A 72089-nucleotide genomic window follows, 5' to 3' on the forward strand; every position below is an offset into this window, starting at 1 on the left:
TCCTTCAACTTGAAGATTTCAAGTTTACTCTTAACTTGTGTCGGTTTAAATCTCTCTTCCAGTCCATTTCTTCTTGACAAAACAAAAATAAAAATTATAATAAGACAGTAAAAAAAAAGGTAACAAGTGCATAGTTCCATAGAAATTAACCAAGAATTTCAAGTTTATACTACATCTTTGAACGTTGGCTATATGCTTACTATAAAGGATGAAAAAAAAACATCTGTGTGGTTTTAATTGAGGGGTATTATGCTATTATACTTGGTTAACTATATGACGCCATGCCAGCCGTCGTTTGCAGAGTTGGTGCCACAAGCCAAGACAAGGTCCACTTTGTCCCTTTATTAAAATTGTATCTATATGGGCTTAAAAGTCTTGAAGGTAATTTGATTAATTGCAGAACTGGTTAAGTTGCATTGGTTTTATTTCTTAGTTGTTGTTGTTGTTTAATGTTGCTTCAATAATTTCTAGATTTTCATTTTTTTTTATAAAGTGTTGGACAAAATGATTTAACAACTTCTTATTTGATAAAAAAAAAACACTTTGGATTTCTAATCCGGTTGATATAATTGTAAAGGGTATATTGATCTGAATTACTTTAATACATATAAAGAAAGCAGGTTTAAGTCATTCGGTAGTATTCTCTTGACTTAATAGGACATTGATAAAATTCTATTACTATTCTCGCGAAATGAAAGTCGAATGTTAAAACCTCTGAAAGTCTTGAAAATATTTCTTGTTATAAGATTTATTATAGCAGAAAAGTTAGCATCATTCACAACAATATTTAAAATTGATAGGTGGTTTAAACGTTTTTGAAAGTCTTTTATTCAAGTTCAAGTTTGTCATAAATGTAAAGGGTAAAAGGATTGACAAGAACCTGATATTTGCACAAAATGTTCAAAAAAAATTGACCGAATAAGGCTACAATTCTTCACAATTTTTGCAGTTTTGCACAGTGCTGTATTTCGGTCTAAAACCTGGCCAAAAATATTTGGGCAGATTTTTCAAATCAAATAGGTACCAAATGACTTAAATTTTTGCATTTCCTTGGTACAGTAAACCCCACTTAAGTGCTTACCTCCCGATAAGCAGTAAAAAAAATTATTAAAAATTAAAAAAATGCACGTACATTCCTGTGCTATAAGTTTTCTTAAAGCTAGTAATTTATTCTTTATTTTACTTTTTTGACTCAAGATGTTTCGTTAAGAAGTTTTTGAGAAATTAAGTTGTAAAGATGAAATTTAGAAAAACTTTTTTTAAGTGATTCTGTATAAAATTTTGCAATATTATGGATCTTTTATTTAATGACCCAGTTGTCTTAAGTCAAATACTTAAGAATTCGTTCTAATGAATATAAAAGTTCGTAAGAAATTTAAAAAAAAAACTGTTTAATTTTTATTTGCATTAAAATTTTTTATTTGCAATTTTTTTTCAATTTTAACTGAATGCATTAAAGGTATTTCAAGAATATTGTGTCAAAATTTAAATTCGATTGGAGCCAAAAAATTAATAAATTTGATTTTTGACCAGGTTTTAGGTCAAAATACCGCACTGTGGTTGGAAGAAATACCAAGAAGGTATGAAGATACGATATAGATTCATAATATTGTATGATGGCTGCGTATGAACTCAAAACTGTGATATCTGAAGAAAATGGTTATTTCAAGCCCCGGAAAAAATCAGCTACGAATGCGGAGTTTCGAAAACTTGAAAGTATCAAGAAGCTAATTGTGCTAATTACTTGGGTTTCAAACATAAGTTTCCACATTCCACGCCTTTTCAACAATATCAACAATGACACTCAGTTGTTTCGGAAAATTTAGCAGAGGACTATAAAATTCTTTGCACAAGTTATTTCAGCTTAAAAACACAATTTTCATAAAGGTAGGTACTTTAAATTAATTAAAACGAGAAATTCGAATTTCGAGTAGTTTCACAAAATATTTTACTTGCTATTAATTTTCTCATGAAAAATCAAAATTTAGATTTTTCAAAAGCCAAGGCCAGTAATTAGTGTCAATTTAATCAATAAATGAAGCTATATTTATTGCCTCTGAACCCTTTCGGTGCATCCATAATTTTTGTTTTTAGTTCGAACCAAATTTTCATGGTCCTCTGAAACCTATTTACTACTTCATAAGACCACCATCAAATCAGTTCATTTTTATTTCCTATCACTCAATCCTATTAACCTAAACATAAAAATTGCTCACTGATATATTCATAGCAAACAAGTTCACTATCAGCTTTACAATAAACACATTAGAATCTTAAAATAAAAAAAAATAAAAAGAAACTGATACGACATTAATACCGTAACGTGACAATATTTTCAATACCCCATGAAATCGCTGCGTCTCAAAACATTCTTATCAAAGAGCAATTAATCCGTAATAAGTTTTGAAAACAAATCTTCAACTAATTCTTTAGTTTCTAAATGCGGAACGCTGAACAAATTATATTTGTGGAGACGGTCCAACCGTAGACACATGTACTTAACCCCTATGCTCCATCGGCTTATAACTGAGCACCGGCACAATCAGATGTGTCGAAAAGCCTACACAATTCTTTTAATAAATTCGGATCGTTTTAGACAAAGAAATTGATGACAAATAATAAAAAAAGCCGACTGATAATAACTAAGAGATTCGAGAGAAATAAGAGGACAGAAAGCACTAAAATAATGAACATCTTAAAGATTACTTCGGAGGAGGAGTGATATGTTATGAACTGGGTCAGTATTTAAACAGTTTATAACCTTTCAACCTGATCGAAGCTGTTGTCTTTGCTCCTTCGCTATATCAGTCGCCTCGCTACCCTAAATGCAGTAATAAATTTAAATCGACAGATAAGACTCGTAAATATGTCAAATGTGTGCCACAAGGCTGTGTGCTAGGACCGATATTTTTACCAGTCACCACAATCGGGGGGAAAATCGATGGTTTTTTGTAAACAAATAGCCCCAGCTTATTTACCTTTTTGTTGCTTCATTCTTTAGGGTTTCGTTTAATAGTTCGAATTATGAGAATGAATAGCTGCAGGTGATTGAAATGACATTTCTTTCCTTCTTTTGGGTATCAATTTGTTGTGTTTTTTTTAATTGATTGAATAAATTAATTATTTACGGAATATTCTCATTCAAAAATCTGAAGATGCTTTTGAAGGCTTTTATCTATTCAAAAAAGTCCAATAAAACTGTCTTTATGAGCTCCAGGTGTGGGTTGGATGATTATATTGTTTGGGAAATTAATTGGAAAATCGATTTCCGTTTTATAAATTTTGTTTTCGGTGGGAAAACTGGGATCATTTATTTTTTTTTATTTGATGATGAAAGGAATAAAAAAAATTAAAGTATGTCTGAAGGGGTGGGGGTGTTGTTTTTTCATTCAAGCTTTAAAATAATATTGAAAATGAAGACGTTATTGATCTTTTAATTTTGATCAAGCATTTACAGTGCCTAATAATGGTAACACTATACTTTGCAATACCAAATATGATTTTTTTTAATAGCTTCTAGTTGTTATAGTTGAAAAGTATTTAATTACCTTTACATTTATCAATGATAAAACAATGAGCAATGAGTAATTCAGTGAAATGGGCATTCAGGTTCAGAACGAGAAAACGAACAAAGGCTAAAAACTATAAAAGATTGGTACTTGCCATAGGACAAAAATGGAAGAAGTTGTTTTTCTGTAAGAAAAAAACGGCTCAACGATTTTGATTAAAAATACGTGTATACTTATTCACTTTAAGTTTTATTTTTGAAATTAAATTAATATTTTTTTATCCAGTACACCTTAAAACGAGGCTTCGTAAAAAAATTATCAACCCGTTAAAAAAACTGATTTTTCTCAAAAAAAATTTAAAAATCCAAAAACTTGTTTTTTGGAAATTTTAAAAAATTTAAACAGCAGTTTTTGAAAAAAATCTTTTGTTGACTCCTTGTTTTCCTGAAAATACTGATAAAACAATACTTTAACAATACTTGGTCCGGAAAATTTATAATCTGCAGTCGATTTGATTTTCGATTGAACGAAGGGAAAACCAAAGTATTCAAATTGACAGCCAGGCAGACAGATCCAGCGGGACCCATTTTTTTTTTTAGAATCCCTTACTCCTATACCTAGTACCTTAATCGCTAGTAAAAATTACACATACGCCACAGTGACCGCCTTATTTAAATAAAAAAAAAACGAATACGAAAATTTAATTAATGAGTTATTAACTGTTATTCACAAAAATTTTACCTACATTAGGGTGTGTCATTTTTGTTTCATTTTTCATTTTTTTTAAATTTCAGTTCAGTTCAGTTTCACGAATAATTAAATTCTTTAAATTCATGATGATAAAATTAGTTTTGAGTGTTAGCTCAAAGAGGCTTAAATATGATCTGTCAATCGACTATTTACGTGGAACATTCTGAATATTTCGTTTGAATTTATTGAAAGAAGTAATTGCTTTAACTTTCTTCCCTTGACAAATTTTTAAAAAAAAGGTAACAATTGTATGTATAAGAAGTGCAGCATCTTTTTTTTATTTGGAATCTACATATTTCCTAAATTTTGTAAATCTGTGAATAATGTCGTATGTATAAATGAAATAACAAGATCAACATAATCTCTATAATCATGTAAAACTTACATAAGTCTTGTTTTAATTAAACAATTGTATTATTTTGAAAAAAACCTCAACAAAGAATTGTGCTACGAAAAACATTTTTAAGACAAAAGAAAAACATTGGTTTATTTACATTTCAAATCTGCATCACAAAGAATCAGAAAGTAAATCTATAATTCCCGTTCTTTTGTGACGAAATTTAGGTCAACCAAAAAGAATTAACGAATTTCGCGACACAAAGAAGAGGCGTTACTTGTTATTTTATTGTTTTGCCAAAATTGATATCAACAAACACTTCCAAACTAGAAAGTGAAAAATTTGAATAATCAAATCAAATTAAAAAAAAAGTAAAAGCCTTAAAAACTTGATGCTAAATTCGGTATATGAAAGTAATTAGTACAAAATATTAAAGGAAATAAATCTGGGGCTACCGTATGAAATAAATACCACTTTCTGGTTGAGTGCACATAAAATTCCCAGAGATCTTCTTTTCTATCTTATTCCCAATTTAAGTCGAAATTTCTAACACTAATTTACACCACATTACAAATTGATACAAATATATCCACACCAAGTAAAACGAATCAATCAATTTCTATTCACCTTGCAACTAAAGGAGTTAGATTTACGCTCTTGATGGGTATCTGTGATGCTATCGCCTCGCTAACAAATCCTGACCACATTGATTGTTTGAGAAAAATACAAAATACATTTTCACAACGTTTTCTCTTAGTTTCAGTCTCACGTAAATTCGGTCGAGAGTTCGTCCGAAAGATCAACACAAAAGACCACCACCATATCATCCAACCAAACACGAAACAACCGCGAGAAGATCGACCAAATGGTCTGGGAAAAGATTTAATTTTGCAAAATGTAATAGATTTCAAGATACTTTTGGCCCATTGAAATGGGAATTAGAAAATTGGATTGACGTGCCAGACAGATTCGAGTATAAAATAACGATCAAGCCCAAAAAAACAAAATTTCATAATCGTTATAAATAAAAGATATGTATGTACAACTTTAACGGGATTCGGCAAATTATCTAAAAACCCGTTTAAGGTTTGATGCCAAACTTTACAAAAAAATTCCAAACAGCTTTATCATTCATGAGAGTGTGTACTTTGTAAACACACTTTGTCTTCAGGTCTTGTTGAAGTCTTGAAAGTGCAAGGCACCTTATGAGATGGCAGAGAGTGTCTCTTTCTCATTCATGGTCTACCTGAACTCGCGATTTGTCCACTCAACGCCTTCGTTTTTGTTTATTGCACCGCGGCGGCGCGGCCACGGTGGCAGCATGGAATTTCCAAGCTTCTCTGTTGGTCTTAGGGTTCCATGGAACGAATGGTTTGACATTTGAAGACTGCCGCCACTGACTGTATAACCAAAGTACCTCCACCATGGATACCACACGACGATGGTATCGGAACGGTCGGCAGTGTAACGACCTAGTTGAGAAGAATTCATGAGATTGGCGCTTGAAAAAGTCGTGAGTAAGCGATAGACGCAGGGGGTCGGTACCGTTGTCATACCAAACCATACAAATTCATTACGAAATATTTGTACATTTTTATGTGTAAGATATTATATTTTAAACTGTGAATTAATATGCAAGTTATGTTGTTTAATTTTTAGGCGATTGGCCGTTTATTGGTAGCAAAATTGCATGTAATTTATCTTTAATATTTAAGTCCGGTCCGGTCCGGGCAATCTAACAGATAAAGTTTCAGTTAATTTGAGAAACGTTAGTGTGGTTAATGGGTGGAGTACTTTGTTGACAGATTGTAGGTGGGATTTTATATTAAATTTCCCATGTGGACAGGTCATAATTGCAACTAAATTATAGGTTTTAGGAATTCTGTGGGTTTTTTAATGAGAAATTTTAATTAGAAAATGACACTTCAGGGTTTTGTACTTGATCGATACAAAACTGGATTAATAGATTATATCCATACTGATATAGTTTGGTGTTGAAAATTGTGTTAAATTTAAGTTCACTGTGGCGTATGTGTAACATTTTTTTTTAAACAAGCTTTTATTTTCTTAAAACCTTTATTTTTTTTTTTGCTAAACAAAGTATGAAAATTGACATCTGTGGAAATTTAACAGTTGTCGGTGAGTCGAAATAAATTTTTAACAAACTACATTTTCATCAAAATCGTTGCTGCGATGTGTCAGATATAAATAAATATACTGAACTAAAGCTAAAGTACGTTGTTGTCGTTACCCAAATTGTGCAACTATCTATCTATTAATAGCTGCTATTTAATCACTCTTTAAATAGCATTTAATGCCTTAAATTACTCTTTAAATTATTTCTTGAATTGAAATTTGATTCAAATACGTTTGAAGAATTTACCTAACCATTTTCGATTTTTTAATAAGGTTTTCAAATTGAACTTCTTTGTTTCGTCATCATCGTGGTTAATTTTTTCTATATTTTTGCTTTTTTCGTTTTTGATGAAATCATTAAATATGAAGAACAGAATGCTCATAAAAAAGCAGTGAAATACTAAAGAGTCGAAAACAAAGAGCAGTTTCGCTTATAAAAGCAGTGAAATCTTTACTTGATATATTATACTTTTGTATATTTTATACTTTTGTATAAAAAAAAAAGGAAAAAGCAATTTGAATGGGTTGGACTTTTGTAAGCCTAAAAGCTGAACAGTTCAGTGAGTCGCTATATTGAAGATCAATATCGCAACTGTAACTGTTCTGTGCTTAGTGAAAGAGCAGCCTTAGCTCTAACTAGGACTAATAAACTACAGAATATGTAATATAACATTACCTATGTATAAGATCCTAATAAGAAATAAAAAGAAAGGTAGGCCTAAAAACTCCTGGTACAAGCAAATGCAAAAACACCAGCATTCAGTTGGCCTCAGAAACGGAACAATACAAAACCGGGAGGCTTGCCGCCGATTTCTGAGGTCAACCCGGCGAACCCCACAGGCGGATCACTAGTGTGAAGCAGTAACGTGGGAAGGTTATGATCCCCTCGACATCGAGATCATAACAGCGCCGAGAAAAAAAGGAAGAAGAAGAAGATCCTAATAAGCGTTTAATGCTTAACGACATTCCATTTTTAAAATTTTAGCACCGAGTAAAGAGGTCCTATTAGGATTATGACCAATCCTTATCTATTTGACAATACCTCCTTTTAAAAGGATAATTCATTTCAATTATAAGATCATTAACAAGACCGAGACCGAGACCTAACCCAAACAAATTTTCACCACTTAAGCGACAATAACTTAACTGTCTAACAAAATGCAAATGATCCACATTCAACTTGTCCAAACGACTTTATTCAAATTCAAAACCAGTTGTAAAGTCGCAAAAAAATTCCTAATCGATGAATGTTTTGCGAGCAATATGACTACGAGAGTAAATAAAATTTGTAAAAGACACCACCACGTCAGCCAAACCAACAACCGCGGAGTTACCTATTTGTATATGCGTCAATTCTTTCTGTTTTTTTCTTTTTTGTTGTGGACATTAACCTCAGCCACACCTGCTTCCGTCCAAGCAACCAACCGTCCGACGACATCATTATCGTTGTTTTTCCTTTATAGTTGCAGCACTATTAAGGACCTATATCAAGTCGACAAGGACACAAATATTTACATGCGCTCATAATGGTTTCATAATAATCAACATCCACTTAACACCATAAAAATAGTGGACAGGTGAATGAATTAAAAAAAAAAAACTTCAGGTAGAATATAGAAGGTACCTCTACCTACATGGACGTGGACCACATTCTAATGCGAGTAAATTGACTCATATAAAAAAAAAATTCTTTCCTAGGTCACAAAAACAACCTGAATAAACTTTAGAATATGTTTATTTGGGTTCTGTATAGAGGATCAAACATCACATCGCTACAGGTGCTATGGTGACGGTAACATGAGGTAACAAGATACCGGTGAACAGGTCTCTCGCTTGGGTGTTTGATGAAGTCTCATTTGGATCACCTCGAAAAACACATGTAACTAACTTGACGGCTTCCTTGTGTAAACGATGTATGCCACATTGTTACGACATCAAAAACATCCTATTATTACACAAAATAGGAGTCCAAGGCATTGAAAAAAAATTATTACCTGCGAGATGAGGAAAACAGTGTTGGGGCAGGGTTGGATGAGTTATTATAATAAGAATGTTTAACATTTTTGTTCTTACGTTTTGTGTTGGTATCGTCTTTGTTTATTGAAGAGTAAAATATTTATTAAAATTCAAACCTTTTGACTTCTGATTCTGAACTTATTAATTAATGCTCTTTACTTAGAAGAGATATTTTTGATAAAGTCAGAAGCCAGAAAACAAAATTAGGTAGGTAACCAAAATTGTAACATTAGACTTTGGAATTCCAAATATGAACTTGTTAATGGTTTCTGTTGTTGTAGTTGGAAAGTATTGAATTACCAGTCAATTTATAGAAAATAAGACAGGTATCATAAATAAACAGAAATTCAACTTCGAAATGAATGATAATGGGCTAATTTTTTAGATTTTTTTCGACTTGAATGTTTTTATAAAATATAATCAAGGCAAGCTTCAAGAATGATATTTAAAAGGCTGCAAGATAGCTCACCATTCATCACCTTCATTCATATATAAATTAAAAATGTTCAACAGAAGCGAATATTTAATTTTTCGTTGAAATAAAACATTTTTTTCTTATAGATTTTTATACTCCAAAGTCAAAAAAATCTATGACGTCATATTTTTTGAATTATAAGAATTTCGACACGTTTTTTTTTCAACATCGGATTAGAATTTAGAATATTGAAAATGAGACAGTGAAACTTTTTTTTGCTATTCAGAACAAAAATATACTTTTATGAAGGTTTTAAGGGTACTAAACTCAAATCCGATGTCAGAAAAATTTTATCAGTTTCTGTTTTTGAAATATTACCTATCGAAAATGCAAAAAAAAAGTTATTATGATTTATGCTTTAGTACGTGGAGATTTATTTCAACATAATTTGTTATGGTGTCTATAAGAACGGGTATTTCTTATTTCAAAAACTGTTATAATCTTTGCGATATTTCTTTTATATCCTGAGATATCTTAAGTTAACGGTTATAACGAGGCAAAGATTAACTTAAATTAATCTAAAGTTTAAGTTACTTGTCAACACTTTTTGGTATTCAGAACAAAGATATATTTTTGTGAGTGTTTAAGGGGTGCTGAACTCTATTCCAAAGTCAGAAAAATATTAGTTTCCATTTTTGAAATAATTACTGTTAGAAAATGTAAACGGTAATGTATCAAAAACCGAGGCTAGTAGAAAATTTTTTACTTCAGATTCCAGTTAAGCACTTTTAAAACTATTAGAAAAGTATTTTTTGTTCTTTGTGTAAAAATCTTGTTGATCAGTAATTTAAACTTAATATTTAGTTAAGTTAGTTTTTGGCTTATTACTTTTAACTTAAGATATCTCGGGCAATAAAAGAAATATTCCAAAGATTTAAGAAACTGCCTGATTCTGTTTCCTGTCTCAGTGATTTGCACAAAAGAAAGTTGTTCTTTCAACAGTCGTGATCCAAGTTAGCCAACAGCTCGAAGAAAACTTGTTCAGAAAAAAAGACAAAACTTAAAAAAAAAAGATAAATTTTTCAGAAACGTCTCATTGCAAAACATATTTAATTCCTAAATTTAAGCTTCTTAACACCCTGTAAGTCATGAAATTTAGATAGAATTTGAATTTATATTATGAACATACCAAAACAAAAAGTGGTCCGGATCAACCCCTTTCCTATATGCACAAAGCTATAGTAGCTACAGTGACTTAATATCCTGATGTTTGGTGTAGGCATTTTATTTCTCATTGGAAATTCAAATCCCAAATATATCTAACATCATAGACGCATAAGGTAGATGTCACCCTCTTGCTAAGCCTAATTCCATCTGTACGCAATACGCACTATACGAATACGCACCCATCACATCTAAACCAAATTATGGGATGTTGTTTTGGACATCCGAACGGGGATTCTAATCGTGATGTTAGTTGTTACTTTTCCTGAATCCTTGGTCCTGGAAGCGAGTTCCCAAAAATGTTAAGTCCACTCAATATGACCCGGGCCATCTGAAATTAAAAATATTTGGGGGAGCACACGTTTCAGTTTTTTTTTCTTTGCTACCAAAATACCTACTCAAAAAGAAAAAAACAATGAGCTTTTCATTAATTTTTATGATTTCAGATCTTGACTGTCTTAGATCAACTTAAGAAACCTTACATAGAAACCTCCACCATTTTTATTTTGAGTTTGGCCCGGGTCTTTGTACTTGATATTTTAGGCAAATCGCTTCTATTACCAAGCACTCAGAAAAATTAACAACGAACGTTTCGAAGTAGACAGCATCCGAAAATGCGTGCTGCGTACGAAAGTAATTTTACCTAACTCCTATAACAAGGGTTTCTATCGAGCTAGATTTATTTTGGCTTTGAATTTCTAATGACCGCATTTAAATTGCCATGAGGCACGTTGTCCAAACAACCAGGATTTGCAACCGTTTCAAATCTATAGTCCATGGAAAAGGGGGTTGATCCATCCCACATTTTGCTTTGGATTTTAACTTTCAAAATATAAAATCAAATTCTAGGAACAGTTTATAATCTGCAGGGTGTTTAGGAGTTAAAGTGTAGGTATATGAAGCAAATAATATTAAAAAATTTATCAATAATGCCCTCACGATTTAATGAGACAGATTAAATAAAGATTCCTTTTTGGCTCTATTCATGTTCTACTTTAAAAAATCCTTCAAAGATTGTACATTTTATTACGGATTTGGTTTTTGTCTTTAACACCCTGTACTCCCTAAAAATGGTCCAGGGATCTAATTTTATATGAAAATGTAACCCAAAGTGGTATGGAACTGAAACTTTTGCTAATCCTGTTCCTCGGATAACGTTATCATTGGAACTTAAAAATAGGTCAAATTGCGTATTCAGGATACATTCTGTTTTCAACTGGGGTTAAATCCGATTCAGGGCACATCACGTAAAGTACAATCTTTCGGAAGCTGTTTGGATACTCAAAAGAGGATTCCAATCTGAAATTTTCGTTGGTAAATTTTCTGAGTGCTTGGCACTGAGGACGAGTTACCTAAAATTTTGTATCCAATCAAAAGGACCTGGGCCAAATGGAAAACAAAAATATTGGGGAGCACACGTTTTTTTTTTAAGTTAAAACTTTTTTTTCAAATAACCAAATAACCTTAAAATTATAAACGAAAAAATAATTCAAGTGAAGGACTGTTGAATTTTTCGTGATTATACAAATCTTTATTTTAGATGCAAATAAAAATTTTTTAATTTCAAGTTCGCCCGGGTCCGTTTTGGTGGACTTGAAAATTTAGGAAACTCGTTCTCATTACCAAGCACTCAGGAAAAGTACAAACATGCGTTGGGATTAGAATTCTCTTCCAAATATGTCCAAGCAATATCCGAAAGTTTGTTTTGGATGTGATGTGGTCTAGTCAGTAGACGTAAATTGCGTAACGGAAGTGATTTGGCCTAACAGCAGGGTGACATCCATCCTTTGTGCCTATGCCTTGTATTTGAAATTCCAATGAGAAAATTATAATTGCCATGAGGCACGTTGTCCAAGCATCAGGATTTGAACAAATCCTTTCCTATGCCTATACAAGAGGGGTTGGTGCGTATCACTTTTTGCTCTGGCTACGCATATTCAAAATATAAAACCAAATTCTATTAATATTTTAGAAGCTACAGGGTGTTTGGAAGAAAATCTCTAGAAGAAGAAAAAAAAGTTGCCTAGGATTTATTAAACATTTCTTAAGATTCCTCGTCACGCTTGGGACACTTGTACAAGTTATTTACGGTTTCCCTTTCAAATTCTATTTAAACTTAGTCAAAATTTACATAACGCCAAAATAGAATGTGTTAATTAATTAAATTGTACAAAGAAAATATGTCAATTTAAATATTTTTGAAAGTAAAAGAGGTTTGCATTTATTTTAATTTTTTCCGAAAACCATAGCTTTAATATGCCTGTGTCAAAAAAACAAAACACAAGGTTTTGAAGGGCGCACAATGCGGTATTTTGACCAAAAATGTGGTCATAAATCAAATTTCTCAATTTTGCACCCCAGGATTAAGCTTATGTCCCATAAATTAGTCAACCCAGATGGAACTTGCACTATTTGGGTAAACACGATTTTTTTTTGCGATTTTTATAAAAAGGTGAACTTTCTAAGTGTTTTTTTTTTTTTACTTATAAGTGATTTTGGTGAAAAATCTTGATATGGATATTGACAATCAAGGTGTTTATGGTATTTAAAAAAAATTTAATTGTAAATGCAACTCTTTTTTCTTTGCATACGGAGGGGTTAAAGTACACACTTAAAAAATTGCACTTTTTTCGTTGTTTTTTCAAACATTAGTGTTTTTAAAATAGCGCAACACGCCGCAACATGGTCTTACCTATATATTATTAAACTGCTAGATATGTAAAACAATATTGCATTTCAAGAGTTTGCCCGAGTTTTCCACTCCGAAAATTAATACCCCTTTGAAAAAACTCCTCAAAAACGACCCGTACGAAAAGATTTTTATATTAGGTACACCATTGAATGTATTATATTAATGAAAAAACTTCTCCAGGGATACCTTCAAAAATATGTACAGAAATAGTGTTTCAAATTTTAAAAGAATCATTTCAGTAGTTTTGAAGTTATGAGGCTTTGAAAACGTTAGTTGTGGGGAGAACGATTTAAAGTTTTGAACTCTGGAATAAAACATTCGTAAGCGAAGTATTAAAATACTCATAATTTGGTCAATTTGGCTCCAATAGACCTAAAATTTTGACACAATATTTTTGAGATATAATACATTCAGTTAAAAAGTTTTAAAAAAATATTATTCATAAAATTTTAATGCAAATAAAAAAAAACAACAACAAAGGGTTTCCCTGAAAAAATTATGTTTCAGTTTTTTTTTATTTCTTAGGAATTTTGATATTTATAAGAATGAATTCTTTGGTATTGGTTTAAAAACTACCAGGTCATTAATTAATGATAAAAAAGGTCCATAATATTGCAAAATTTTATTCAGAATCAATTAAAAAACGAAAAAAAAATTCTAATTTTCATCTTTAAAACTTAATTTCTCAAAATTTTTTTAATGAAACAACTTTAGTCAAAAAGTAAAATAAAGAATAAGAAGAAATAAAGAAAACTACTAGCTTTAAGAAAAGTTATAGCACAGGACTATACGTGCATTTTTTGATTTTTAATCATTTTTTTCACGGCTAATCGGGAGGTAAGCATTTAAGTGGGTTACTGTACCAAGAAAAAAAAATTTTTCCTTTCAAATAACTTTTTAGTCATTTGGTACATATTTGATGTGAAAAGTGTGCCAAAATGTTTTTGGCCAGGTTTTGATCAAAATACCGCACTGTGGGGCGGTATTTCAGTGGTTCTTATTTTTGGCCCAATTGTCTTTAGTTATGGCCCAATGAACAACCTAAGTTTTCGGACTAGAATCGAATTATCAGTAAATATCGATTGATATTTTATTGGATTCAAATATTCCTTCCGATGAATATTACCTTCATATCTTTGGTATTAAATATTTTCCACTAAATTCAATAAAATACAATTTTTGAGACTCTTTCCATTTCCGATCGTTCAATTAATTTTCCAAATGTGACATTTTCCCTTTGTTCTTTAAAAAATGTCTTGGTCTATGATGTCTTAGAATGATGGTCATATTTTGAACCTATCATACAATTTTCTTTAACTAACATTGTAATGTAGTTGTAATTTGATTATTAGATAAGAAAATGATTCATCAATCATTAATCATAATTCACAAAGAATCATCCTTATAATCATTTCAATTTGATCTTTTAACATATATAATTACATGTAAGAGACAAAATGTTAATGCATTTTGATCCTTAAATTCCAATTATGTATAAGCATAAGGTTTCTTGGGGTTGACGAATCCCTCCAACAAGAAAAAAATTATTAATCTTCGTCATCTTTTAAAACACTCACATTCGCGTCGTCTCTGTTGAGGAATTGAGTATTATCTTTGACAGCTTGAGCTGTCAGACAGACTTCAGAACACTCAACTTATAGAATTGGAGACTTGTATCTTTTTTTTTGTTATATTCTTTAATTGGTTTTCCTCTATAAAGCGCCACTGTGATGTGTGTTCTCTGTGTTGCAGTTCGATTCAATTCGTTAGGGGGATCAGAGATAAGAATCATTTTAATGTAATTTGATTAATGTCCAGAAGAAATAAATTAAATTGGCGCCCACTTAAGAACTCCCAAAGAGTCAAACAGCTGCAAAGGAAAACACTTTAGATTAAAGTTAAAAATAGTTGAGGATGTGAAGTGTCAGTTCTGTTTCCTTTTATAGAAAATTTCTTCCAATTCCAATTAACTTACACACTTCTCCTTTCTCCATTTGTCTATCATTGACTTATCTTAAAGTGTCCTTGCTGTTGAAGAATAGAATTGCATGCAACTCTGTCAGCATCTAATTTCATTTCGGATGAGGTAAACCGGATTCTGGTCAGCAAAGATTCGGTTTACCTGGGTGGCATAAAATAAAGGCGCGCTGATAGTTCATAATGTGCCATGAATATAGTCCGTTTATCAACAGGATGCAGCAGGATGTACATTACTATTGTCCTTAATTCCTAGCAAACAGAAGTTTTATGGATCTGCTTCTAGAAATTTTGTGTGTCATCTCTAAGGGATGCTCATAATGAAGCATAAAACTATAAAAATCCTACAAACAAAAAAAGGAAGCACACGCGGCCGACAATATTCCAAACAACGTGTTTGTTCGTCGGTGTGGTAAAAACCCAAAAGATACACCGACCGACAACGAGGACCAAACGACGTAATCAAGTGTGAAGAATTGTTACAGCGGGATGTCGCATTCAAATGAAAAATAAGAAAATCAGTGTTTTCTTCTTACCTGGGTGTAAATATTGACATCAAATCTACGGATGATGGTTTTATAACACACCGACTTGGAGAATGAGAGAGGATTATAGACAATAAGATTGACTTGGACCGTAATAAGGCATTGACAAGTGTAATGATTTCCTAAGAAGAAAAAGAAGTAAAACAAACGTTGATAAAATATAGATAAGAGAATTTTAGTAACGCTGACATGGTACCAACTGATAGCATAACAGGGATTTGTTTTTAAAATGTTTCGAAACAAAGAAGAAATGTGAAATTGATAAGAGTATTTGAGCAGCTTTAAAAAAAAAAAAATTTTAAATCACTAACTGGTCTCAAGTTGATGATTGTCTAAAATATTTGTTTGAGTATTTATTTCAGTGTCAACCAAAGAACGCCAATCTTTTTACTTTTAGACCCAATACACACATGCATTTTTTTACGTTTGACGCAGTCATTTGATTCAACAGGAATCATACATAAAATTTGTGACGCTGCGGGAACTAAAGACTTGCAGGTTTCTAAAACACCACTGCGTTACTGCTGCGTTACTGTAGCTTATCTTACTCAATTGCTATACAAATGCATTTGGTTGGGCTTGGATCCATCAAAATTCTATTACAGGAGTATAGAACACAATCATTACTTACTTTTCTTTTTTTTTAATACTGAGTTAACAGTTCTCTAAACGTTCTAAGATTAAACGGTAGCATTTATGTAGAATTGTTTCTTCAGAACAGTTTTACATCTTTCTTACTTAAAACATTGGAGCGACTATATCAGAGGTTTGATTTTATCCAAGGTAAAGGAAATAAGAATTACAACAAGTTCAAACAATTCATTTAAGTAATTGGCGCCCAACGTGAAGCTTTTTATGTTTTTTTAACTTTTTTTTATTCTTTTGATTACATTTGATGATAGCACCTTATTGCTGGAAGATTTTCAACACAGTAAGTCAAACTATTTAAATCAAAAGTTCATGAATTTAATTGGCGCCCAACGTGAAAATGTTTTACTTATTCCACTTATTTTGACTAAATTTTGTTAAACCTTAGTTTAAAAGTGTAAGAGAATTTCCAAAATATAGCATTCGCACTTTTATTTAAACTAAACACAAATTAGTTTCACCTTTCACAAATATATTTCACCTTTTAGCAAATATATTTCACCTTTTAGTAAATATAATTAAACTAAAAGCAAATCAATTAAACCCAAAAGCAAATATAATTAAACTAAAGCAAACTATTTAAACTTTTAGCAAATCTATTAAGCCAAAACACAAATTTATTTCACCTTTAAAATGAAAAATGATAGTGATTATATTTTTTTTAAAAACGTTAGTCCGTTTGCTGACATTAGAATAAGTAGAATAATGTCAATAACATTGCTAGGGCAATCTACTTTTATCAATTTTACTTCAATAACTGCAACAAAGTTATGGTCCATATTAATCTTACTTAGAACTTGTCGTGCGTATGTTTTGATTAAAGTAAGTGTCTTTTTTTCTTTAATAAGCTATACTATAACAGTTGGAGTAAGTAACTTTTAATTTTTTCCAACATAACTTTTTCGGAAAAAAAAACATTAAAAACACAGGTTATACGACGATGTAACTCAGAAAGTATAGCTCGCATGAGGAAATGAAATATAGGAGTAAGAAAGATAATTGTATTTTCAAACCGAGAAAATCAGCAAATTTTCTGTGCAACAAGTCGTTTTCGAGATATTGAGAGTAACGCAATTTTTTAAATAGCGGATGTCCCACCCAACAAAAAATTACGTAAACTGGGATTTTGTTTATAGGGTCTTATTGTGGTTTTTGGGATGTTTCGTTGATTTTAGTGCTACGGACAGCTTCAAAATCCTCATCCCTTCTTCATAGCTCGATACCAAAAGCTTTTTCTAGAAAAGGTTAAATCACTTTGCTATTAGTTTAAATAGATTTGCTAAAAGTTTAAATAGTTTGCTTTAGTTTAATTATATTTGCTTTTGGGTTTAATTGATTTGCTTTTAGTTTAATTATATTTACTAAAAGGTGAAATATATTTGCTAAAAGGTGAAATATATTTGTGAAAGGTGAAACTAATTTGTGTTTAGTTTAAATAAAAGTGCGAATGCTATATTGACAAATAAGCTTGTTGATTTAAATTAACAATTCATAAAATTAATTGGCGCCCAATGTGAATCACTTTATCAAATTTAATGTCAGTAGATGTAATAAAAGGCTCAAATCTGAAATATAGAAACGCCCAAAATTGCTATAAAATTTTGCAAATGTGAATAGTTTCGCTATTGGATTCAAGTTCTGAAAACAATACACAATAGTAAATGACAGGTACAATTCCGTGTGAATTTTCAGTTCTTATAACATAACTTTGAGGTAAATTAACAACTGAAGTTGTGGTCTAAAAGTTAACCAATGAAAAAAGTCCTCTTCAAACAGAATGCATTATTAACGTTGAGTGTTCTTATTTTACGATAAGATTACTTTCATTATTCATATTTTTCGATCTTTTAATTTTAGCCATAATAAAAATTTTTACACCAAAATATAACAATCACAACTTAGGTAGGTATCAGTTGGACAAAAAAATTGTGCAAGCATTTTTTCATATCCTCGATAGTATAGTGGTCAGTATCCCCGCCTGTCACGCGGGAGACCGGGGTTCAATTCCCCGTCGGGGAGGACAGTGTTCTTATTTTTTTTTTTTTTTTTATTAAGAAGTTTCATTTAAATTAAATCATTAAAAAAAAAATTATTATAAATGCATTTAACTTGCAAAATTAAGATTAAATTTTCAAAAAAAATCCATTGACAAATTCAAATCAGTATTCAAATCCCAATGAAATAGGTACACAATAGTGACCAATAAATACAATAAAACCTTGCGTAGGAGCATAAAGATAAAACGAAAAAAAAAAAGAGAAAACGAGAACGAAGTCCGAAATCATGGAGGCGTTAAGAAAGATGAATTGAAATTCGAATTAAAAAAAAAAAAAACTAGAAGAGAAGAAAGAAGTCCATCCGCCAACGGCCTTGTCAAGGTTGAATAACCAAAAATGACCGAAAAAAAGTTGTTTTGTATCTTTGTAGCTTGCTACATCTGCAAAACATTTCTGGTTTATTCTGTTCAATCTCAATAAACAGTTAGACATGGGTTAGCCTTAGCATCTTGGATTTTGATTCTGTGTATCTTTAAATTTCTTCTTCATGAATTTTTCATTTTCTTTTAATCTTTTTCTTTTGGTAGTGTGTGATTTAAAATTAAAAAAAAAAAAAAAATAACGGCAAGCAGATGATGAAGAACTCGATTTCTTTGTCACCATGATATAGCCGCCAGGTAGGCATAGGGGTCACAAAAGAAAATAATAAATTGTCGTGTGCGAAATCAATGATCAAATTGGAATAAATCGAATTTGGATGTATAGAAACACCTACCTGAAAAAAAAATAGGTCAGTTCGAAATAATATCCAAACTGTACAGAGACAAACAATGGAAAGAGTATAAATTATGGTTTATGGATTTCGACTCACTGAAATAGCTGAAGTAAAATAACAACTGTACCTACCTACCAACCACACTCTTCTTTTATAGCCTCATGCTGATTTTTAAAGCAGCTGTATTTTTTATTGAGTTGAAATCAGATCTTTTTGAAATATTAGATTGATACAATTTTACCTAGGTAGCATGTTTCAAACTAAGAAAAGAAAATGCTAATGTTAAAAAAATTATTATGGGCTACGGGCGCCAAGTATTCTTATTAGGTATATAAAAGTTAAGTTTGTTCGAAAATACTGAGCGTTACCGTTTTTAGCGTTACTGAAGGATTTTTTAATTCTAGGACTGTAGAGTCAATATAAAAATGGGCTAACCATACTTTTCCGTTGAAGATCTAAAGGTACCTATATTCTAGAGCCTAAAAACAAATATTAATAATATCTAAGAGTATTATTATTATTTGATGCTTAAAATTTGTCCATTTTCTTGAATTTAACTTTTCATGAATAAAAAGTGCAAATTAGTTAAAAATCTAGAATAGAAAACTATTAACGTTTATACAACAAAATAGAATATAATCAAAATTTTGATTGAATCGTTCTCAAATCACGGTAACATGATGGAATATATTGGTAACGCAGTTGTTTTTCATACAAAATATTGCAATCTTGTCTACGATGCGTTACCATGTTAATATAAACTTAAAGTTACTGTAATTTAATAATGATCCTTGGTCAGAGAGAGGGAATAGAATAAGCTAGATTAATTAATATATAGCTTCAAAGTCAATGAAAGAGGTAAGAGTACTTATTGCGTGACCGCACTGAGTAACCACATTTTTGAGATATCTAATGGAAGAAATGTATGGTGTTATTTTGCTCACAGTTTTGACAGTGGCAACATTTTTGCAGTTTGTTTTTTCAATAAAGTTCAAAGCTACGATATAATTAGATATTTACAAGTTACAACTGCGTTACCATATCTAAAGAATAAACTAATAAAGCAGTGGTTTAAGATCTATTTTTAAGTTATGAAGTTTAAATTCAGCTTATTGTGGAGCTTTTCTATAACAATAGTTCATTTATTACAATTATTACATTTATAACAATTTACTTACCTGAATATGTTAATAGCATGTCACGAAGATAGAAATAATTACTTATATATAGCATGTTTTCACTACAGACCAAATGAGATAATTTCGCAAATTAAGTCAATTCAAATTTTAAATTAAATATAGATATTTCTATACTATTTGACATGAGATAATTTGCAATTTGGGCTGTAGTGAAAACAGGGTAAAAGCCAACATATTTAATCAAAATATGGGGGAGATTTGCCAAAATTTAAAAAAAACTATTGATCTTAGTAGTATTCCCAATCTAATCAAGTAGTATAAGCATTATAAAAGTACAAATATTTTTTACAAATAAGACAATACTCTGCGTTACTTTATGTCGTCAGTTTTTTTTGTAACGCAGATCTGACTATATTTGGGCAAACGATTTCCAAAAAATGGCATAGCTTCATACTACCGTATTTGTTATCATCGTAAGTTAAACCTTCTTATCTACTATGTACTATAAAACTATAATACGAAAGGTTCTTTTTTTTTCCTGTTTTTAGAAAAGTTTAAAGTTTGTAAGGTAATTTTTGGTAACGCAATAATATAAACTTTAATTAATGTTTCAGTGGTTTAACTTTTATTGGAAACTAACTATATTTATAGTTGATAAATGCCATTTTATAGAGCTAAATTAGGTTTAATGATTTTATAAAAAAAAAAAATGAAAATTGTAGTAAAAAGTAACGCAGTTGTTTAGTTTTTCGATTGAGCTCGAGGGTTCCCAAACATTTTCTTTAGATTTGGTTTTTTCATCGATCTCAGGTTGTCAAGTACTTGGTTCTTATTTACAAAGGCCAATTACACATTGCGAAAAATCAGTGTTATCATTTAATAAGCTAGCATTACCTATATACAGCTATGGACAAAGAAATAGCACACTTTTGATTTTTCTTACAAAAATTGGATTTATTTGGGACCTTTTAACTTATACATATATTATAATTTTTATATCAGAGCATGCATTCGCTTATGGGGATTCATAAAATTAATAATTATAAATTATTTTATTTCAATTCAATTTTTAAAAATTATAATTTGTAGAGAATACCCTTTTTTCTTGTGGACAAAGAAATAGCACACATTCCGAAAATCATAAAAATAATCATTTCTAAGCAAAAATTCTTACAATTTCCAATAAATTCAGTACTACTAAGTTAGTAACTTGTTAGTAGACCGCAGTTTTTAAAGTTCCTTCGCACCTCTTTGGTAAGCTTTCAACTAAAGTCTGGTATCCACTTTGTGGAGTACGGTACCACGCTTCTTTGATTCTGGCCCAAAGACCGTTTGAATTTTTGAATTTTCTTTTCCCACGCTTAACCTTGACATCAATTTATAAATTTTCTATTAGGTTAAGATCGTGAATTTGAGATGGCTAGGTACAAACATCGATTTTTTCGTCCGAAAACCTATCTTGTACTATTTCTGATGCATGTTTGGGTCATTGCCATGTATGAATATCTAATAAACTGGCGAGAAATATGGTTCCTCGGTATTCTAATGTAATAATAAGACAAAACAATTTATCAATTCTGCCATCCACCTAACCAATGGGTCTTTACCATGCCAGGAAAATGCGCCCCAGACCATCAAATCCTATCCTCTTAGTTTCATCGTCTTGACATAATACTTTAGCTTGTCCTTTTAACATTTTAGGCGATGGACAAATGTTTTGTCATCGATTCCAATGCGGTTAACCTTTATTTCTTTACTCCAAAAGACTCTGATTCAAAACTGCATGTTTTTATTCAGATGTTTTTTAGCTAATGTTAGGTGATCTTTCATGTGTCTTTTTATATCATTAGATTTTTCTTGCTTACCTGTCTGTAAAACTCAGCATCATTAAGTATCCTTCTTAAAAGTCAGCTTGACACTTTTTTCGTAGAATTCTATATTTACTTCGTGCAAAATCGTGCGAGATGACTTAAAAAGCCCACATTTGCGTTTCTTTGTGATCGCTCTATCCACTCGTATGGAAGTTTTGCGGGGAAGAAGTTAACGCAATTTAATTTCAGAGTTTAAATTTCTATTTGCTCTTTCCAAATAAATGGCTTTATCCATCATTTATTCGAAAAATTTAGAGTTTAAGCTAATTAAGAAGGATTTTTCCCTTGACTATGAGGCTCAAAAGTAATTCTCCCTTTTTTCGCAGTTTAATAATGTTTTCTGCCTATTTTTTCAAAAATACTTGTTAATTAAATAGTAGCAATAAAATGAATGCATTTTCGTCTACAACTTTTGAACGCGGAATAAAAACTTAACGGTTAAACAAATGTGTGCTATTTCTGTGTCCACTAGCGAAAGAGACAGAAAAAGCATTATATTGCTAGTGCAAATAAATATAGAAAATAACGGTACTTTTAAGATATTTTTGTCTCCATCACTTTATTTCGACAATATACCAAAAGAAAAAAGTTTATAAAAAGCTTTCCTAATATCTAAAATTCGATTGCATGATTTTTCTCAATAGTGTGCTATTTCTCTGTCCATGGCTGTAGGTCAGAATTGATGACCGGTATGATGAAATTCAGGAAATTTGAATGGTGTTTTTTAGGCCGAATAGATTTTAAGTCTAGGCCTTTGTATATAAAATCTATCACAAAAACAAACGACTTTCATCTCTGCATAACAGTTTTTTTTTGTAGGAACAAGGAAGAAGGAAAGCATAATTGCAAAAACAATTCACCCGCAATAAAACGGCTGATGTTTTCCTATCTACCTACACATCAAAAAGGAAAAGCGAATATTGAAACCGATATCATATCGAACAGCTTAAAAAAAATAAAGTTGATCAACAAAAATAAAGGGGAAAAAATTAAATTCAAACAACTCACATTCATAAAAATCCATATAAAACAAGAAGAGGGTGGATAATGCTAAAGCAAAAGAGTAATAACACAAAAGAAAAAAATAACTGCGGGCATCATCTCATCAAACGAAAAAGCCAATTGCATGCATTTTTTTTTATACAGGGTGTCCCAAAAGTAATGGATCAAACGAAATATGCTGATAGGCCAACTTTAGGGCTCTCAGAATTTAGTAACTTGTTCATCCCAAATCCTTACGGTTTTCAATTTAATGCAGTTTTTGTGAATTATCGAGAAATCTCGACTTTGCAACAGTATTTTGCTTCCTCCGGTCATAATTGATTTTTGTTTTTTACAATTCTTTCACTAAAACATTGGCTAATAAGAATAAATAATTATTTTATCAAAATATTTTTTATTTCATACGCCATTTCGCTGCAAATTAATTAACAGTTCCATGTTTTATAAAAACTCAATTACTTAATTTTTTTTCAGAGCAACACACTGCAAAAAATTTGTATGGTGTGATACTGGTTTATTATTTTAAAAACTTGCCGTGTTATTGCACTTTTCAAAAATGTATAAAAGTTTCCAAACTTGAAGTTAGAACAAAAGATATTACAATTTTAATGCAACAAAACAGGCCTTTTCAGAGAAAAATAACAAAGAAAAATAAACACATTTCCTCGACTGTTGTTTGTTTATTTCTTTTTGAATAAAAGCCTCGATTTTTGTTTGTTATTTTGCTCTGAAAACCCCTGTTTTTTTGCATTAAAATTGTAATATCTTTCGTTCTAATTTGAACTTTGGAAATTTTTATACATTTTTGAAAAGTGCAATAACACGGCAAGTTTTTAAAATAATAAACCAGTATCACACCATACAATTTTTTTTCGGGATGTTCCTCTCAAATAAAAGTAAGAAATTGAGTTTTTATAAAACATGGAACTGTTACATAATTTGCAGCAAAATGGCGTATGAAATAAAAAATATTTTGATTAAATAATTATTTCTTATTATTAGGCAATGTTTTAGTGAAAGAATTGTAAAAAACAAAAATCAATTATGACCGGAGGAAGCAAAATACTGTTGCAAAGTCGAGATTTTTCGATAATTCACAAAAACTGCATTAAATTGAAAACCGTAAGGATTTGGGATAAACAAGTTACCAAATTCTGAGAGCCCTAAAGTTGGCCTATCTGCATATTTCGTTTGATCCATTACTTTTGGGACACCCTGTATTGTTGCAACATGCAGAGTTGTTTTGTGTTAAAAATGCTGCACATCTGCCAATTTCATTCCACTATCCATCTCTTTCTTTTAAATGTTTTATGAAAGAGACATAAATAGAAAAATATCACACATTTCAATTAAAATTCAACTCCAACACCAAAAAACCTCTACAAAAGAATTATACGAACAACGGTAGAAAAAGAAAAAATACAAATTTCTTGCAGCTTGCAGACTGAATTATGTGCAAGAAGTTGAAATAGTAACTTTCAAATATTGAACGAATAGACGAGAATGACAGAATATGATAAAAATATTCATTTTCTTGTCATAATGTTGTCTCCCTCTAACTGTCATAAAATGTCATATAAATGAGGGTGTCTATCTCTGTCATTTAATTTTTTTCTTTCAATTTCATTCAACCAACAACTTCTTTGCAGCCATTCTTGCGCCACAGTAGACTGGCAGCAAAAATACAAAACCCACAGACAGACTGGTGGTTTGTCGTTTGTTTCTGTTTTAGAAATCAGTTGCTTTTCGTCAGTCATTTAAGTTGGTTGTATCTTTTCCCTTTTGATATTCTCATTCGGAATTTTATATATTTTATTGTGAAACAGAAAAAACAAACACGATCGCGTAAAATTTACATTTTGAAACCAAAAAATTAGAAACAACATTCTAGTTAGTGAACTGTATGTGACATCTCTTATACGACTAATAACCCCTATAGTGAAGTTTTAAAGTGAAACTGTCATTTTTAAAAGTCAAGTGACAAACTTAAAAATAAAGCCACAATATGGTTCGTAGTCTAGCACAGTGGACCAAAACTCTCAGTTTTCCCTCACGTCTCTCGCCAAATCGCAATTCGAAAGATTGCAGCGGCACCAATTTGAATCAGGTGAGCCCGGTGCCACCGCCAACACCCCCAAGGAATAATAAACTTACAAATTCTACATCGTCATCATCATCATCGCCATCACCACCGCCAACAAATCACCACAACAAACCAATTACGGAATTAACACAAATTGTAAGTATTATTTTTTTTCACCTCTGACACTTCTTGACACTGACAAAATAGGCAAATGAAAACTCCTCATTAATTGAGAAATTTGTCAAATGGCCACCCACTGTAATTAATTTCACGCTGTCAGATTTTTAAAAGTCACTGTCAGTTTAAAAATAATTGCAAACAAATTATAAACTCAAACAGAACTCAAATCAAGGGCAGGTGTCAATTTGATGGACCGTGTAGGATGAAAATATGGCAAATGACAGTTTTTTATAGGGTAAATCATGATTGAACAAATGAAAGTGTGAAGAAAAGTTCTTTTTTTTTTTTTGCTCATAGAACAAAATCATACAATCTCTTTTTCACTGATGGTATGGTCTGTGGTCATAAAGAAGAAAAATATCATTAACTTTCATTCATGAGTCAGACTGAGACATTGAGATGAACCGTTAGAGATGAAGAAAAAAACATACCAAAAAATCAAGTTTGACATTAGTTTGTAAGATATGAGATATTATGTATGTTAGTAGACATAGAAAAAATACAAATTTCTTCTCACTTTTTCTTTTCCTCTTTTTTGTGTGTTTTGATTTCTATCTGGAATTTATAATTAGGTAATGCAAAAAAATAAAAAAATAAATACATCTTAATTTGCAAAAATTAGGCAAATTTGTATGATGAATTTTAAATTTTGTTTGTCTTTTTTTTTTATAAATATGAAACTTATTGGAAGGTCTTAATGTTTATAATATCCAAAAATGCATGTCTATGAGATGCACGAACTTGGAGTAGTAGAAGATAGTTAAAGTTGGTAATAAAAATACATATTTGATTAAATTTAAAGAAGACATTAAGAAAAGAATGAATACAAAATGATTGGTTCCTAATCAACTTCCTGAATAAGTATGAACCCAAAGTAGTTTAGATATCTGTGACAGCTGATTTCTCCAAATAAGAAAAAATTAAGAACTTTTTGCGGTTTAAAATAATTATAGACTTATAAATACCAAAAGTCCAAAAACAATTTTTTGCTGACTTGAGTTACCTACAGAAAATGCGTTTTCATAATGCTTAACAGTTCTTTTATGTTCCATTTATATGGCTTTCCACTTGCCGGTAACTATTTAGGTACTGTCATAATTTTAGTTATTTTAAGTCAATAAATGGTGAAATTCCAGCAACATTGCTGGCAAGTTGTCACTCATGCAAATGGATGATTATGGTTTATTTATTCCCCATGCACATGTAAAGCTCGTGTCATATCCATTTTCCGACCTTGTGACATATTTTTCAATCTGACATTTGGACAACCAAAAATGTATAAAATAGTTTTATCTTGAAAAAAAAGTTGATAAAACACTTCTTTGCTGAGATTCTGCAACTTTTTTGTTGATTAATTTATATCCTAACTTCTTATTTGTCAGTTTTTGTCAAAGTTATGGTCCAATTTAAGTCTTTGACAGGTTTGATAATAGTTGACATTTGATATTTTCTTTCTTTCTTTCTTTCTTTCTTTCTTTCTTTCTTTCTCATTAGAAAAAAAGCAGAAGTCGATTGAATTGAATTTAAAAAAAATCGAAATGGTAAACAAACAGAATTTATTAAATACTGAGAAGTATAAAAAAAATAAAAAACAAACAAACCTTATAATAACGTATCAAATGGAAATTGACACATAAAGAACCATATATGTAAAGTAAAGTTTACAAATGGACACTTAATTGTAAATTTTACTCACATATAGAACTCGCCAAAAGAAGTATAACTTAAAAAATCTATCTTTTAGGAATGCTACGATTTTAAGAGACCTCTTGTTCTGATATGCAATATATTTAAACTTTAATTGCATACACGTCAACTGCCAACTTGCGAGTGTGCCGCCAAGAGTACGGTAATTACCGTAAAATTAATGTCCCAGGAAACCCATCGAACCTTATCAAACAATAAGGTCATAGGGTTCCCTATAGTTGGTATAATTTTCTTCAACTCTAAATCAAAGTTAAATTACCATAAGGCTGGGTTAGCTACCTACATAATTCCAATCCAGAATTTCCATTAAATTAAACCCTTTCTGCATATGAATATAATGCGGAATACATAAATCACTTCTTAGTTAAATAATTACCATTATAGAGTATTTATTTTGTGGTAGACTTTTAAAACTACTTAACATTTTTTTATTGTGTTTGAATTATTCATCAACTTCTTACCAGTAGAGAATTTATGCGATTAGCAAAGAGACAATCATAAACATCAAGCTCAGAAGATATTTCAGATTAAAAAATAGGATTATCTACACAAAGGTCATGAGAAAGCGTAAAACAAAACAATAATTTTAATAATCCGGTTTTGTTAAATCAAACAAAACAAATAAATAAAAATGACTTGAGACCTAACTTTAAAGTTCTGTGGGATTTTCATTTCATTTTAAACATTTTTTTTTTCTCTCCAGGTATGGTAAACTATTTTATTTATAATTTAGTTGTTTTTTTTTTTCTACCTAGTAATTAATGTCTACGTTTAAATTGATTTATGTAACCTACACACGAAAGTTTATAGATAAATTTATAAAATTACAGCCACCGATTGGTATCAATTTGAATAATTAATTTTGCTCTTTTTTTGTTGTTTTAATTTCAATCAACAACAGTGTGACAGGGGCTTAAGATAAAACAATAGGAAATTTGTTAGATCTGTTTGTCAAAATGTTTAAACCTTATCTTTTTCCTTTTAATATTTTAAACTTACACAATTGCAATACAAAATTTAAATCAATCTTGATTATTTCCATTTTCATTAATTAAGAAATATTGTATTTTTTCAAAAAACAGAAATCCAAATTTCGTAAGCCCAAAATGACCTGATAGAAAAATGTTGTTCAGCCCAGCCAATTTTAAAGACCACTTGAGTTGTGTGATAATTTATTGATATCATAGCCGATTAAATGCACATATTTTTCCTCTTTTTTTTCTTTTAACTTATAAAGATAAAGCAAAAGAACTCTATGATTATAATCACGTCCTCCAAAATTTACGTCCAAACCTTTTACTTCAACTCAAGAAGTGGGCGATTCTATATTCACCCCAATACCAAAAAAAATGCATAATGTGTTGTGTGTACTTGCAAGATTTTGTATCTTTTTAACTTTATTGGGATTTTGTTTATCTCTGGTATTTTGGAATTTGTGTTATTTATTTAGTTTCTTTATTTATCACCGATAAAGAAAAAAAAAAAAGAGTTTAGATTACACTATACACAAATTATTTGGAGATAGAAAATGGAAATTCCATATGGTAACGCAGAAGGGATTACAAAATTATAAAAAGTATTTTTTTTTTATGTTCTAAAATAAATAAGAAGCACTCGAGAGTGTCTGATGAAGATAAAAATAAATTTGTGGGAATAATTTGATAAGAAAAATTCAAAAAGGAGAAGGAGTTGATTTTATTTAGGAAAGATAACGCAATGCAAATAGTAAGTTTTTTTTAAGTTTAAGAAGTGTGAAGTTGTTTACTTTACTATTTTCAGAATAAAATCATTAACTTACAAATTGTTATTAATTAATTAATAAAAGGGGTCTTAAGCAAATACTCCCAAACGTCTCAAAGTCCCCACATAGATGAACCTGACATTTTTTTTTTAAATCTATGGACTTTTGGAAGTAAGATGAATCTAATCAATTGATTAATTTTAATCTTCTAAACAGTTGGCAACTCTAAAGTTAATAAATTCATAAAAAAAAATGATTACTAGCCGTGAAATATTTTATCTGTCAGTTTCATCAAATTAATGATTGTCACTTTTGACTTTGACCGAAACGGAAATCTATTTTATTAACATTGAGCACTGATTTTTGACGCTTGACTTTTTTTTAGAAATTTAATGAGTTAGAAGAGGACAAATAGTGATTTTTTCCTTACCACTTGGCTAAAAGTTAAGTCTCAGAAAGTAAATGTAACAGTTGGGTTAATATAGGCAAATGTCATTTTGACATAATGTCAAAAAGTCAATGTTTATACTGATCAAAACGCCTGAAAAGAAGTAGGTATGTATAACTTCAAAAATGTGTACTGCTTAGAAATTGCAAACATAAAATTTAGACCCAAGGAAGAGACCCCGCAAAATACTAGAAGCCATGTTTCTCTCTTTTTATAAAAACATAATTTGACATACAATACCTATCCTTCAGAAACAAAAATTGATTTTTTCGGCCCACCCTAGTCTACACATCATAAAATATTATGTATCTATCGCATATCCCTGATAAGACTTTCAGTTAATCTCCCCCAACATTTAAAATTATTTAGGTCATATGACGCCACCCCAAAAAATTACCATGTCAACTTTTAGTCTACCAAAAATATTTATTATTTATTCAAGTAAAACTAATAAAATTAATCGATAAAGTGTGGTATGTGCACTTCGTACTCGTATAAATATTTAAGTTGTATGACAATATATGGAATGTTATCATTATCACAATTTTTATTAATCCAAGTAATATAACATTTTTATTTGAAGCTTTTAAACAAATACCTATAAGATATGATAATACTGTCAAAAAAAAAAAAGAGTAATCAAACATACCTTAATATCCGTTGGAATTTTAACGAAATTTTGTTTGTGGCTTATTCATCGATAACCAAGAAGAATCGATGAAGAATTCAGGAAGTAGATAAAATATTTGTATGACATTGGTAGCTAAGGTTTATTTTTACGTCACGCAAAACTAAACATTTTTATATGATTTTGAACTTCGTCTTTCCCAATTCACACATACTTTTCTCTACGCAAATAAAAGCTCTTTTAAACCATTTTTTTAAGACAAATGTATTAATGTTTGATGTGAAATTCCAGAGACATCTTTATCATTTAAAAAAAAAATAACTTTACTTCCATGTTTATTCCATAACTGCCCTAGTTCCCACACAAAAACAAAAATTTAAATTAAAAACTTTCAAATTAAATAAGCCCACCTACCTTACCTTTTTTAAACCTAAATACTCTGATTACTTATATCGATAATTGCCAAAAGCCCCCATTTACCCAACTACACAACTCACGCACATTCCATCCATTCCAAACACGCAGAGCACAGGTAGAGAATTCTTTCAATTCACATCTACATGTCAAACTCTTTTAGTTAAATTTAAGTATAACAAAATAAACTCCCTCTTTCAGTATTTTAATTAGCGGTTAAGTTCGAAATGACAACAATAACAACAACATCCAAGAAAAAAAAATTGAACAAAAGAAATTGTATCTGTATCTGAAAAAAAAAGAAGAAGAAAAAAAAACAGAACCCAATAATTCATCCTAAATTGTTATTTCTTTATTTTTAGTATTTTTACCGTGTGAAATTCAATTTGAATTTCCTCTTTTTTTTTTTTGTTTTGTTGGTCACCTTTTTCTCTGCCAAATTAAATAAAGAATTTATATAAATTCCCACACGAATATATAAAAATAAATTTAAAAAGGAAGAATCTGCAAATCCCCTCTCATCCGATAGTATCTTTGTTTGATTTTTATAAAGATTATTATTATTATTTCAATAAACAAAGAGTATTGGCCTAATACTGGTACCTTGTGGTATTCCATTTGTAAACATTCATTTATCGAGGAAATTCTACTACTATCTACCTGTAGGTCTAAATGCAAACATCTGGCATTCTTTTTCCTGTGTTCTATCTGTAGAAAGTGTCACTCATTCCCTCCTGGTTAGGATGACAAATCAATTGGTAAATATTTAATCAGGTGGGTGGTAGCGCTTCTAAGCATAATCTAGCAACATTTCAATTTGAAATTCTATTACTCATCAACATAAAGACCTCATAGAAACATATCGAGTATCTTTATGAATTGAAACAATGATGAAATACACAGCTCGGAAGAACAGCTGATTTTTTGTGAGGATGTGGAAAAGAAAAAAAAAGATACTCAACAAAGCAGGGAAATGAAAAACCTGTAGATACACGAAACAAAAAAACACACACAGGCACTCTCTCTCTATTCGATACGACCTGTTTTGGCCATATTTAGTCCAGAGCAGCTGATTACAGGTATTTTGTCGCTTCGTACATAAGCAAAGTATCTGGCTGAAGTTGGTTGTTGTTGTATCTTTACCTCATTTTCACACAACAACACTCGATCAGAGCAAGGTGAGGCAAGGCTGTTTGAGTTTTGTTTGTTGTTATTTTTTTTTTCTTTTTTGGTCTTCGTCGATTATGATTCTGAACTCGTTCGTTCGCAGCAGAGACAGAGATACGAAAAAAAAAAAAAAGATACAACAGAAAATAACCGGCATCTGCTTCTGAGTTGAGTTGCAAGCCAGCACGTAAAGCAGTTATATCTAGTATCCAATAGTTTTGTGTTGACTATATGAATGTAGCAATGTACTTTACTTTTTGGCCTGAGAAACTCTTTACCTAAATTACAAGGCTCTAGAGTTCCTCTATAAGATAGATAGACGAGCGAGGGGAAAAAAGATACTTTTTGTATCTTTTATTTTGCTTGGCTGTGGGAATTTACACGATTCATTTCAAAGTTATACTTGCTAGTTGCTGAGCTGACTGCGCTAAGTCTTGAGAGTGGCTTTGGTTTTGGCTTATAGCCTAAGCTTGGTTTTGACTTGAATTGACTTGAAGCTGGGCTGTTGGCTTTTAGCATTTCGCTGGCTGTTCATGTTTGAACATGAATATACGCGCCGTAGAGCCCCCAAAGAATTAACTGTGCGCAGGTGAATGTTTATTAAAGTCGCACTGCTTTGGGCACAGACAAATTTTTATTGATACAGGTATATAATGCGCCTGTTATACAGCTGCCTGAGCCTGAACTCCTCTCTCAAAACCACGACGACGGACGACGAGTTGGAATGAAAAATTTGCGGATTTATTTTAGATACCTTTTCTGGGATCGGGGGATAGAGGTTGTATTTGATGGTTATGGGAGAATTTATAAAGAATAAGCAAAAATATAAGCAGACGTAATTGAAGAAGTCGTAATTCATGTTATAGGTATGGATGCAATAGTTATTTGATATTTTTCTTTTATATACATGCAAGTATGGTTACTATTTTATGTGCAAATAATATAAAAATATATTTAATTTAATTGAAAGAGGGGCGCACCTAGATTATTTTTTTTTGGAGCAGTACAGGTTTTTATATGTGTGATTTCTGTTTCAGTTGAAGTGATTCTTTTTTTTTTTTTTGAAAATGATGATGGTTGTATGAAAATAGAAGACAAACGGTATGGCACTCTCTGTTTGAATGTGACATGTTGCAACATGATGATCGTGCGACGATATACTTTGTTGAAGATAGAGCTGCGAGGTATTTTTTGTGGTTCTATTGCAAAATTCATGAAAAATATAATAGAGTGCCACAGGTGACACTTGTTGGACCTGAATTCTTTAGATAGATTTTTTTTTCTTGGAAATTGTTATGTTTGCTGTGGAACATTCAATGGAAAATGTGAAAGAGAGAAAGGAATGTGTTGGAGCCTTAAGTTCGATAAATTCTTTCAAAGTAATAAAACAATGAAAGGGTACTTGAAGGTAGAAGATAGTTAAGGTCGATCTGTTGATACGAAACTTTAGTGTTTATTTTTCATTTAAAGTACAAATGCATTTCAAATCACTTCGAATTTAATGAATTTCAAACGAAAGGAAGAACTTAACAATGTTTTATAACAGATTATAACAGTTTTTTTTTTTTTTTTTTTACAAGAAAGTAAACGAACAGAACCAAAACACAACTAATCAATCCGTGTTGCCCACTGATCTCTATGGCTGCTAACTACTACTGCTTAACTACTCCATCTAGTACAATTGCTTTTCGGGCCAAGTAGATAGGAATTGCATTGATTTCGGCTATTAAAAAACTAAGCACTGATTTTTCAAGATTAAGTCTTAAAATTCCAATTCATAATTATATAATGTAAACAAGGCATTCTTAACAAAGAGCAGCTTAATACATATTTGTTTGAAAGTATTAAATTAAAAACATGCCGCATAAAGTATCTATTATCCCCATTTCTCATTATTTAAACCACGCAGCGCAGCGGTTTTGTTGTGACATTGTTTTAAATATGAAAACACACACGAGAAAAAACCTTTTCCCCAAAGCCCTCCCAAGGCGGAAAAAAATGCGTGTTGCGGTTTTGTTTCTGATAATGATACTGTTCAATTCAGAACGTTCTACCGGGGGGAAGCAAACGACTACGTGAAAAACGTACTCCGTTTTTAGGGAGAATTGCGTACTCCGTTTTACGGAAAATTGCGGAACGCAAATTCTCCCTATTCTCGAACACACCCACGTTTCGTTTCCTCCCGGTCCGAATTAAAAATTGAACATTGCAGCCAACTTCAACAATAAAAAGCCATTCAATCACATTCATTCTCGCATCCATTCAAAGTTGTCATTCTCTCATTCCATATTCAACGTCAACCAGCCACCACCACACCACACAAGTAGTACCTACATAATTAAACAAAAAAAAAAGAAAAACTTAAAACTATAAAGGAAAATTATAACAATTTATAATTAATAGTGGAAGTAAAATAATAACAAAATAAAGTTAAATTAAAGAAAGAGAAAAGGAAACTCTTTTAATTGAAAAGAAAAAGGAGAAATCAAAAAAGAAAAACCAAAAGGTACGCCTACGCCCCAACATTTGGTCCATTCGACCGGAGCGCCATATTGGAAATCGAACCTCGTGTGTGAAGCACGAGAAATTACCGAAGCGCTATATTGGTCAAGTAAACGTGGTGTGGGGTTTACACTTTTTCGCCATCGAATTATTTCGAATAAAAAATTTCGAATTGTGGCCATCAATTGGCCAGATTGCATGTGAGGTGCTTTTTTCATTGAATGCAGCATTTTCGCATCCAATGAACACGATCAGCAGCGCATGTACACGGCGACTCTTCACAATTGCAGTGTGCACTAGCCAAGAGTGCGCTTTTTGAGCGAGTCTCATCAAATTGACTTGCTATTGCCATTCTTCACCAGCTTCTTCTTCATCGTCTTGCATCATCATCAGCATCTTCGTCGTCATCAGCTTCTCCATCATCATCAGCATCTTCGTCGTCATCAGCTTCTCCATCATCATCAGCATTAAAGTCATCACAAGAGTCCTCATCAAAGTATTCATCAAAGTCGTCATCAGATTCACCATATATACGTCATCAGTTGCAGCCATCATACATTTGAGTTTGTACAGGTACATTTACAATATTTTACCATATGCTTGAGATTTTTATATTATAAAATAAATTTCATTGAAAGTATTTTGTGCGAAAATTCAGTGCGCTTATTAATACGGTAAAAGGGATATATGTATATTAACGGTAAAAATTGGTACGTTATATACATATATATATATATATTGTGTGGGGTATTTACAAACGGTAAAAATTGGTACGTTTTAAATACAGTAAGAAGCGGTAAAATTGATACGCTTGGGTGGTAGGCATTTTTCTTTGTTGAGTAGATTATCACGCGGTTTTTGCTTTTTCATTTGAAATGAGTTTGGAGGCTTTAATTTTGGCATGCGATGAGCTCGTTGATTTACATGCGTCATTTAAAGGAAAATCTGCTAGAGAACTAAAAAAATCGGCTTTTGAAGCTTATCGGGTTGAACTTCAAGCACTTTGGCTTGATGTTAAGAAAGCATACAGTGAATATATAAGTGCGGCGGCCGCTGATGACGTTCTCATCGCGTCACTCCCTGAGGTTAAGGCAAAATATAGAAACTCTTCGGACACATATATTGAATTTCTCAGTGATATTTTGGAGGCGACGCGGCCCCAAGAGGTTAGTTTAAAATCGAATAACGAAAAGAGTGATAATGTCGAATTAAAGCATCATATGCATCTTCCGCCGTGTGAAACGGAAATATTTAGTGGCAATTTTCTCAAATGGCCAGCATTTAGAGACATGTTTACGGCACTTTACATTCGACACGCAAGGTTAAGTCCCGTTCAAAAACTTTTTCACTTGCGTGCTCGAACTAAAGATCATGCCTTAAGCATAGTCTCTAAATTTGAGATAACAGATGATAATTTCGAGGCTGCTTGGGCAGCTCTCAAAGAACACTACGAAAATAAAAGGGTTTTAGTGAATAATCATCTAAGTATTTTGCTTGGTCAGGCGCGCATAACGGTTGAATCGGCAGATGCATTAAAGGAATTGCAGAGCAATATTAATGAAGCTATTATAGCTTTAGAGTCGTATGGTATTGAGGTGAAAAAGTGGGATGCGTTGGTTACATACGTTTGTGCGTCTCGTCTCCCACCACAGACTTTATCCCTTTGGGAAGAATCACTTGCGAATCCAAAGGAAATTCAATCATGGGAAAAAATGAACATTTTTATCACAAATAGGTACCGGGTCCTAGATAACGTTTCAGACATGAACAAAGAAGATAAAGTTTTGAAAAATTCGGGTTCAAAACAGCAATCTTCAAGTTCATTTCCACGTGTTCGAACACATCACGCTCAAGTTAGTTCGCAATGTAAAGTTTGTAAGGGGACTCATGCACTTCGTGTATGCCCAGATTTTTTGAAAATGAGCGTTTCTCAAAGGAGAAACACTATTCGGAAATTAAAATATTGCTATAATTGTCTAGCATTCAGTCACTTGGTAACCGCCTGCCAGAGTGAAAGTACATGTTTTCACTGTAAGGGAAAACATCACTCATTGCTACATTTTGACAAATCTCCTTCGGGGAGCTTTACTCCACAAATACAGTCCACTCATTCAACTTCAGCTGCAAGTCAAAATGCCCAACAACATACTGTACCAAGGGACAGTTCAAATTTCAAGCTTTCAAATACGGAAGAAAGCCCCAATGTTTCGGCAAAAGCATTTTTTGCCAAAACTAAACGCACAACTCTTTTAGCTACTGCGATGATTCGGATTCATCACCATCACACTGATTTTGAGTGGAGGGCGCTTATTGATCCGGGTTCGGAAATCTCATTTATTTCCGAAGAAGTTCAAAGAAAGTTAAAACTGCCCGTTCAATCGGTTATGGCAACGGTTGCAGGCGTTAATTCCTCGGTAACGGCAACTTCAAACAAAATGTGCTCATTCACTCTCAGATCGAAATTCGATAAACAATTTTCACTTTCCGCTCGGGCACTTGTCCTTAAAACGGTTTCGGACAGTTTGCCTTCCATATCCATTGATATTGGAAATACTCAAAATTTGTTTGACTTTCCCTTAGCGGACCCTTGTTTCAATCAAAGTGGAAAGATTGATTTACTGATCGGTGCAGATTTATACCCACTTATTATTCGCGATGGATTAAAATTTAATGTTTTTCAAAGAATTATGGCTCAGAACACAGTTTTCGGATGGGTATTGCTGGGTCCTTTGGAACCACCCATTTCTCAAAATAATATCGAATATACTCGATCGCTGTCTTTTTTTAATGAGGTAACGGTGGATGAAGAAATCCAAAGATTTTGGAAACTTGAGGAGCTTCCACAAATCTTATTTTTAACGGCCGCAGAACAATTCTGCGAAAATCTTTTCGAAAAAACAACGTACCGAGATAAAACGGGTCGGTTTGTTGTAAGGCTACCGTTTAAAGACGATTCCTTTCAAAGTCCAGGGTTAGGAAATTCGTATGAAATTGCAAAACGTCAATTTCTACGAAATGAAAAGCGTCTTTTATATAGTCCCATACTTAAAAATGAGTACGATTCGGTGCTCTCGGAATATATTGATTTAGGGCATATGAAACCAAGTGATTCCGCGGATAAGGTTTGCGAAAACGGCACATCATATGTTATGCCACATCATGCAGTGATTAAACCGGAAAGCCTAACAACAAAAGTTCGCGTTGTTTTCAACGCATCATGTTCCTCTTCAAACGGGAAGAGTTTAAACGATTTGTTGTATCCAGGCCCGGCACTTCAAACGGATATAACACTCTTGATGTTAAATTGGCGGCTTTATAAGTACGTGTTCAACAGTGATGTCGAAAAAATGTATCGACAGATAAAAATATATCCCGATCAAACGCCTTTTCAAAAAATTTTGTTTCGTCAGAACCCGAAAGATGATCTAAGCGTTTTTGAAATGTTAACACTAACATTTGGGGTTTCCTGCTCCCCATATTTAGCAATTCGTTCTTTGCATCAGTTGGCTAAGGAAGTAAATCGGTCTCATCCTCTAGCATCAAAAATTCTTTTAAACGAGTTGTTTGTAGATGACGTTCTTTCAGGGGCTCATGACATTTCCACTGCGGTAGAAGCTCAATTCGAATTAATTGAGGTATTAAAGTCTGCCGGTTTCAATTTAAGAAAGTGGACATCGAACGCGAAGGAGTTACTGAGTCCTCTGCCTAAAGGTTCACTTCTTAACGAAGATTTCCTAACTATTGATGATAAAAGTTCTGTAAAAATGCTTGGCATAAAATGGAAAGCTACTTTAGATACATTTTCGTTTTCGGTACAATCAATACCACAATCTAACTCTTTCTCAAAACGCTCAGTTCTATCCGTCATTGCAAAATTGTATGATCCTATAGGGTGGTTGGCCCCTATTGTGATCACAGCAAAAATACTGATGCAACAAATTTGGAAGGATAAAACTGAATGGGATAGTTGTCTTCTTCCCACCACCGAACAGAGTTGGAAAGTTTTTGTGGCAAGTTTGCCCGAGGTTGCAAATGTAAGCATACCACGATGGGTGGAATACACTCCGCACGCTGTTTCACAGATCCACGGATTCTGTGACGCGTCCGAAAAGGCTTATGCGGCATGTATTTATTTACGAGTGCAACAACAAGATAAAATTACCTCCCATCTCTTGTGGGCGAAATCAAAGGTAGCGCCAGTAAATACTATCTCGTTACCAAGGCTAGAGTTGCAAGGGGCAGTTCTTCTATCTAAAATGATCAGTTTATTGTCAACAGCTCTTCAAATTCAAAATGTTTCATTAGTTAAGTTGTGGACGGATTCCACTATAGTCTTAGCCTGGCTTCAAAAACAACCATGTTCATGGCAAACGTTTGTGGCAAACCGAACAGCAGAAATTTTGAAAAATACGGCGGTGACGGATTGGTCGCATGTAGTTTCGGGTGAAAACCCAGCTGATCTAGCCACGAGAGGAGTATCCCCTGTGGATTTAAGAGAAAGCTCTTTGTGGTGGAATGGTCCCCACTGGTTATTGAAACCTCAATCAATTTGGCCACAAACCAAGCTTGAACCAGTTGATGAGTCAAATCTAGAAGTGAAAAAGGTAAAGTCGTTTAAACAACAGGTCGTACAGGACTTCGAGGAAGATTTAGCTAAATTTTCGAACTGGCCTAAGGCTGTGTGCGTATTTGCTTACATGGAGCGGTTTCATCACTCTTTTAAAAGGCATGGAGGTACAAAATATTCTTCTCCGGAACTTTCATATGAAGAATTTAATTTAGCCAAACAAACGTTAATTGTCTTCACACAACAAAAATATTTCAAAAAAGAATATGGTGATTTAATACAGGGAAAACATTTAGAGTCGAAAAGTTGGTTAGGAAAGTTCAATCCCTTTATTGATGACAAGGGTGTCATGCGTGCGAATGGGAGATTAGCTTTGTCAACTTTATCGTATAACGAAAAATTCCCCATACTTCTTCCCGTAAAATGTCTTTTTGTTCAACTTTATATACAATACATTCACGAGCTTTCACTACATGGTGAAATTCAAATCATGATGCGCATGATAAGATCGGAATATTGGATTCCGCAGGTTAAAAATCTGGTAAAAAGAGTCAAGGGTCAAGAGTTTCAAAGGGCATTTCAGGAAGGTAGCAGGTAATGAAAAATTCACATTCGAAGAATTTACTACCTTGCTTACCCGAATTGAATGCACTTTGAACTCGCGACCCTTGTCACCGATGTCTGAAGATGTGTCAGATATCGTCCCACTGACCCCTGGTCATTTCCTCACTGGAGGAGTGTTAAATGGTTTGCCCGAACCGTCATATTCAGATCAATCGTTAAGTATTATAAATCGGTGGAGAAAGTTGCAAATTCTTCATCATCAACTAAGCGCACGTTGGAAAGAGGAATATTTAAAGGAACTCCATAAACGGTATAAATGGAAGTATCCCGAAAGAAATGTTCAAATTGACGATCTCGTCATTATACGAAATGAAAATTTGCCCCCAAACGAGTGGCGCCTTGGGAGAGTCATCAACGTGCACGCCGGACATGATAACAAAATTCGCGTCGCGGAAATTCGAACCGAAAAGGGAATAATCACGCGCTCGATTGCCAAAATTTGCATCCTTCTACCTCAAAAGTAAAGTGAAAAACGATTTTTTCTTAAATATAGATGAATTTGAGTATAATGAAAACAAATTCGTAAAAGAGATAAAGGAAAATTGCTTACCATTCGTAAAAAAAAAAAAAAACAAAAAACAAAAATATATGAATTTATATAGGGAAGGTATGGTAAGGAGCTCGAATTTTCGCATCTATATATACATTTATTATAATTTTTAGTTATTGCCTGCCGAAATTTCAAGCATAGGGATAAAATTTGTATCTCGTACTTTTAATTTTGCAAATTAAAATTCTTGTATCATTCCAAATTTACTAATTTCTTTATTAAAATTGAATTAAGTCATAAAAGTAAATAATTTAACTCTTCATCATTTGTTCTGGTGTGTTGGTGGTTTGTTTTAGCTAATTTTATAGTTGCAAGGTTGCAAGGCGGGCGGTAATGTTCAATTCAGAACGTTCTACCGGGGGGAAGCAAACGACTACGTGAAAAACGTACTCCGTTTTTAGGGAGAATTGCGTACTCCGTTTTACGGAAAATTGCGGAACGCAAATTCTCCCTATTCTCGAACACACCCACGTTTCGTTTCCTCCCGGTCCGAATTAAAAATTGAACATTGCAGCCAACTTCAACAATAAAAAGCCATTCAATCACATTCATTCTCGCATCCATTCAAAGTTGTCATTCTCTCATTCCATATTCAACGTCAACCAGCCACCACCACACCACACAAGTAGTACCTACATAATTAAACAAAAAAAAAAGAAAAACTTAAAACTATAAAGGAAAATTATAACAATTTATAATTAATAGTGGAAGTAAAATAATAACAAAATAAAGTTAAATTAAAGAAAGAGAAAAGGAAACTCTTTTAATTGAAAAGAAAAAGGAGAAATCAAAAAAGAAAAACCAAAAGGTACGCCTACGCCCCAACAGATACATTAATTTTAAGAGTTTCTCTACTACTTTTTTTTATACTTTTTATGATGGTTTTGTGTTATGTTGGCGATGTCAACAATTTTGTGGAAGCAATAAATTCACTCATTCATAATAAAAACAATAAACATAAAAGCAACCGAATGTGGGTTTTAGAGAAAGAAAAATACAACTAAGCTCAGCGAAAAAAAAGAAGCCATTGCACCCACGGGAGTATCATAATCAGACTTTAAGAAATATCACAATACTAAAGCCTTTTCTGTAACAATAAAATGATGGTTAATATCATAGCTTATTTCTACTATGTTTGTATATGAATTGTTTGTAGTTTTTTTTTTCTATGTAATTAAAAGTCATGACAATTTGAACGTGACACACATCACTAATATAACAGTGTGTCGTTCGTCTTCGATGCACAATTATTGCAGAAGACAAGAAGAGAAAAATGAAAAAAGACATAAGGAATGTCCAATGTGGACACAACACACATCCCAGTGGTAAATGTTTATCAAATTTCTTGGATTGAATCTTAATTGATCATGAGTTGTGTGTGTGTTATATGCCCATCCAGTGTGTGCCCAGGCCAGACAAACGCACCGGAAGCATGTCTTGAAAAATGATAAATTTTGAACAGTTAGGTGGCAGATTAGAATGCAATTTATGTGATGAGAACTTTGTGTTAATGGGTAGAAAAGAGGGGAGATAACGGACAAAGAAGATGTGGAGATGAGAAAAAGGATACATTTTTATTTTATTTTATTATTAAAAATTCACATGGTTTTCTAGCTGTCATTTACTTTGAGTGTTTCTTTTAAAAAGGAACTTGTATTTAATTGCTAAACTGTTCACATTCAGTTATATTTGAGCAGTGCTTTGCATTAATATTGCATATTTACATTAAATGTGGTTTACAGAATTCAAATTAGATAAATAGCTTCACATTGGGTGCCAATTAATTGAATGAGTTGGTGATTTAAATTGTTTAGCTTTCACATTTAATTATCTTTAAGCATTGAAATGCTCTCTTACACGTTTGGGCTTGCATTCCATCAATTTTAATTCAATAAATAAGAAAATATAAAAAAAAAATCCACGTTGGGCGCCAGTTTATTTTATGAATTTTTCTGTCGGAACTTGCAGATTTCACAATATTATAGTAATAAAATGATCTCTTACACGTTTCATTTTACATTTTATTAAATGTAAACTAAGGAATAAAAAAATATTTAAAAAAAAAACTTCACGTTGGGCGCCAACTAATTTCATTATTTGTTAGTTAATTTAAAAGTCATTTAAATTTCACATTTTAGAACCTTTTAGCAATGAAAGAATTCTTTAGACGTTGGAACACTCACTTCAACCTTCAAATATAGTGAAAGTCGTAATAACGCTTCACATTGGGCGCCAATTAATTTCTTGAATCATCTTTTTTTTAAATATTTAACAGTTTATTTTGTATAGCTATTATGAGTGTTCAGAAGAAAAAACAAATGTTTATCATTGTAATGAAAAACAGAAAATACATTGGGAGTCTCACGTCGGGCGCCAGTTGTTTTTTTTTTTTAGGTTTTAAGTATTAGATGGCTTAAAATACACAAATGTAATTGCCAGTGAACACGATAAATGTTAAGTCTGATCAAGAGTGTACAATACACTTGATTCCTTTTTTTCCCCAAGACAGTTTCAAGTGCATTTCATTTTCGTTATTGATACGCGCACGTTTTCCAATCCTTTTTATCTATGTTTACATTTCGTAATGTCATGTAAATCCACCCTAAATCGTCACTTTGAAGTCTGGCAAACAAATAACCCGCTCCTTCACCAGGATCGGTTAGTGTGTATACCTATTCTTTTTGTATAAAGACCTCACGATCCACTTGAAAATCACTTAAACAAAAAAAACCAGGACTAGAAGGAATGTGTTGACAGAAATACAACACAATAAACCAAACCAAACCCCCTTTTCGATTGGTTTTGTATATACAAAGTAATCTATCTTTTTATCCATTGTGTGTACTCATTACATTCCTATGTTAGACGGAAACAGAAACATTAATACTGTATGCCGCCATCGCATAGCAATGCCATCATCAGCAGGCCCATCCATAGTGCAATGCATGGAATACAAAATGATCAAATAACCATGTGTGGACGTTTATAATATGTCTCGTCTTTTAAAACCCAAACCACCATCAAGCCATTTACAAAGTAAGAGGAAGCATTTCAAAAAAAAAAATGAAATAACAAAAATAAAAACTTAAGACGACCGACAACAACGACAACGACATCGACGACGTGTACGGGAGTTATTACGTAAACATTCAAGTATAAGAGAGGAGCGGTTTGCTTATATTTTTTTTCTTTGATTTTTCCTTTGAAATGGACACAAAAGTACTGGTTTTCCTAGCCCGAAAGAAGAAAATCTAACGAAATAGCAGAAGTGGGTAAAAAAAGATGAGGAAACATCCCACATTCCACAATGTTTTCTTCTGTACGCGCGCATACAAGATCGGTTGCTTCGCTTCCACCGTAAACCAGATCACCTTTCCAAGGATGCCGAAGCTAGCCAATAATATAATACACCACCAATATCCAACAGCAACAACAACATCAAGAAAAACTGGTCACGATCCATCGATTAGGCCAACTCTATACCGAAAGGGAAACAAAAAAGAGAAGCAACTTTACGGCTTGTTGCAACTTGCAAGAAAAATTGCGAAATGAATGGATTTTTAAGTGCAAAATTGCTCAAGGGTCAAAAGGACAGAGGCTCTACTCATATATAAACAGCCCCATTTTCCCATAAGAAACTGCTACTAACTGGTGATCAAATTAGTCAAGAAATTCCAAAGCCAAAGGCTAAAATAATGTTGCCAAGTCAGTTTTAAGAAAAAATTTAAAAAAAAACAAAAAAAAAAAAAAACAGACGAATTCATATTTTTTTATTTCTTCATTAAATTGATCTCAAGGAAGACACAAAGAGGAAGCAAGAAAACTGATGGCGGAAGCCAAACACATGGTGTGTCTTTTTCTTGCTGCGTGGGAATTATATAAGCAACAGCATCCTGCGTGAAAATAAAAAAATGTAAAAAAAAAAATAAATGTTTTTGATCAAGTTTTTCCTTGAAGTGAATTTTTGTTTGTTTGTTTTTTTTTGCCATTTGAAACTTGTTGCACTGACATTTTCCGGAAGGATGTCTTATTTCAAATTAAAAAAAAAAAAAGGAAAAATAAAATTGTAGCAGATGTGAGTTTTCACTTTGATCTAGAAATGGGTAATTTGTATGTTTGCAAGTTGTAAACTTGTACCAAGAGATTATACATCTTTTGATATATTTAACATGTTGTGGAATTGGAATGCATGCTGTGGTTGGATTGTATAACATGCGGGAATTATTATGAAATAATAATAAAATGACATCTGTCATGCGGGAATTATTTTAAGTACTAGAGTATTATTTGACATATATGTGGTTAATATAAGAATTTGTCTTGGATATTGATGATACTTACTTAAAAAAAAAAACTTACACTGTTTTTATGTAAATTATTCCAACTTTTCAGTTCTATTGAAATAATATCATCAATAACTCAATTTTTCTTTTGAATTAGCAATAATTTAATGATAGCTTATTGATCTACAAATTTACGTTGGGCGCCATTTTACTTACTTTTTTTTCTAGTTTTACAGAAATAATATAATCAACAACTCACCAATCCTTATAAAATATCAATAAATTATGGCTACTTATCGATATACAAAACTGTTGTTTGTTCCACATTGGGCGCCTTTTTTCTTACTTTGTTCGCTAATAGTAATACTTACAGTTTTATAGAAATAATTTGATCCAGAACTCATCGCCCCCTCATGAAATATAAGCAATTTATTGCAATAAAACTACATGGCGACCTGAATACCCCATCTATTCAACAATTTTTTGCTTATCAAGATCAACAAAGTTTTATAAATTGACTACCTGACACGTAGGAACCATCAAAAAGCTAAACATAAAATCAAGAAGAAGAAGTATACATTTTCGATACTATCACAATTTCAAGATAAGATCTAAAAAGCAGTTTCCAGTTTCAGTTAAGAACATATCTCCCGTTTCTGTGTAAACTATTGCTTGATAACATCAATTCTATATTTGCCATTTAATACTAAAAAAAGCACTCGAATTTTACAAGCCATATATGTGAGTTTTTCGTTGGTTGCATAACCAAAAAAAAAAAAAAAGACAGCTAACACTTTGTCCCCTATTAAATTTGACATCCACTTGACATTTAAAAGCTTAATTGTCAAAAATTATGGGGGACAATCTATCTTTCCGTCTTCTTTCATTCATAACGAAATATAAAAATGACAGTAAAAAAATGTTGACATATAAATGTCGACCTTGTACTTGTAAAAAAACATTTATAAAGTTATAATTTCATAGCTATCACATGACATCGAGGTTTTTTTGACGTTACAATTTTTAAGTGTCATCACCAAACTTATCTCACGCAAATGATCTTACAAAATATTTTAATTGCTTGCAGATGTTTGTTGTTGTTGTTAAATTTAGGTACCCCGGTTTTGTATATGTTTTTATTTAATTATCTCATTCATAAGAAGGTACAATTTATGTTTGTTACCCTAGGGAGATAGCAAAATGTAAAAAAAAAAAAGTTGTTTTTAATGTTTTTTTCCAGCAAATATCATAAAACCAACAGTTTTATGAGGCTATTTAACTTTACTTTTCTCGGCATTGGTCCATGAAAAATATAGAAACAAACATACCTATTATAACCACAAAATGTGTGATGTCTCATCACAAATTACTTCAACCTGCAACTAAACTCTGCACACACAAAGGCAAAGACATAAAATGATTTCTAATAAAATTTATTTAAAAAACAAGAAAAAAAAAAGGAGTATCTCCATCTACACTCGGCATGTGGAGGAAATGTGCTCTCCTATCATGACTGATGGGGCATGGACCCTCAGTCATATTAATATTATTGAGATTAAGATACAAAAGAACACAAGATTAAACTTTATCGCGGGAAGCAATGCGGAAGGCGAATGAATGCATTCAACGCCGCCACCACAACCGCCGATGTTGAAAACTATTTTTATAATTTTTTTTTTTTGTAAAAAGCTGATTATGATTAAGTGACGGAGGTTTTTTTTTTGTGAGGGTATGTCTACATCTGTGCATTGGTCCTTATTTTTTATTTCTTTTGTTTAAAGTCAAATGCAGTCAGAGGCACTTTTTTTATGGGGAGGATGTTTATACACAGCACGTGTTTGTTGATAAAATTTTAAAATTCAAAGCACAGAAAGAGCCACCATCGAAAAAAGTGAATATGAAGGTTTATGACCTTATCGATTAAATTTGAAACTCATTGACAGGAACATAGTGTGTCCCCACCCAAATGACAGTTCTGTTAAAATTAACTTTCATTTGAATTTTAAATTCAATTTATCTCTTTTGTATTTCGCAAAACTAAACACTGAATCAGAGTGCTGCAAATTAAATTCAGGAAATGCCTGAAATCGTTAGAGTAAATCATTCGAAATCCGGTTGCGCCGGCCCAGCCGTAGCTGTCAAAAACTTGATTATGTTCCCACACTACGTCATCTAACGGTGGCAATATATATTCTTAAAGACTACAAAAAGCCGGCTCGCACACAGTGTGTGGTGATGATTGTTTGTTCAAAAAAAAAAAAAGAACAAAGTTCTTAGCTAGAGAGGGCATCACATTTTTAATTAACACATGCTTTGCTAGAGTCAGATTTTTATTATTGGCTTGTAGTTCAGGGTAAAGAATAAATCATCTTGTGACTATGGGTCCGCGCGGCGCAATGTGTGTGAATAATAATTTGCTATTGTTTGTTAAAAAAAAAAAATTAAAATGAATGAATAGAAAACACTTTAAAGACATAAATTTGCATTTAAGTTTAGATTTAAGAAATAAAAAAAATACAATGAGAATTACAATGAAAGTGTTTAATGAGTTTGTTTTGTTATTGCACTCTGTCCGACAAGATATGGCTATGCGAAAATGTACATTTAGTCTTTGTGTACTTTATAAATTAACATTGAAATCGTAAGTACAGTCACGGTTGAGGGGACATTATTTTTTTCTCAAAATGGCGCCCAATGGGAGGTAAAAATATTTGTTGAACCAAAAGTCGTACTTAGGTACATAAGATTTCATTACAAGATTACAAGGCAAATAATACATTATTATTATTGTAAATGTATATTATGTAGGTTTAAGTAGAAAATAAAATGGCGCCCAATGTTAGACCTTACAATTTTACGAGCAATCCAAAACTGTCAATTAAGGGCAGGTCTACCCAAGCAGCCAACTTAAATCTCATGTAAATGAATTTGAATGTATTAGTGCACTTCTCTTTGCCATGATTTCACAGCTTTGAATAACATTTTTGCTCTTCGACTCTTTTTTCCCTCAAAGTGAAGCAAAAAAAAAAAAAACAAAAACAAAATGGAAAGCCACACAAGAAGATAGAGAAAAGAAATACCTCTATGCACAAGAATACGACGCAAAAAACCAGACGGCAAAGGAGATACATTTTTGTTGTTTCATTCATGGGATGTGTGAAAAAAAATGCTAGGCAGGCAGACGCAGAACAGTGATTTTTTTTTATATTATCCTTTACTTATGAACATAAATAATATGTATTACGCATGAATAACAAGTTCTTTTTTTTTTGTTTGCTGGATCTAATTATGTCATGTGTTTTATTATCTTTTGTTTTCTAATGATATTTGTATATGTTCTTAGAAAAATATATGTATAAAAAAAAACGGCAGGCGAAATCAGACATTTCAAAAATATTATAGTACCTATGTCGGTACATAATTATGTAGGTATATCTAGCTATGCAGGATTCGCAACCCTTTCACTTTTTCAATTTAGGTAGCTAATTCTTTTTTTCGCAGTAGTGTTACAAAGTAATATGTAGGCTGGTAGGTACCTACCTACATATTGAAAAATATTTATTGGTGCTTTCTATCAGTGCGCTGCGTCATGCGGTGGCAAAGTAATAAATGTTTTTTGATCATTTAGGTGATGATGAACAATGGATTGTTGACACATTCATTGTCTGTTGCAGAATTTCGCTCACCATTTGATTTTATGATTTAGTAAATTCTAATTGTTCTTTAAAATACCTACTCTTCAACCCAACCAATGTTCAAGATGGTTACCTAGACCAGCTAGTAATTAATACACTATACAGATTTTATTTACAAGTATCTTGAAAGAAATAAAAGTAGATAGATTGTATCCTACCCAAAAGTGTTTACAAATTTTTAACAACAATATCTACGTAGGCATGCTAATGGCTGGCGCACGCCGACGCGCCGCCGCCGACCGACGACACCATGTCTGGTCGGTTACGAGGACGAGGACGCTGGTAGTGGCACACGACCAGGATGATGTCCCGAAAATGTATTTTATTTGTGTTTTATGACTTTTCATTATAGAACAGACCAATAAAGAAAAAAAAATTATGTCGAAACTAATTCTACCTACTTTACTATGTATGCAAGCAATGTTCCTATACACTATATATGTACCGAAAAGTAATATTCGTTCATCAACGATAAAAAAAATATTGCAATCATGACCATGCACAAAAAAAAAAAAAACAGTACATACCTAACTTACTTCTCTGAAAACAAAACATACAATTACTGTCACCCATAAACAAAAATCAAGCAAATATCTTGCAACAAAAAAAAAATCTGACCTTCCACAAAGTCTAGCATTTAAAAAAAATGAGACAAATAAAAAATAAAACAAAAAAAAACAGACGAGACGAGAGTCAAACAAAAAAGTGAGAAAAAATGAGAGCGGATTTATGCGAAAAGAGAATTTTTTAGCGCTGATTTAGCAGTGGAATTTTGTTGAACTAAAGTTATTTGTGTGCGTGATCGAAGAATTTTTTTAGGTGAAAAACGCAAAATAGACACAATTTCAAAAATTAAAATTAAATATACCATGCATGAAAAAATATTTTTTTTTATTGGAACTTATTGACAAAATAATAAAAAAAAATAAAAAAAATAAATTGATATTGTCAAGGTTTCCCTTCTTTCACAACGACATTATACATATTGACATATTCAACTGCGTTTATAAGTATGTTAGATCCAAAAAATTAAAAAAAACAATCAACAGATCCCAGCTCTGAAATATATTTTATCATATTAAAATAATAAAAAAATTAAAAAAAAATTATTTATGGATTACCCGCCATCAAAACAAAAAAAAAGACACCAAACCTATAATTTTTTCAGATTTTTTGTTCCAAAAACTCATATTTTTTTTATAAAAAAAAAAAAAAATACAGTAATGTTAATGAATTTTCAGGCTTTAAAAAACAGTTTATTTTGTTTCTATAACTTTTGAACTTTAAAAGTTATGCGAAATCTAGCATTGATGTTTTTTGGAAATTTGCCCTTTTTTTCGGGGTTTGGCAATATTTTTTTTCAGACAAATTATAACAAATTTCAAAAAAACGATTCAGTCGAGACTTGGAGGTATTTGTTGTTATGTAAAAAAAAAATATTCACAAATAAAAAAATAACATTTGATGAATTTCCCAGCGGTTCTTAACAACACACATCTAAATTTGACGATTTTTCATAGTTTTTACTGATTTTGACAACTACAAAATTTTTATTTTTTTTTTAAGCCACTAATATATGTCACCAAATATATTCTTAATCCAAAATCGTTTATTTCAATAAAATCTTCTCAAAAATGTGGATTCTACAGAGCTTCGCGCAAAGTCTTAATCATTTTTTGGCCCTGACACATACCCTTAAACAGCAATAAATTCTTATAATTATAAAAACTCAAGATAACCTAAATTCTTTATAGAGGTATTGCTAAGAGTAAAAATAAATGGCGCGCAACAAAAAACCATTTTGCAGATGCTATTTAGCACTAAATTGTTGAAACTTCGTGAGAATCAATGCGTTTTCGATAATATTTCTGTAAAACTAAGAATATTGCTACTTCTAATATTCTACTTCGAAGACGTTGAAAACAACAACAATGCGAGAATGTTCGTATTCGTAAAAAGCCGAATTCCCAAAATAACTGACAATTAAAGAGACAATAGTCATAAGTTGTCGTGAAAGACTAATTGATTTTATTTGAGAAAATCGTTTAATGTTGATTTTCTCTCTCTCTCTTTTTGACACTTAAAAATGGGTGAAATTGTATAGGTTAATGTCGTAATCACATTTTTCACCTAGTTTAAATAGATATTTGATGGAAATTTCGGACCTAAATATTGACTTTGTTTGTTGCATTTCCTCTATAATTTTTTAGCAATTAAACTGTGTAAACTTCCAGCTGTGTTTGCCAATTTTATTCCTCTTTCCTGTTAAAAACGTCAAAAGCGAAAATTCTCTTATCGTCAAATCTAAAATCCCTTTTCCCCCATTCAATTTCCTGTAACATGAATAAATCCATTTAATACATCATCAGCGATTATTCTTATCTTCATAACGATTGTCAAAACTGATAAAAGGCAAAGTAAACTATAAAATTTGATATCATCCAATTCCAAATTCTGTCTGACAAACCAACCGACACACGGAGGAAATTACATTTATTTAAAATCAAGTTCTACTTAAAAGTTCAAACTACTGGTGATTTTAATCTCGTTCTCGATCTTCATTTACGATCATTAAAATTCGCACAACTCACAAAAAATTTGTTTGCTCTGGATTTTAGCTCAACGAGGAACGCGGCTCGGCGCGTTCCACTACCAGATATATGTTTAATCAAGAGTGGTGTGGAGAAAAGAGAAAGATTCAACCGGAAGTGATTGTCAGAAAAAAAGACCAAACCGACTCAATTCAATGAATTTAAAGACCCATGATGGTTAATTTATCTTCTTTTTATGGTTTCTTTTTTTTTTGACAAATTGAGAGAATCTATACAAAACCGCACACAAGAAAAAACAAAAAAAAAAAGAAAAGATAATCAAAGAGTTTACTTTGATGAACATACAAAAAAAAAACAAGGAGACAAATATAAAATTTGAATTTGTAGAGAATGTTCTTCCGTTGCGTGCGTTGCATTGCGCCGGTTGTCGCACCAGACACAAACAAGTTCCGAGGAAATAAAAAAAAAACCAAAGAAGATGAAGAAAAAAAATGTTAAGCCAGATAAAATGATAATCAGAAAAGAAAAAAAATAGAAAATTCAAACTAACTAACTAACGAACCGAACCAACGACAGCGACGCTTTGATATAAAATTCAAATAAATGTAATCTGCACTTAATAGAGCGTTTACACCATCCATTTGCATCCACATTAGACAAGTCGACAGACCCAATGCTGGACTGAACGCCACCACCATCATCAGTTTTTCCACATTACCAAGTCTTTGAATTAATGCGTGCTCTCGCTGTATATGAATCGAAGCGCGACCGGATGTGTGCCATTGCACTCCACAAATCGCAAATCGGAAAAGTGAACAAGCACGCAGTTGGGTCGCTTTTTCCTTTCCTTTTGTTTAACTATGCGCGTAACTTAAGCAATGGTCAGTTTTATAGAAGAAGAGGAGCGAGCGAGCAGCCTGTGTCTCAGCTGCATAATTCTTTCTGGTTTGTTAGTTGGTTTAGTTCGTTGGAGTTGAAACTCTGACTTAGAGGGAGCCACTCTTTGAACACACAAAGCGGCGGCACTGGTTCTAGGGTCGAGTTACACTTTTTTTTTTTTTTTTTTTCTTTTATTTATACTCTCATGTCTTTTTTTCTTTTGCATTTATTAATTAAAAAGCGACTGTTGTATAGTTGTTGAGTTGCACTTATAAGCCAAATGGAATTACATATATTTCTTTTATTTTTCTGTCTGTTGTTATTTTTGCCGGCAAAAGGAGCCAGAGGTTAGAGATTAATGAGGTACATACATTCGTATGGCATTTAGACTGACATGTGGAGACTTTTATAATATTTTGGCTCCATTCTATCTACACACAATAAGTCTGGATGGGAAATTTTAAAATTTTTCTGTATATTTTTAATTATTATGACAGTGTTGAATGGAATTAAAGGTGTCGGCAACTTTGGGGAATTACACACATATGTTTGGTATAGGTAGGTTAGGTATGTTTTGTTTGGGGTTAAGCTGAGGTTTGCAATTTTTTTGTTCTTCTTCTTTGCTAAAGGCTCTTGAAGTATGAAGTGTGTGAAAATTTAGCAAATCAGTTTATTTTTAAACTCATAAATGGAAATTTATTTTTAGGTTATGCTTTGTGACTTAAGGAATGTGTTTGATAAGCAAAATGAATATAATAATGGGACTTCAAAGTTATATAAAATGTCTGGAGCTTAGCTAGATTTGTATCGGCTTCCCATTGTTGTTTTAGTTTCTTTGTAATAATAATTTACTTCTTCCTCTTTCAAGTAGAAAAAGAAAATGCTATTGGCGCCCAACGTGCCATTTTTCAGGTCATATAAACAGTTTTTTTTTAATTTTCTGTCGAAAAATTAAAAGAAATACAAATATGGATTGAAAAAGGTAACATGCAGGCAAAGAGAGATAGAAACATGCGATAGGAAACTATTTCTTGGGGAGCCTATAGTCAAACTGGCGCCCAATTTGAAACTTTTCTTTCAGTGAGATCGTATAATTTTTTCTTAACGAAGCATTTATTCTTGGTCTTTTAATGCCTAATGAAGCACAGATTATGAGTGTGACAGTGGCCATTGAGAAAGTATGTCTTTTTAACACCACATACTAACTGGCGCCCAATTACGGATTTTTTTTTCTTCAGTTTCCTCAAGTTCAAACAATAATGGTATACAGTGATTAGCACTTAATTTTCTTAGCACATAAAACATATTAATGAAAGTGATGGGTAGGTAACTAGCTTTCGCTAGGCCAAAGCAAAAATGGCGCCCAATGGGAAGCACTGGGATTCTTGCAAATTGTATCATCTAGCCTTTCTGAGGCTGTTGTTCAAGAAAATTACTGAGAGCAAATTACGACAGTGGCTAACTATGTTTTGGTGAGTTCAAACCTTAACTGGCGCCCAATATGGAACCTTTGCTTTTTAAAATATCATAAAATCTTGTTTTGTACAAAAAACTTCTTCAAAATAAGCCACAGGAAACAGGTTATGAAAGTATGATAAGGAATACAAAATTCTATCTTGGTCGGACCAAAGCTTAAGTGGCGCCCAATATGAAACTTTTTCTTCTTAGGAATAACAGAATTGTACTTTTGCAATATATGTGGTTGACTAATTTAATCAAACATGCCACTTAAAGATAACTGAAAGCAATCAGCAGACAGTATGGTTAACTTTGTTTTGGCTATCCTATAGTTGAAATGGCGCCCAAATAGAAACCTATTAGAATCTGGAATAATTAATATAATCTCTACTTTTGACACAAATATTTAAGACAGTCGATTTAAGCAGCGGTCATTTATGTATATGATTTCAAAAAACTACAGCTGCACCGTCATTAAAGGGAACAAAAAACAAAACAATAAATACACCCCGATCACGACTGACGTTTGTATTCTTCATATTTCGATACGAATCATGTTTGGGCGATATGGTCATTTACTATAAAGTCGCATATTTAATTAGAACTTGAGTCATATACTACATCCCAACTAACAATTTTACTTCCACAAGGGTCTAACGAAGCTGTTTCGATTTTAGAAATATTGCTTGTATACGACCATAGAGAAGCCCTTTTGGCCCACCCGAGAAGCTTGATAGGCTTTAGAAAAGTTATATGCAAGTTGATTAGAGAGACTCAAAACATGTGTTTAATGCCTTATAGAAACAAGCAACATTCAAGATTTAAAAATCTGTATTACTGCTACAGGCTTTTAATTTTATTTAGAAGCTCGGAGCAGACTCGTGGAAGGATTTCGAAAGTCTAAACGAGGTATATCCCAAATAGAATAAAGAAAAAAAAATATTTTTTTTCATTTTTTTTTTTTGTGTACCTATTACATTTTATTTTTTCATTTTCTCCTTTGTTTTCCATCCAGACAAGTTTTGCTTCTGAAATTAAATTTCCAAACTCAATTATATTAAGAAAAAAACTTCTACTTACTTGACGCATTTTGCTGGATTTGAACCTCGTACATCCTAATTGAAAGTCCGGTACCTTAACCATCGAGCTACTCAGGTGTATAATAAAAGGGTTTCAAATTTGGACTAGTTGAAACCAGAACTTTCTAAGGGCTTCGACTTAATTCCTGATGAGTTGCACTATCTTAAAGAATATGGTGACCACTTGTGTTTTTTTTTTTCAAAGTTATTATTTTTGGTTAGGTATTTTCTGATTTTTTTTTTTATCTTGTAAAAAATTATTTAATAAAGACTTAATAATATTATATTCTGATTGTCAAATCTTATCATTATTGAGAAGATGAAAGAGAATAACTTTTTACTCAAGAACAATTTTTCTGGAGCAGAAAAAAATATCTGAAAAATTCGGTTTTTTTAGACTTTAGAGGTTTCACCCGGATGCCTACAACTTGCATTTTTCCGAAGCAGAAAAAAATTTTTAATTTTTTTGGGCTTTTGGCTTTTTCTTAAAAATAAGAGAATTAACTTTGTTTTGAACTTAGATAAAAAATCTAAAATATCCATCACTATTTTATATAATATGAACTCCAAATTGGTCAGTAAACCATTTTTAATATCACTATTTTAAACCAATTACCGATATGAAAAGATTCACTTTTTTATTTATTTCTTTATAACAATGAATAAAAAAACCAAAAATGGTCACCATAATGGCACTTATCCAAATATTTCTTATTCTCATGAGTTTGAATGACAGTTTAAAAAATTTAGCTTGTACTCACTTTCACAGGGCTTCTAGAAATAAAATTAGTTCGCTTAGGCAAACTTATAAAATTAAATGCTTTTTACAATGTTTTGCTTGTACTTAAAGGATCTGTACAAATATAAATAAATGTCCCCTAACATCGCTAAGGCAAACATATAAAACTAAAAGCTTTTCGCGCATGCGCCTGAAATTGAACTTCTTTTTTTCTCATACAGAGATACAAAATAAACATTTATGTAAGTCGTTATTATTTGAAAGTAATATAAAACATACTTTGTAATTATTTTCAATCAAAAACAATGATTCAACAATTTTTTAATTCAAATATTAAAATGCAGTAACTATAACACATCTATTTTGTGGAATATTTGTTTAAAAAGGCAAAACCGTTTAATGCGGTTTATTTGAAATTCAACGTAATGTTTTTTTTTATTTAATGAATATCACGACTCATATACTATTGACATAATTTCGGTAATATAGAATTATAATAATAAAATGCATTTAAGGCAATTGTATAAGTTGTAGGTACTTCTACCATACTTAAATACATACCTAAGTCATTTTTGAGTCTAATAATTTTCGAATTGGATAAAAAAAATACAAAGCATTCATAAAGATTTTGTAAGCAGTTCTAATACAATTTCTTTTGAAAGGCCATTTAAAAGAAGTCAGTTATTGGCTTTTATTTCAGGTGCTTCTACAATGGAATTTCATGTGGCCGTATTGAAATTTAAACGAAATGTTTACATTAATGCTTGTAGAAATTTTTAGATTCCACTTGCACTAGGTTTCTAGGAAGCGGTTAACGAAAGTTAAGCCTCGAAAGTTTGAATTTTCGATTCACAAACTAAATACAAGCCCTGTAGAGATAATAGCTGCAAGAAATTAAAAATCTTAACCTCGTGGAAGTAAAATTGTTAGTTGGGCATACATAGTCCATAAGTATCGATTTCACTTGAATATGACGACATTCAGTAAAGAATTAACTAAACTTTAAACCACCACCAACAGAGTACTATGACAACAAAAAGAATGTAACAGTTATGTGACTCATCGTTACATTCAAATCCGGATTGGTTTGTTTAATTTAGGTCGCGCTTTTGAAAACTCAAAACCAGTCGAATACACTTTAAACCATTTCTCGCAGATAATAAAATGCATTTTTGCAGCCATCTGTTTAACGATAAGACAATGCAACGTTTAATTTATCAACGTCGGTCGCGTCGTCGTCAGTCGTGTGTCGTAAGCATAATTTTAAGATAAGAATAAAACTAGCCTGCATGTTATATCCTAATCAAATATATGTATATAGGTACCTTCCTATTCCTACTCGTACCATAAAACTACTACCCCTTCAAACTTTTAAAATTCTTATCTTCTTATGCGAATTCGATTACCACCACTGGATTGTTTTGTTTGTTTACATTTTTATTCCTAAATAGATAAGCAATTTTTAAGGTCTATGATCGAATAAATTCACATTCACATTTTTCAGTCTGACTTGGTCATTCAGAGGTGCTTACAGCTACTTTAGCATAATTATAATAGTTTAACTTTAAATTCATATAAAACTAATCACGATTTTTCTTATTTTCTATTTCTAGATCTATCCAGGGCCAGATGCTGAAAAAGCCATAATGGGATCATTAGTATTTTGTATTCACCACAAGCAAGGTTGCAAGTGGTCAGATGAACTAAGAAAGTTGAAGGTAAGTTTAACAAAAATTACAAATTTAAATTTTCTTTGTCCATGAATCCCTCTTTGACGGCTTTCGAATGTCAAATGCATTAAAATTCGGACTAAGTTTGATCACAAGGTACATTTTTGACGTTTGTAGTGATATCCACCTCGTAACTGTCAAAAATTCACCTTAATTGACCTTTAACTTAGCCAATATTTCAACAAAAACCTTAAACTATTTTTGTTTCAAGAAACTGATTTTGACAGTTGGTTTGATAGACAAACAGCTAAAACCTCCTGATTGGTTAGCTGTCATTTAAAAATATACTTGATTTCAAAGCCAGCCAATCAGAACGATTTATTCAGTTGGTTGCTTGTTATTTAACTTCTATCTATCACACTATCAATTGACGATATAAGCTGTCAAAAGCTCTTTGATTATCCGATCTGACAACTACCACATCATCTGTCATTATCCATTTCGAAAGCCTTCATCGAAACATCTGTCATATCCCTCTTCATTTCGAAAATTGAAATAATCTTCATGTTCCTTTCTCTTTTTTTGCTCTGCTCTTTCCAGGGACATTTAAACACCTGCAAGCATGACGCCACCCAATGCCCAAACAAGTGTGGCGCCCAGATTCCCCGCATCATGATGACAGATCATCTGCAATTCACCTGCAGTTCACGTCGCGCCAAATGTGAATTCTGTCACACAGAGTTCAGTGGTCAAGGCTTGGAAGAGCACGCAGGCACCTGCAGCCAAGAGCACATCTACTGCGAGGCCAAATGTGGGATGCGTGTGCAGCGCGGCCGACTAAACATACACAAGGCAAAGGATTGCATTAAACGTCTGCGTCGTTGTCCTCATTGCACGAGGGAATTTTCTGCCGATACATTGGCCTTGCATGGGGCACAATGTCCACGTGCCCCCATCACCTGTCCACAGAGATGTGAGGCTGGTCCGATTGCTCGTGGTGATATGGAAGGACATTTGCGGGATGAATGCAAGGCATTGGCTATCTTTTGTACATTCAGAGAGGCTGGTTGTCGCTTCAAGGGACCACGTCACTTACTCGAAACGCATTTGGAAGCAAATGCAGCATCACATTTGTCTCTAATGGTGGCCTTGTCGTCGCGTCAAGGGCAGCAAATTCAAATGCTCAAGTCAGCCGTTGCCAAACTCTCGACAAACTACACGGGAACACTTCTTTGGAAGATCACAGATTGGTCGGCAAAAATGGCTGAAGCTAAAGGCAAGGATGGTCTTGAATTGGTCTCTCCACCATTTTTCACCAGTCAATATGGGTATAAATTGCAAGCTTCGATGTTTTTGAATGGCAACGGCCCTGGTGAGGGTACACATGTGTCAGTCTATATTAAGGTACTTCCCGGTGAATATGATGCCCTTCTCAAGTGGCCTTTCGGACACTCAATCACATTCACGCTCTTCGAACAAGGAGCCCACAGTGGTCAAGGAGGTGTTGCCGAATCATTCATACCCGATCCAACTTGGGAGAATTTCCAGCGCCCCTCAACCGAAGTCGATCAACTTGGTTTCGGTTTCCCACGATTCATCTCCCATGACTTGCTTCACCGAAGACCATTCATCAAAGAAGATACTGTATTCCTAAGGGTTAAGGTAGATCCTAGTAAAATTGTTGCCGTTTAAGAAAAGATTATTTTATAAGATATTAATATTAAGCTTCCCTAAACGCCCACCAGAGCTCTTCATATGTAAATACTGTGTATTTTTTCGAAATTGAGCTCATTGTAAATATAAATTTTAAAAGAAGCAAAATTCATCCAAAATTAAGCTCTTCGGTCGAGTAGACAAAAGTCAGCTACTTTTCGTACTGTCAAGAGCTTAGATTAAGATAATTTTATTGTATGATCAACGAGACAACTCAGGGGTTCATTTAAGGACCTTAACTGTTTACTTTTTTTTTATTTAATTAATTTTAATCTTAATTTTTTTGAATATTCGAATGAAAAAAAAAACTGAAATTGAAGAAAAAAAATAAAAGTTTTCAACAAAATTCCTCTACTGCTGGAGATAAACCAAAGTATAATACAAAAACAAAAATGAATCAAAGAAGATGCATACGTTTTTCTTTTTTCATTCAAATTGAAAAGTGAATCACATTCGCATTTTATTTTTTGAGTTTTTTTTTATCTTAAGTTTTTTAATTTTTGTAATTGTTTCCTTTTTTAAATTTGTTTCAAGAGAAAAGTAAAATTTTATTATTTATGAAAAAAGTCTTATTAAAAAAATGTAAATATTGTCGAAAGTAAAAAAAAAAAATATTACGAAATGAATGTAACAGCAAAATAAATATATAAAAATGTGTTTCAAATGTTTATGATCCGGTACACATTCGTTTGTGTGCGGAAATTATATCTTTGTAGTCATTAGTTTAATAAGTTTTATATTTAACAAGCAAATAAATGATCTTCATTTTATCGTTATTTTTAAATTAAAAAAAAAAAACGAAAATTCATTGAAAATGTATTTTAATAAAAATGAAAAAAAAAACAAAATCGATTAAATATATTAAAATAGTCTTAGACTAAGAAATATTTTTTATATTGGTTAAGTGCATAGTAATTTTTAATGATAAATGAACAATAAACGTATCATGTATAAAATTTCGAAAATACTTCTTTTTCATTTATGTTATTTTAACAAGAGTAGAAGATATAAGAATAAATCAGTTACAGGTAAGCTTTGAAACCTTCGCAGAAAAGTTTTCGATTTCCTTGAAGTGGATCAAGGATAAGGTTGCGAAAAAATAATGGGGCAACATTTTAAACAATTTGAATTTTGCGCCAATGCTACTGTCTCATGACGATTGAACTGTCTCATGTTTAAACAAAAAAGAGACACGCTAAAAAATATAATCTATATTGAATAAAAATGACTTCTACAAAAAGACTTTCGACAATAATAAAAATAAAAAGTTCAGTTGGACTAAATGCAGAATTTCATATCACATTAGTGCAAAGCCAGAGAAACATTTTGACTCCTCTCCTGTTTATATTCTATCATGATTTTCTGCTTGAGGTTCTCTATCTCTGTAATACACTGCATATCGAGCCCTTCCCGCCAAATTATCGTAAGCTACACGCTTACGATGTTTTTGTTTACAGAAAGATCTTTATTTTCTTTTGTTTTTAGACTTATTAGAGACAATTTTGATGTGAATGTATTCTTGAACAATTGTTGATTGCATTAACCAACAAAAATGTTATATCTTATTCGTCCTTAGTGTTGGAAAATTACAATTACTTAAATGTTGTCCATAATTCAAAATTTAATTTAGTGCTAACGATTATTTGGCGGGGTCGATTTATTCCCTACTAAGGAAGCTTTTATTTGTATTCAAAATAAAATTGTGTAAATCAGTAAACGTAACAGATCTAAAAATGAATCACTTAAGAATCAGTAAAGAACATTATCTATTCTGTTCGTTATCTGTACCACTCAGGACTCAGGAGGGCTTTACATTTTGCAAACATATAAAATTATTAAAGGAGAATGGGCAAGTTTGTATGAAACGTGGACGTTACGCGGCCAGGAATGAATTTGTTATTTTTTGATGTAATAAAGGTTTACATATATTGTGCAGAAGTTTTATCCCTGTGACGTATTTCAATAACGGATAAAATGCATTTTTGCATTTAACACTTTATATATGTCTCAATGTTATAACTCAATTGTGTATTTTAAGTGCAAAATATTATTTTCTGTCATTTTCCCTGAGTCTGAAGACCTTTATCTTGAATATCCAACCACTAGGACCCAAACTATAAGCATTTTAAAACAACAAATTCAAGCCTATTTTTAGAGTTTTGTTGTTCAATTTTTTGTTACTTTGAATTGTTTGAAAACTTTCGAACCTGAAATGGTTATCTTAAAAATCTTATATTATGAGTTCTATTGGTCGGATTTTCAAGATTAATGTCTTCATGCTCAGGGAAAATGACAGAGCATCATATTTTATATTCCATATAAAAATATAAATCAGTTTTTCCTTCATACATTGAACAATGCATTAACAATACTAATACTGCATTATCTTGTATTCTTAACGCAATACAGCGAAACGTCCATAGTAAAAGTTTTTCCTGGGCTATAATTCTTTCATTTGATACCAATTTTATTGATGGCCGCTCAACGTCCAAAATGCCCATTCTCCTTTACTTAAATTACTTGCTTTTATTTTTTATTAAATTTTCATACAAATTAATGTTTTGGAGGAGTGAGGTGCAAAAGTAAAAGTATGAAAAATAATTGTGCAGTTTGTGATAAAAGGATCAAACTAATAGCGTTTTCGTTTGGTCGTCCGGGACTGTCCGGAATTCTCCCGAACGATTCTGAAACTGATCGTTTGGCACTCAATGACAGTTCTAATTCTGAAAAGAAGAGAAAATCGATTCCGAATTTTGAGGCAGAATCAAAACCAGAATCACGCACACATGTTAACACTTAAGACGTCAAAGTAATGAAATGTCATTCTTTGTTATTCATTTCTCAATTTCAAGATTTTTAACTATGCACAAACTTTAAACTATATTAAAATAATGTGAAGAAAGAAAACAAAAATAGATAACTTAATGATAATAAAAAAAAAAATAAACAAAACAAAACTTTCATCAGACGTTCGCATTTGATGTTTCACAAATACAAAGAAACCCAAACTTCAGAATAAAAAAAAAGTATCTAACTCTGATCGTTTGGCATTCCGGATCGGACAGTCCCGGACGCTTCTAAGAATTCCCAAACGAAAACGCTATAATAGGATTGTTCGTACATTTTAAGATATTGGGCCACTTAATATTTCACCTATGATGATGTTTATAACGATACACAGAAAGCAATGAAACTTTGTGAAATTTGTGATTATTAGATGGTTCATGTACATCCTCATAGGTGAAATATTAAGTGGCCCAATATCTTAAAATGAGGGTTACATATTGTACTAACAATCCTATTAATTTGTTCCTTTTATCACAAACTGCACAATTATTTTTCATACTTTTACTTTTGCACCTCACTCCTCCAAAACATTAATTTGTATGAAAATTTAATAAAAAATAAAAGCAAGTAATTTAAGTTTTGCATGAAAATTCAATATTCCATGGTAAATATAATTATTTTTCATGATTATTTTTGATTCTGATACGATGTATAAAATATATATGCGGTTCAAATGATGCATTAGATGATGCACTAGATAAGAATTTTAAGTCAGCTGGTCTTTTTCTCGACTTAACAAAAGCATTCGATCTCGTGAATCATGAAATTCTTATACATAAACTTAATAACGTTGGCTTTCGAGGCAGCATTGTTGAGTGGTTCAAGTCATTCTTGACAGATAGAAGACAGCGAGTTCGAGTGAATCGATTCTTAAGCAGAGAAGATTCTTGTCCTGATACAGGTGTACTGCAAGGATCTGTGTTGGGACCTATCATGTTCTTAGTACCTATACATAAACTCTATTTTCAATCTGCCTCTAAAAGGTAACATTATTGGCTATGCTGACGACCTTGCTCTCTCTTATGCAGAAAACTCTTTTGAAAATGTAAAAATTCAATTAAATCATGATCTTCTTCTACTCGGTAACTGGTTCAACTATCATCAGATGGTAAAGCTATGTGTTTTTCACTGTCGAATTCCAATTTAGTATTGGAGAATATATGCTTTCACCACAGCAGTTGCCAACAAACAAACTGTTTGAATAACTGTTTTGTTCTAGAGTTTGTGAAAGAGTTCAAATATCTAGGTGTCATGATAGACAGTAAGCTTAATTGGAAGTCCCATATAATGTGTTTAAAAAAAATATTATACATTTCGATTAGTAAAATTTATCACCTTAGAAAATTGATCCCTAATAACCTGCTAATAACTATTTATTATTCACTTGTTCAATCAAGACTAGAGTATGGATTGGCAAGTTGGGGAAGTGCTTACGTGAGTAACTTGTCATCTATTATTGTTGCTCAAAAAGTAATCATTCGGTTGATGTTATTTAGAAGCAGATACGTGTCCTCATTGCCCTTATTTCAATCTTTGAAAATACTCCCACTACGTTATCTTTTCATTTATAAAGCGCTTAAAATTTTTTTCATTAGAAGTGGGAATATCAATTATAAAAGAAACGAAGCTTATCCATTAAGAAGTAATATTAACATGGTAGTCCCTCGAGTTAACAAAGAGCACTCTAGGCGTTTTCTTAATAATATTGCACCCCATATATTTAATAAGTTACCACTAGAATTATCTAGTTTGGTTACTCAAGGTAACATGTTTTTAAAAAGATTAAAAATTTGGTTGCTTTCTCGATCTGAGGTGGAAACTCTACTACAAGTTATATCGTAATTGTAATCCAATATTTTATCATTACTGCTGTCTCACTTTTTTAAATTTTTAAATGTTTTTGTTCTTTAATTGCTTGCATCCTCTCAAAGTTTACATTCCCTCTTTCTAGAATTATTACATATTTATATCTTGAAAAGCACTTGCATGTTGCATACTGATTAAACTCTATATTTTGATTTTTTATTTTTTGTTTTTCTCCTTTACTCTTTTATTTTTTTGCGGCTCATTTCTAATTTAAAAATTATAAATTGATGTAAATACACTTGCAACTGGTTTTTATAGCCACAAAGTGTAATTCTTTCTTTAATATCTCAATGTATATAACTTAATTCCTAAAAAAAAAAAAAAAAACACAAAACAGTACTGTATATAAAAATTGTAAATTTAATAATTCAGATTTATATAAAAATATAACCATATACAAATAAATGAACTTAATTACAGCATTGTATATTAAAAATATAAAAATGAACATATATATGAACTTGAAACTAGAAATTAAGTTAAAGATATGGTAAAATATTGTAAAATGAAGTATGGAAACAATAAAATCTAATTCTAATAATAGTTCTAATAAAAAAATGCAAAAATTTTCCATTTGGTGCAATGGTATCATTTCAAAAACAAACACCCTTTAACCCGAAATATTTTGATGAGCATATTTTACTATTTTTTTCTATGGTATAGTAAACATGCATACAATATTTCATCAGTCTACCACTTATTTTCAAGGAGTACTTGGTAATATTTTGGCTCTTGTTCTTTAAGAAAATGACTATTTATAAAGAGTGCAATAACTTTTTAAATGACGGTCCAGGCATATTGCTATTGGTTTTATTCGATCCGGCGATAAAAATTACCTCAAAAACATGTATTACAGTAATAAAAATGTTTCATTAGCTATACTATGATATGCAACAATGCGGGTGCAACACAGAAAAGCTCTTTTATCTACCCTCCTGGATGGAATACAAGGTGGCCCAATATCTCAAAAAAAAACTCTTATATTGAGTACTACCAATGATATAAATTTCATTCTTTTATCACAAAGTGCACAATGGAGCTCTTTTTTAATGCTAAGCCGCCTCACTAATTCTAGTTCGTAACAAAGGGAAATTAACAAATAATTGCGTAATCAATTGATTCTGCCCAAAGGAAATGCATATTTATTTTTCTATAACAAAACAAGCTTATATAAAATCTTATAACAAACAACCGACTGACTTAAACTAATCTTTTACTTTAAAGTTATCTTCTACTGACTGTTAAAGAAGGAACTTGTGTTAGCACTCGTCGAACTCAAACCCAGAGAAGATGTGTCTCTTTGAGATGACACTGCTGCACGTTGATACCTAGAAATGTGATCCAATGCATGAGGCAATATCGGTCGAACACTATGAATCTCAAGTAAAGTTAAGTTATCCAATTTGGCGTAGGTACCTTCGCCTTTAATAAATGCATCAATTGAAGTACGTAGTTTGGACTCCCGAATGTCAAAGATATCTTTAATGATTGTACGAATCTCTTCACATTTCGGTACATCATCTGGAGCAGTGCTAAGAATCAATTGAGCTTCAATCATGTAATGTTCGCTGGGCATTTTAGTGAAGAATCTGAGAGAGGAACAAATTCATTTCAAATTTGATTATAAACCTTTTAGGGAAGCTTACCTCGAGCGCTTCTCTTCTTCTTTGATTTCTTCTAACAACTCCAATTCCATCCACATTGGTGGAACAATGCGACATTTTTGTTGTTTTCTCAAATGAATGGCCAACCAAAGAGGAACATGAACTGGCATTCCAGCTCGGAACGGTCCAATGCTTCCAGAGATCAAATGAATGGGGTCGAATGAAAAATTTGGTATTACACCAATTGTTGTTTTTTCACCAATAAATTCAATTACAGCTGGATCCATTTTGAGAATAAATTGTTTGTTTAAAGTAACAACTTTAATTTGATGATAAAAAAAAAACTTTTCAAAATTAAAAACAACAATAAATAAATTGGCGCGTAAACAAAAGACAAGCAGCTGACAGTTTGACAGCGAGTATCGTTCGAGACTTATTATTTCGGTTTGTTTGATTTATTTATTTTTATTTAGAAATAAGATCTGTTTGGTTTGTAAATTTATTTTTGAAATGCTTTCAGAACAAGAATAAAATTATACAAAATTGTCAAATCGTCGCCTCAATAAAATATTGTCGTATGTGCAAAATTGAGGTTTTGAGATTTGAATGCAGTTTTGCTAATTGATTTTTTCTCCTTCGTTCTGTGAAATCCGTATTTCGATATCTGTATCCGTTTCCGAGATAATCGCTATGCATTTTGTCGTATGTGTAGGCTTACAAACATTTTCAGTAGCTTTTTGTCGTAAGTGCACAGAAAACGTGCACATACGACAAAAATTATCACATACTACAATTTTTTCATACAAATCAGTGTTTTTCTTCGTTCGGTAAATTACTGTCGTATGTGCTGTTTTTGCAACACATACAACAATATTTTACTGGAATTTCAGTAAACGTTTGTCGTTTGTCCCATAAGAAAATACACTGACGAGTGTAATTTCAGTTGCAATCATTATGTCGAGCAGGTCGGACGAGTCGACCTGCGCCAAGTTTATCCGAGGAGCTTTATGTCTATTTTATGCATACAAAATGCATAAAATAGTGGTTTTATGATTTTATTAATTTAGCATACGTAAAGAAATATTGGATGATGAATTCTTTGATGCCGATCTTTTAGGTTCCCCCCATGCTTTTATTGCTATCTTAAAAAGGTAATAATTGAATAGTAATGCCGACTTTTTACGAGTCGATTTTAGCCGCACGATATGTCGGTCGACTAGGATTTTTCTTTGGGGACTGTCACTTTAGTCGCCTGCGACTTATGTTCACACGGGTCGAAAAGCTTCGCGGCACGTGAAAAGTCCCCATAACTTAATTTTAGTAAACTGTGATCTCATAAATTCTAAAATTGCTTTAAAAATAATGTACCTATTATTTTTTTTCTGTTTATGTGATTTTTGATATTTGATATTTCTCACTTCCAAATTAAAAAAGTTCTATCATTTTATAGGTGAACTGCTTCTAAACCAATTGTTTAGAAGTTAGATGTAGGTATGTTATTTAACCATTGATGTTTTTGTTAAAATTGAGTTTTGCTAGACTTGGGTTATTACCAAGAGCCAATGTGATTTTAAAAAGTTTATAAATTAACGTTAGTTATTTGTTTTTTCGCATTGAATTTGACATCTATTTGTCGTATGTCGTAAACAAGTGTCGAATAAAACTTTGCTTATTTTTGTCGTATGTGTCATCAATTTGTCGTATGTGTTTGGCTAACAAATAGTTTCTGTGAAAACGTAACATACGACATCGGCATATTGGAGAAAATTGACTATTATTTGTTTCTGGATTTGAATATTGAAATAATTCTAACATAATTCAATAGACAAATATTTTCTGTATATGTCATGATATTTTTAAAAAAATTCACCGTACAGTTTTCGAGAAAAAAAATCTGAACTTTAATTGTGTTTTCCCAAAAGTAGCCGAATGTAACATACGACATTATTTTATTGAGGCAACGAAATGTCAAAAATAAATCCAAATCCAAAATAGTTATTACGATTTTAACTGTGAAAATAGTTGAAAATGATTTTTTTTCTCTGTGTGATAGTGGATATGGATTTATTTTTCACATTTCAATTTTTTTACATCCAGATGTATTTTTGTGTGTGAATAATATGGCCGTAAGTATAGGCCATTTTAACTTTAGTTTTATAGAGATGAGAGATAGAACTTCGCAGTGTGTTAGTAAAAGACAAAAAATTCTTTTCAACTTTTGCACTTTTGATAAATTTAATGTAATTAATGTACACGATTAGAGAGAATTGCTTAAGAAATGTATAGTTATTTTCCATAAATAAATAAGTGTTTATTTACACTTGAGCCGAAATGAGAAAATTTAGCAAATTATCACATTTCGAAGTCAAATGAAATAATTGCCTATTAGAATTATCATTGAAAATGACATAATTTGCTTAATTATTTCACTCTTTGGGCTCTAGTCGAAACAAGCTAATACAGCCCTATTCTGGCAAACCTCACAGATACCTCACAAGTCAAAAAAAAGCTTCACAAGGTAAGGATAACTCGATTTTATGAGTATTTAAGGTGTACTTACAATGGCCTTTTTGCTATAAGTGGTTAGTTACAAAAAAAATCAAATTTTTCATTTCTTTCTTGCGCCATTTGTTTTTGGAAAAAAAACTAAAAAAAAATTGTTTTGGAACCAAAAACTAAGCTTTTTGCATCATTGTTTCACAATTTTGGGTCTTAAAAACTGTCGTAAAATGAGTTTGAAAATTTTCACTTTAAAAAAGTCAAATTTTTCATTTCTTTCTTGCGCCATTTGTTTTTGGAGAAAAAAAATTGTTTTGGAACCAAAAACTAAGCTTTTTGCATCATTTGTTTTACAATTTTGGGTCGGAAAAACTGTAGTAAAATGAGTTTGAAAATTTTCACTTTTTGACTTTTTTCAAAAAATGCTTGTTGTAGTTATGCCTGTATTTCTCACAAACTTCTTACTAACAAATGTCACACTTGTGAGTTGTGATTTGCTTCAGAGCAGATCACAAATTCTAAAAATTTTGGCTTACGAAAAAATCATAAGATTCTTTTGGCTTTGAAGTTTACTAGAATAGGCATGTTAGATAAATCCCACTTTTACGCAAAATAGTCATAGCTTTCGAAAAAAGCTATACCCATATCGACCATAGAATTTATGAAATTTACCTGTTTTTTTTTTCCAAAGTTTAAAATATTAAAGAGAAAAGAAAAGCAAAAACACCATTTGAATCATATTTCTAAGAGCCAATTTTTCAATCTTCTAATAAACAGTCAGTTAACTGTTCTACGAATAAAATTATTAGGCTCATAAACAATCAGATAAAAACATTGAATTTTTCAATCAAGAATAATTTATTCTACAGAATAACAAAAAAAAATTGTCAAATTCAAAAATATTTAAAATTAAACGTCATTTTTATTCATGATTGTTTTTTTTTTTTCTTGTATTCCACTGTAATTTTTTTTCAAAATTCTTTCAAAACAGCTTTGACAACAACTGACACAATATTTTTGTTGAGATTATTCCTTAGAATAATTTTTATTCGTCTCTGAAAGAAGCAGATAGTTTTATTCTAAGGAATAAGCTATATCTGCTTGTTGAAAAATTGATTTTTTCTCTATCCTTAGGAATAAGTACTAAATGACTGTTTAACTGACTATTGAAAAACAAGAATAAATTATAAATATAATAAACATCTTTTTTCACTACAAATCCGTTTTCCTTTACATTGATTTTTGAATCCAGAAACCTCGAAAGAATTGTCTTGGATTTGAAATTAAATCTCTTTCACTATTCGAATTAACTAATACAGGTAATATCATTCGGTTAACGTTCTGTAAATCAACTTGTCCAGATCCTTGTGCTTCCGGTGATGAATCCAACATTAAAAATCTTTCAAGATCTATTTGGCGATTTTGTAGACGAGCAATGCTGTATTGTAATCTCATCAGTTGTTCTCTTTCCAAATTTTGTTCGACTTCCATTTTATTTAAGATAGCACGTAAATTTAGTAACTTATTATAGACAAAAATAATCATTTGAAAACTGACACTTTTGGGGGTAGATGTAGTTGGAATGTTTCTTTTAGGAGTCAAATTTGTTAAATAAATATGTATACGAATTTCGAAAACGTATTTCGGCTCTTTTTTTTTCATTACATTTCTGAAATCAGATAATTCTATTTCAGTGCTGCCACTAATATCCATGCTATTAATTATGGTTAATTTTTTATTGATTAGTCAAAAGTGTTACCAGAGTTCACGTTTTAATTTTATTTTATAATGCATACAAAACTTAATAGGTATTTGGAAATTGTATGAAAACGAGATCAAATAAAAAAATTGGTTGATTTTTCTACATATTAATAATCAAAACGTTTGATCGTTTTGATGTGTGGCCATGCGACCCGATCGTGAGTTTCACGTGAAAATTTTTTCACACGGAACAATTCGAACAATTCGCAAATCACCTGAAAAATGGTTGAAAATAGAGGAAAATATCCGAACGTGAACAACTTTTCGCCCAAAAATTCAAAAAAATTGAATTTTTCCGGGTGGAATCTTATTCACTTAAAACCCACGATAGGGCTGAATGTGAATGTTTCATATCTTTCTTTGACGAGTGGGAGACTTTATACTGCTTCCTTTTTTACTTTTATTTGACGATGTTATGATCTCGATGTCGAGGGGATCAATACTCAACGAGTTACTGGTTCACACTAGTCATCTCATCTTGTGGGAATGAAATTTCGTAATCGTTTTTTACGAATTAATTTGCTCTTACTTGATATTTTAGTAAAAAAAAAATAAACGAAAAATTAAAAATGGCTCTAATAGCAGTAGAAAAACTCGAACTAAACTTCTAGATTTTATAGAAGAATCCTCATATAACGACCTTATTACTAAGTTCGACTATGTAATGCGATTCTTTAAAAGATCAAAAAAACAAAACAGAAGAAATATTTGAAGAATTATCAACGGTAAAAGAGAAAAACTTAGTCGGCCCTAGCGAGGTAATCCGTCGGAGCGGAAATTCTCCGATTTCATACGAAATATGCTTCGATGTGTTTCCCACAGGTAAAAACTATCCGATTCGGATGAAATCAGACAAAATCGGCTCCGACGGATTACCTCGCTAGGGCCGAGTGTCTCTAAGAATAGTTGGCTTCAGAAATCGGCGGCAAGCCTCAAGGTGTTTTTGCATTTCGTCACGTGAGTTCTTATTTGTCCTACAGACCATTTTTGCCGAAAATGAGTTATAGATGCCATCTTATATTTTCGACCACGCTCTTTCCATTGGTGCAATCAGAATCGTCCTATCTCTTTTAGTTTTCGAGATAAAAAAAATGATTTTGTCCTATAGATACGGTGACCATATTTCTGGAAGCGAAACCCGGGACGGATTCAAAAATTCGCTGGATCGATTTGAAAATATTGATTTGATAATTAATTTTTTTTTAAATGAGTTTTTTATATTTTTTCTTTATTTTGATATCAAGATTTCATAAACGATTTTATGGGAGCTTTTTTGTTGAAATCGTTTAAGTCGTTTACGAAATCAGAAATCAAGAAAATGGTTTTATAATAATGTCTGTTAATAACTTCAAAAAAAAATATTTTTTAATCAAAATCGGGAGAGCTGTTTTTTAACATTTTAATTTTATTTTAAATGATTTTGAAATTGTATGATCTTTAACACAACTTTTAACATTTCCTTAAAAGTTTTGAAACTTATCTGGTATCTTTATTCTTCTATATGTTGTTCTTTATTCGAAAATATTTTACCTGGTGTAGCAACCTTGCAAACAGAAGCTGGAACTAAATAATTGACAAACATTTAAAAAAAACTAAAGCCTAGTCTGGAAGCGAAACGAAAATTTTCGCAGCTTTGGTAACGAAATTCTTACCTGTGCTAGAATATATAAAGATTTTTCAATCGTTTGTCATTCCCATTTATTTGTCCAGGCAATTTGTCTTGCAGCAAAAGTTTTTTGACTTTGGAGAGTTGGAAAAATTTTCGTTTTGCTTCAGGAGCATACCAGGCTTAATGCTTTATCCGAAAAATTAGAAAAATTTTAATTTCCAGCCACTCTTTTCTTGTTTTCCGTACAAAGTATTTAAAATATTGAATACAAAAATCAGAGAATGTCCAAATACGGGACAAATTACAAAATACGGGACACTTATACGTCCCGGGTTTCTTAAATAAAAACCCGGGACAAGCTGTAGAAATACGGGACAGTCCCGGGTAAACCGGGACGGATGGTCACCGTACCTATAGACCAAGTTTTTTCTATGAATTGTATGCTTATTTGTTCTATATACTTTTTTGTATGCAGTAGGACAAATACTGGCCTTATAATTATGCAAAATTTGTGCTGAAGCTATATTTTTCACACAAATTGACTAAAGTCATCATAATAGCTTCTCTTAGGAAGAGGCAAAATACTCAAATTTTGAAGTCATTGCATTGCCAAAAGTATCGTTGCTAAATGCTAAGGTAACAATCTCTAATGAAAAAAAGAAGGACATCATCCATATCGTCCCTTTTATTCGTGAACCACGAATCTACACAGCAAATTTTGTTCAGTTCTATGTGAAATTAAATATATGAATTGAACAAAAGGAAATCAAGTTATGTTTAAGAGAAGACATATTAAATTAGTTGTCTCTTAACTAAAACCCTTGTATAATATTTTCGTTTATTTTTTTAAACTGAAATAAAGAATGTATTCAGTTTCGATTTTTGTATTCAGTAAACATTTTTGGTTTACTATTTTTTCTGTTTTTGTGTCCTATATCCAATACAAATTCCAATGGAGAATAAATTTTTAGATTTTGTTTTTCATGTGTCTGTAACTGTATGAACAGGTGTCCTATGTCCATTTTACTACTTTTTTAAAAACTCAATTAAATCAATATTGAAAAACCGAAAATTGCAGATTGCTTTATGTATGGTTTTGTAAATATATAACCCTTCAAAAAACATACAAATCACTGTGATTAGGGTCAAAAAAATAAGTAAACCACCACTTTGAAGCTTAAAAACGCTCTCCTGAAAAGTTAAGTTTTTGGTTTATAGGACAAATAAGAACTCACGTGACGATTTGTCTGTCCTAAATTCAGGGGCGTAGAGGCACTCCTCCATACTCCTACGTACCATGAGTTCTCACAAATTGTTAACTTGAATAGATGAGCTATGAGAATGATCTTTTTTCAGGCGAGTTACTTTCAAATCCACGTGGCATTTAGGATTTTAGCATGAAAATTGATGCAATTGACTGTGGCCAACAACAATAACCAAGCAACGATATCACTTATAATAAATTGGCTCGATATTCGAGTATTGGAAACATCAAATTGGGTTCAATCTAATTTTCAGTGGAACCAAATTAGGATGTTCACTAGTTGCAACTTGCATTTAAGAGAACCTGCTCAATTCTAGTTCTTTTTTAATAGAGTTCCTATGAGATTAAGAGCGGATATTGAATTTTGAGTGTTAGGCTCCTGTAGATTCCGTAACAGGTGATAGTAAAATTGCTTAAACCTTACTGAATAGTGTTTTATGATGAAGTTGGACGAGTCTTTCCCATACAAAAGAGGACAGCCGCAAGATGTTTCTTATAAACCACACAAGCATATAAATGCGAGTAAGAAAATGTCAATTTAAAAATCACCTTCATCGCATCAGAATTAAACCGACCACCCTTCGGTCTATTCTATTTTAAAAACTTTACAAAGACTGAATCCTTTTAGTGCCAACCCTTTTCTTGAAGCAATAATTTAAAAATCATTTACAATATTTGTTTTTATATATTCCATAGTTTTATATTTAATTTTTGTTTTTGTATTTTTTTTTTATATTTATAAAAAAAGAAAGCAAGAAAAAAAATAAATCTAATTCTAAGTGTTGTCTTGGGGGAGAGAGTAGTGAGGGATGAAGAAAATGAAAATAAAAATAAAAATCGGCAAAATATATTTGAATATAGTAAAAAAATAAACTAAAAAAAAATAGTTTATAAACCAGACGCCAATTAAGCGTATACAAAAGAAAA

General features: G+C 31.8%; 3 protein-coding genes and 1 non-coding gene across 4 annotated transcripts in view; 2 read left to right on the top strand and 2 right to left on the bottom strand.

Moving 5' to 3' along the window:
* The first annotated feature begins 18196 nt into the window (after positions 1-18196).
* Trnad-guc (transfer RNA aspartic acid (anticodon GUC)) lies at positions 18197-18268 on the top strand. The gene has a single exon. It is a non-coding gene; the product is annotated as a tRNA-Asp (tRNA).
* Positions 18269-24721: 6453 nt separating this feature from the next.
* LOC129906655 (TNF receptor-associated factor 4) lies at positions 24722-58471 on the top strand. Its single transcript, XM_055982490.1, has 3 exons — positions 24722-25272; positions 55943-56047; positions 56600-58471. Exons 1-3 carry the CDS (start codon positions 25039-25041, stop codon positions 57689-57691), a joined length of 1431 nt encoding a protein of 476 aa, XP_055838465.1. The 5' UTR covers positions 24722-25038; the 3' UTR covers positions 57692-58471.
* A 5065-nt stretch (positions 58472-63536) lies between these two features.
* LOC129906658 (probable DNA replication complex GINS protein PSF2) lies at positions 63537-64421 on the bottom strand. The gene is made up of 2 exons (XM_055982493.1): positions 64072-64421; positions 63537-64014 (listed from the first exon to the last, which is right to left on the bottom strand). Exons 1-2 carry the CDS (start codon positions 64314-64316, stop codon positions 63657-63659), a joined length of 603 nt encoding a protein of 200 aa, XP_055838468.1. The 5' UTR covers positions 64317-64421; the 3' UTR covers positions 63537-63656.
* A 7413-nt stretch (positions 64422-71834) lies between these two features.
* LOC129906656 (akirin) overlaps positions 71835-72089 on the bottom strand; it is a 15470-nt gene continuing 15215 nt past the window's right edge. The window contains exon 2 of the mRNA XM_055982491.1: positions 71835-72089. This exon is cut by the window's right edge and continues 909 nt beyond it. The gene's annotated coding sequence lies outside the window, so the exon portion shown is untranslated.

This window comes from Episyrphus balteatus, chromosome 1, assembly GCF_945859705.1.
Source record: "Episyrphus balteatus chromosome 1, idEpiBalt1.1, whole genome shotgun sequence".
Taxonomy (NCBI): domain Eukaryota; kingdom Metazoa; phylum Arthropoda; class Insecta; order Diptera; family Syrphidae; genus Episyrphus; species Episyrphus balteatus.

Excerpts from the sequence above, each read along its gene's own strand:
- LOC129906655 (XM_055982490.1), top strand. The coding sequence starts at position 25,039 with ATGGTTCGTAGTCTAGCACAGTGGACCAAAACTCTCAGTTTTCCCTCA. Across the intron at positions 25,273-55,942 it reads TTACGGAATTAACACAAATT|ATCTATCCAGGGCCAGATGC; the intron begins GTAAGTATTATT and ends TTCTATTTCTAG. Across the intron at positions 56,048-56,599 it reads ATGAACTAAGAAAGTTGAAG|GGACATTTAAACACCTGCAA; the intron begins GTAAGTTTAACA and ends TGCTCTTTCCAG.
- LOC129906658 (XM_055982493.1), bottom strand. The coding sequence starts at position 64,316 with ATGGATCCAGCTGTAATTGAATTTATTGGTGAAAAAACAACAATTGGT. Across the intron at positions 64,015-64,071 it reads GAAGAAGAGAAGCGCTCGAG|ATTCTTCACTAAAATGCCCA; the intron begins GTAAGCTTCCCT and ends TTCCTCTCTCAG.